A 72,089-nucleotide genomic window follows, 5' to 3' on the forward strand; every position below is an offset into this window, starting at 1 on the left:
CTAACACTTTCCTTTCGAAGTACTTGGCTTCCCCATAAGTTTGAGTCCGAGGACCATGCAAGATCTTGGTTCTGTCTAGCATTTTCCTCTTGAAGTAGCTAGTATCCCCATAGGTTTGAGTCCGAGGACCGTGCAAGACCTTATTCTGTCCAACACTTATATTTTCTAGTGACTAGTTTCCCCATAGGTTTGAGTCCAAGGACCATGCAAAACCTTGGTTCTGTCTTGCACTTTCTTCTTGAAGTAGCTGGTTTCCCCATAGGTTTGAGTCCGAGGACCGTGCAAGACCATATTCTGTCCAACACTTACATTTTCTAGTGACTAGTTTCCCTATAGGATTGAGTCCGAGTACCATGCAAGGCCTGGGTTCTGTCTAACACTTTCCTTTCGAAGTAGTTGGCTTCCCCATAAGTTTGAGTCCGAGGACCATGCAATACCTTTGTTCTGTCTAACACATATATTTCCTTGTGATTAGTTTCCCCACAGAGTTGAGTCCAAGGACCATGCACGGCCTTGGTTCTGTCTAGCACTTTCCTCTTGAAGTAACTGGTTTCCCCTAAGGTTTGAGTCCAATGACCATACAAGACCTTGGTTCTGTCCAACACTTATATTTTCTAGTGACTAGTTTCCCCAAACGTTTAAGTCCGATGACCATGCAAGACCTTTGTTCTGTCTAACACTTATATTTCCTTGTGACTATTTTCCACATAGGTTTGAGTCCAAGAACCATGTAAGACCTTGGTTCTGTCTAACACTTTCCTCTTCAAGTAGTTGGTTTCCCCATTGGTTTGAGTCCGAGGACCATGCAAGACCTTGGTTTTGTCTAGCACTTTCCTCTTGAAGTAGCTGGTTTCCCCACAGGTTTGAGTCCGAAGAGCATGCAAGACCTTGTTCTGTCCAACACTAATATTTTCCGGTGACTAGTTTCCCCATAGGTTTGAGTCTGAGGACCATAAAAGACCTTGGTTCTCTCTAGGACTTTATTCTTGAGGTAGCTGGTTTCCCCACGGGTTTGAGTCCGAGGACCATGCAATTCCTTGGTTATGTCCAACACTTATATTTTCTAGTGCCTAGTTTCCCCATAGGTTTTAGCCCGAGGACCACGCAAAACATTGGTTCTGTCTAGCACTTTCTTCTTTAAGTAGTTGGTTTCCCCATAGGTTTGAGTCCAAGGACCATGCAAGACCTTGGTTCTGTCCAACACTTATATTTTCTAGTGACTAGTTTCCTTATAGGTTTGAGTCCGAGGACCATGCAAGACCTTGGTTCTGTCTAACACTTTCCTTTTGAAGTAGTTGGTTTCCCCATATGTTTGAGTCCGAGGGCCATACAATACCTTTGTTCTGTCTAACACTTATATTTCCTTGTGACTAGTTTCCCCATAGGTTTGAGTTCGAGGAGCATGCAAGATCTTGGTTCTGTCTAGCATTTTCCTCTTGAAGTAGCTGGTATCCCTATAAGTTTGAGTCCGAGGACCGTGCAAGACCTTATTCTGTCCAACACTTATATTTTCTAGTGACTAGTTTCCCCATAGGTTTGAGTCCGAGGATCATGCAAGACCTTGATTCTATCTTGTACTTTATTCTTGAACTAGCTGGTTTCCCCATAGGTTTGAGCCCGATGACCATGCAAGACCTTGGTTCTGTCCAACACTTATATTTTCTAGTGACTAGTTTCCTTATAGGTTTGAGTCCGAGGACCATGCAAGACCTTGGTTCTGTCTAACACTTTCCTTTTGAAGTAGTTGGTTTCCCCATAAGTTTGAGTCCGAGGGCCATACAATACCTTTGTTCTGTCTAACACTTATATTTCCTTGTGACTAGTTTCCCCATAGGTTTGAGTTCGAGGACCATGCAAGATCTTGGTTCTGTCTAGCATTTTCCTCTTGAAGTAGCTGGTATCCCTATAAGTTTGAGTCCGAGGACCGTGCAAGACCTTATTCTGTCCAACACTTATATTTTCTAGTGACTAGTTTCCCCATAGGTTTGAGTCCGAGGATCATGCAAGACCTTGATTCTATCTTGTACTTTATTCTTGAAGTAGCTGGTTTCCCCATAGGTTTGAGCCCGATGACCATGCAAGACCTTGGTTCTGTCCAACACTTATATTTTCTAGTGACTAGTTTCCCCATAGATTTGAGTCCAAGGACCATGCAAGACCTTGGTTCTGTCTAGCACTTTCCTCTTGAAGTAGCTGGTTTCCCCATAGCATTGAGTCCAATGACCATACAAGACCTTGGTTCTGCCCAATACTTATATTTTCTAGTGACTAGTTTCCCCAAAGGTTTAAGTCCGATAACCATGCAAGACCTTTGTTTTGGCTACCACTTATATTTCCTTGTGACTATTCTCCCCATTGGTTTGAGTCCAAGGACCATGTAATACCTTAGCTCTGTCTAGCACTTTCCTCTTCAAGTAGCTGGTTTCCCCATAGGTTTGAGTTCGAGGACCATGCAAGACCTTGGTTCAGTCTACCACTTTCCTCTTGAAGTAGCTAGTTTCCCCATAAGTTTGAGTCCGAGGAGCATGCAAAACCTTGTTCTGTCCAACACTTATATTTTCCAGAGACTAGTTTCCCCATAGGTTTGACTCCGAGGACTATAAATGACCTTGGTTCTGTCTAGCGCTTTCTTCTTGAAGTAGCTGGTTTCCCCACAGGTTGGAGTCCGAGGACCATGCAAGACCATGGTTATGTCCAACACTTATATTTTCTAGTGCCTAGTTTCCCCATAGGGTTGAGTCCGAGGACCACGCAAAACCTTGGTTCTGTCTAGCACTTTCTTCTTGAAGTAGCTGGTTTCCACATAGGTTTGAGTTGAAGGACCATGCAAGACCTTGGTTTTGTCCAACACTTATATTTTCTAGTGACTAGTTTCCTTATAGGTTTGAGTCCGAGGACCATGCAAGACCTTGGTTCTGTCTAACACTTACCTTTTGCAGTAGTTGGTTTTCCCATAAGTTTGAGTCCGAGGACTATGCAATACCTTGGTTCTGTCTAACAATTATATTTTCTTGTGACTAGTTTCCCCATAGGATTCAGTTCGAGGACCATGCAAGATCTTGGTTCTGTCTAGCATTTTCCTCTTGAAGTAGGTAGTATCCCCATTGGTTAGAGTTCGAGGACCGTGCAAGACCTTATTCTGTCCAACACTTATATTTTCTAGTGACTAGTTTCCCCACAGGTTTGAGTCCAAGGACCACGCAAAACCTTGGTTCTGTCTAGCACTTTCTTCTTGAAGTAGCTGGTTTCCCCATAGGTTTGAGTCCGTGGAGCATGCAAGACCTTGTTCTGTCCAACACTTATATTTTCCAGTGACTAGTTTCCCCGTAGGTTTGAGTCCGAGGACCATAAAAGACCTTGGTTCTGTCTAGCACTTTCCTCTTGAAGTAGCTGGTTTCCCTATAACTTTGAGTCCAATGACCATACAAGACCTTGGTTCTACCCAATACTTATATTTTCAAGTGACTAGTTTCCCCAAAGTTTTAAGTCCGATGACCATGCAATTCCTTTGTTCTGTCTAACACTTATATTTCCTTGTGACTATTTTCCCCATAGGTTTGAGTCCAAGGACCATGTTAGACCTTAGTTCTGTCTAGCACTTTCCTTTTCAAGTAGCTGGTTTCCCCATAGGTTTGAGTTCGAGGACCATGCAAGACCTTGGTTCTGTCTAGCACTTTCCTTTTGAAGTAGCTGGTTTCCCCATAGGTTTGAGTCCGAGGAGCATGCAAGACCTTATTCTGTCCAACACTTATATTTTCTAGTGACTAGTTTCCTTTTAGGTTTGAGTACGAGGACCATGCAAGACCTTGGTTCTGTCTAACACTTTCCTTTTGAAGTAGTTGGTTTTCCCATAAGTTTGAGTCCGAGGACTATGCAATACCTTGGTTCTGTATAATACTTATATTTTCTTGTGACTAGTTTCCCCATAGGATTGAGTTCGAGGACCATGCAAGATCTTGGTTCTGTCTAGCATTTTCCTCTTGAAGTAGCTAGTATCCCCATAGGTTTGAGTCCGAGGACCGTGCAAGACCTTATTATGTCCAACACTTATATTTTCTTGTGACTAGTTACCCCATAGGTTTGAGTCCAAGGACCACGCAAAACGTTGGTTCTGTCTAGCACTTTCTTCTTGAAGTAGCTGGTTTCCCCATAGGTTTGAGTCCGAGGACCGTGCAAGACCATATTTTGTCCAACACTTACATTTTCTAGTGACTAGTTTCCCTATAGGTTTGAGTCCGAGGACCATGCAAGACCTTGGTTCTGTCTAACACTTTCCTTTCGAAGTACTTGGCTTCCCCATAAGTTTGAGTCCGAGGACCATGCAAGATCTTGGTTCTGTCTAGCATTTTCCTCTTGAAGTAGCTAGTATCCCCATAGGTTTGAGTCCGAGGACCGTGCAAGACCTTATTCTGTCCAACACTTATATTTTCTAGTGACTAGTTTCCCCATAGGTTTGAGTCCAAGGACCACGCAAAACCTTGGTTCTGTCAAGCATTTTCATCTTGAAGTAGCTGGTTTCCCCATAGGTTGGAGTCCGAGGACCGTGCAAGACCATATTCTGTCCAACACTTACATTTTCTAGTGACTAGTTTCCCTATAGGTTTGAGTCCGAGGACCATGCAAGACCTTGGTTCTGTCTAACACTTTCCTTTCGAAGTAGTTGGCTTCCCCATAAGTTTGAGTCCGAGGACCACGCAATACCTTTGTTCTGTCTAATACTTATATTTCCTTGTGACTAGTTTCCCCACAGAGTTGAGTCCAAGGACCATGCAAGATCTTGGTTCTGTCTAACACATTCCTTTCGAAGTAGTTGGCTTCCCCATAAGTTTGAGTCCGAGGACCATGCAATACCTTTGTTCTGTCTAACACTTATATTTCCTTGTGATTAGTTTCCCCACAGAGTTGAGTCCAAGGACCATGCAAGACCTTGGTTCTGTCTAGCACTTTCCTCTTGGAGTAACTGGTTTCCCCAAAGGTTTGAGTCCAATGACCATACAAGACCTTAGTTCTGTCCAACACTTATATTTTCTAGTGACTAGTTTCCCCAAACGTTTAAGTCCGATGACGATGCAAGACCTTTGTTCTGTCTAACACATATATTTCCTTGTGACTATTTTCCCCATAGGTTTGAGTCCAAGAACCATGTAAGACCTTGGTTCTGTCTAACACTTTCCTCTTCAAGTAGTTGGTTTCCCCAAAGGTTATAGTCCGAGGACCATGCAAGACCTTGGTTTTGTCTAGCACTTTCCTCTTGAAGTAGCTGGTTTCCCCACAGGTTTGAGTCCGAGAAGCATGCAAGACCTTGTTCTGTCCAACACTGATATTTTCCGATGACTAGTTTCCCCATAGGTTTGAGTCTGAGGACCATAAAAGACCTTGGTTCTGTCTAGGACTTTCTTCTTGAGGTAGCTGGTTTCCCCACGGGTTTGAGTCCGAGGACCATGCAATTCCTTGGTTATGTCCAACACTTATATTTTCTAGTGCCAAGTTTCCCCATAGGTTTGAGCCCGAGGACCACCCAAAACTTTGGTTCTGTCTAGCACTTTCTTCTTGAAGTAGTTGGTTTCCCCATAGGTTTGAGTCTAAGGACTATGCAAGACCTTGGTTCTGTCCAACACTTTCCTTTTGAAGAAGTTGGTTTCCCCATAAGTTTGAGTCCGAGGACCATGCAATACCTTTGTTCTGTCTAACACTTATATTTCCTTGTGACTAGTTTCCCCATAGGTTTGAGTTCGCGGACCACACAAGATCTTTGTTCTGTCTAGCATTTTCCTCTTGAAGTAGCTGGTATCCCCATAAGTTTGAGTCCGAGGACCGTGCAAGACCTTATTCTGTCCAACACTTATATTTTCTAGTGACTAGTTTCCCCATAGGTTTGAGTCCGAGGATCATGCAAGACCTTGATTCTATCTTGTACTTTATTCTTGAAGTAACTGGTTTCCCCATAGGTTTGAGCCCGAGGACAACCCAAAACTTTGGTTCTGTCTAGCACTTTCTTCTTGAAGTAGTTGGTTTCCCCATTGGTTTGAGTCTAAGGACTATGCAAGACCTTGGTTCTGTCCAACACTTTCCTTTTGAAGAAGTTGGTTTCCCCATAAGTTTGAGTCCGAGGACCATGCAATACCTTTGTTCTGTCTAACACTTATATTTCCTTGTGACTAGTTTCCCCATAGGTTTGAGTTCGCGGACCACGCAAGATCTTTGTTCTGTCTAGCATTTTCCTCTTGATGTAGCTGGTATCCCCATAAGTTTGAGTCCGAGGACCGTGCAAGATCTTATTCTGTGCAACACTTATATTTTCTAGTGACTAGTTTCCCCATAGATTTGAGTCCAAGGACCATACAAGACCTTGGTTCTACCCAATACTTATATTTTCTAGTGACTAGTTTCCCCAAAGGTTTAAGTCCGATGACCATGCAATTCCTTTGTTCTGTCTAACACTTATATTTCCTTGTGACTATTTTCCCCATAGGTTTGAGTCCAAGGACCATGTTAGACCTTGGTTCTGTCTAGCACTTTCCTCTTGAAGTAGCTGGTTTCCCTATAGGTTTGAGTCCGAGGAGCATGCAAGACCTTGTTCTGTCCAACACTTATATTTTCTAGTGACTAGTTTCCCCAAACGTTTAAGTCCGATGACCATGCAAGACCTTTGTTCTGTCTAACACTTATATTTCCTTGTGACTATTTTCCACATAGGTTTGAGTCCAAGAACCATGTAAGACCTTGGTTCTGTCTAACACTTTCCTCTTCAAGTAGTTGGTTTCCCCATAGGTTTGAGTCCGAGGACCATGCAAGACCTTGGTTTTGTCTAGCACTTTCCTCTTGAAGTAGCTGGTTTCCCCACAGGTTTGAGTCCGAAGAGCATACAAGACCTTTTTCTTTCCAACACTGATATTTTCCGGTGACTAGTTTCCCCATAGGTTTGAGTCTAAGGACCATAAAAGACCTTGGTTCTCTCTAGGACTTTATTCTTGAGGTAGCTGGTTTCCCCACGGGTTTGAGTCCAAGGACCATGCAATTCCTTGGTTATGTCCAACACTTATATTTTCTAGTGCCTTGTTTCCCCATAGGTTTGAGCCCGAGGACCACGCAAAACTTTAGTTCTGTCTAGCACTTTCTTCTTGAAGTAGTTGGTTTCCCCATAGGTTTGAGTCCAAGGACCATGCAAGACCTTGGTTCTGTCCAACACTTATATTTTCTAGTGACTAGTTTCCTTATAGGTTTGAGTCCGAGGACCATGCAAGACCTTGGTTCTGTCTAACACTTTCCTTTTGAAGTAGTTGGTTTCCCCATAAGTTTGAGTCCGAGGGCCATACAATACCTTTGTTCTGTCTAACACTTATATTTCCTTGTGACTAGTTTCCCCATAGGTTTGAGTTCGAGGACCGTGCAAGAACTTGGTTCTGTCTAGCATTTTCCTCTTGAAGTAGCTGGTATCCCCATAAGTTTGAGTCCGAGGACCGTGCAAGACCTTATTCTGTCCAACACTTATATGTTCTAGTGACTACTTTCCCCATAGGTTTGAGTCCGAGGATCATGCAAGACCTTAATTCCATCTTGTACTTTATTCTTGAAGTAGCTGGTTTCCCCATAGGTTTGAGCCCGATGACCATGCTAGACCTTGGTTCTGTGCAACACTTATATTTTCTAGTGACTAGTTTCCCCATAGATTTGAGTCCAAGGACCATACAAGACCTTGGTTCTGCCCAATACTTATATTTTCTAGTGACTAGTTTCCCCAAAGGTTTAAGTCCGATAACCATGCAAGGCCTTTGTTTTGTCTACCACTTATATTTCCTTGTGACTATTCTCCCCATAGGTTTGAGTCCAAGGACCATGTAATACCTTAGTTCTGTCTAGCACTTTCCTCTTCAAGTAGCTGGTTTCCCCATAGGTTTGAGTTCGAGGACCATGCAAGACCTTGGTTCTGTCTAGCACTTTCCTATTGAAGTAGCTGGTTTCCCCATAGGTTTGAGTCCGAGGAGCATGCAAAACCTTGTTCTGTCCAACACTTATATTTTCCAGAGACTAGTTTCCCCATAGGTTTGACTCCGAGGACTATAAATGACCTTGGTTCTGTCTAGCACTTTCTTCTTGAAGCAGCTGGTTTCCCCACAGGTTGGAGTCCGAGGACCATGCCAGACCTTGGTTATGTCCAACACTTATATTTTCTAGTGCCTAGTTTCCCCATAGGTTTGAGTCCGAGGACCACGTAAAACCTTGGTTCTGTCTAGCACTTTCTTCTTGAAGTAGCTGGTTTCCCCATAGGTTTGAGTTGAAGGACCATGCAAGACCTTGGTTTTGTCCACCACTTATATTTTCTAGTGACTAGTTTCCTTATAGGTTTGAGTCCGAGGACCATGCAAGACCTTGATTCTCTCTAACACTTTCCTTTTGAAGTAGTACGTTTTCCCATAAGTTTGAGTCCGAGGACTATGCAATACCTTGGTTCTGTCTAACACTTATATTTTCTTGTGACTAGTTTCCCCATAGGATTGAGTTCGAGGACCATGCAAGATCTTGGTTTTGTCTAGCATTTTCCTCTTGAAGTAGCTAGTATCCCCATAGGTTTGAGTCCGAGGAGCATGCAAGACCTTGTTCTGTCCAACACTTATATTTTCCAGTGACTAGTTTCCCCGTAGGTTTGAGTCCGAGGACCATAAAAGACCTTGGTTCTGTCTAGCACTTTTTTCTTGAAGTAGCTGGTTTCCCCACAGGTTTAAGTCCGATGACCATGGAAGACCTTGGTTCTGTCTAACACTTATATTTCCTAGTGACTAGTTTCCCCATAGATATGAGTCCAAGGACCATGCAAGACCTTGGTTCTATCTAGCACTTTCCTCTTGAAGTAGCTGGTTTCCCCATAGGTATGAGTCCAATGACCATACAAGACCTTGGTTGTGTCCAACACTTATATTTTCTAGTAACTAGTTTCCCTAAAGGTTTAAGTCCGATGACCATGCAAGACCTTTGTTCTGTCTAACACTTATATTTCCTTGTGACTATTTTCCCCACAGGTTTGAGTCCAAGGACCATGTAAGACCTTGGTTCTGTCTAGCCTTTTCCTCTTCAATTAGTTGGTTTCCCCATAGGTTTGAGTCCAATGACCATACAAGATCTTGGTTCTGTCCAACACTTATATTTTCTAGTGACTAGTTTCCCCAAAGGTTTAAGTCCGATGACCATGCAAGACCTTGGTTCTGTCTAACACTTATATTTCCTTGTGACTATTTTCCCCACAGGTTTGAGTCCAAGGACCATGTAAGACCTTGGTTCTGTCTAGCCTTTTCCTCTTCAATTAGTTGGTTTCCCCATAGGTTTGATTCCGAGGACCATACAAGACCTTGGTTCTGTCTAGCACTTTCCTCTTGAAGTAGTTGGTTTCCCCATAGGTTTGAGTCCGAGGAGCATGCATGACCTTGTTCTGTCCAACACTTATATTTTCCAGTGACTAGTTTCCCCGTAGGTTTGAGTCCGAGGACCATAAAAGACCTTGGTTCTGTCTAGCACTTTTTTCTTGAAGTAGCTGGTTTCCCCACAGGTTTGAGTCCGAGGACCATGCAATATCTTTGTTCTGTCTAACACTTATATTTCCTTGTGACTAGTTTCCCCATAGGTTTGAGTTCGAGGACCATGCAAGATCTTGGTTCTGTCTAGCATTTTCCTCTTGAAGAAGCTGGTATCCCCATAAGTTTGAGTCCGAGGACCGTGCAAGCCCTTATTCTGTCCAACACTTATATTTTCTAGTGACTCGTTTCCCCATAGGTGTTAGTCCGAGGATCATGCAAGACCTTGATTCTATCTTGTACTTTATTCTTGAAGTACCTGGTTTCCCCATAGGTTTGAGCCCGATGACCATGCAAGACCTTGGTTCTGTCCAACACTTATATTTTCTAGTGACTAGTTTCCCCATAGATTTGAGTCCAAGGACCATGCAAGACCTTGATTCTGTCTAGCACTTTCCTCTTGAAGTAGCTGGTTTCCCCATAGCTTTGAGTCCAATGACCATACAAGACCTTGGTTCTGCCCGATACTTATATTTTCTAGTGACTTGTTTCCCCAAAGGTTTAAGTCCGATAACCATGCAAGACCTTTGTTCTGTCTAACACTTATATTTCCTTGTGACTATTTTCCCCATAGGTTTGAGTCCAAGGACCATGTAAGACCTCAGTTCTGTCTAGCACTTTCCTCTTCAAGTAGCTGGTTTCCCCATAGGTTTGAGTTCGAGGACCATGCAAGACCTTGGTTCTGTCTAGCACTTTCCTCTTGAAGTAGCTGGTTTCCCCATAGGTTTGAGTCCGAGGAGCATGGAAAACCTTGTTCTGTCCAACACTTATATTTTCCAGAGACTAGTTTCCTCATAGGTTTGACTCCGAGGACTATAAATGACCTTGGTTCTGTCTAGCACTTTCTTCTTGAAGTAGCTGGTTTCCCCACAGGTTGGAGTCCGAGGACCATGCAAGACCTTGGTTATGTCCAACACTTATATTTTCTAGTGCCTAGTTTCCCCATAGGTTTGATTCCGAGGACCACGCAAAACCTTGGTTCTGTCTAGCACTTTCTTCTTGAAGTAGCTGGTTTCCCCATAGGTTTGAGTTGAAGGACCATGCAAGACCTTGGTTTTGTCCAACACTTATATTTTCTAGTGACTAGTTTCCTTATAGGTTTGAGTCCGAGGACCATGCAAGACCTTGGTTCTGTCTAACACTTACCTTTTGAAGTAGTTGGTTTTCCCATAAGTTTGAGTCCGAGGACTATGCAATACCTTGGTTCTGTCTAACAATTATATTTTCTTGTGACTAGTTTCCCCATAGGATTCAGTTCGAGGACCATGCAAGATCTTGGTTCTGTCTAGCATTTTCCTCTTGAAGTAGGTAGTATCCCCATTGGTTTGAGTTCGAGGACCGTGCAAGACCTTATTCTGTCCAACACTTATATTTTCTAGTGACTAGTTTCCCCATAGGTTTGAGTCCAAGGACCACGCAAAACCTTGGTTCTGTCTAGCACTTTCTTCTTGAAGTAGCTGGTTTCCCCATAGGTTTGAGTTCGAGGAGCATGCAAGACCTTGTTCTGTCCAACACTTATATTTTCCAGTGACTAGTTTCCCCGTAGGTTTGAGTCCGAGGACCATAAAAGACCTTGGTTCTGTCTAGCACTTTTTTCTTGAAGTAGCTGGTTTCCCCACAGGTTTAAGTCCGATGACCATGGAAGACCTTGGTTCTGTCTAACACTTATATTTCCTAGTGACTAGTTTCCCCATAGATATGAGTCCAAGGACCATGCAAGACCTTGGTTCTATCTAGCACTTTCCTCTTGAAGTAGCTGGTTTCCCCATAGGTATGAGTCCAATGACCATACAAGACCTTGGTTGTGTCCAACACTTATATTTTCTAGTAACTAGTTTCCCTAAAGGTTTAAGTCCGATGACCATGCAAGACCTTTGTTCTGTCTAACACTTATATTTCCTTGTGATTATTTTTCCCATAGGTTTGAGTCCAAGGACCTTGTAAGACCTTGGTTCTGTCTAGCATTTTCCTCTTCAAGTAGTTGGTTTCCCCATAGGTTTGAGTCCAATGACCATACAAGATCTTGGTTCTGTCCAACACTTATATTTTCTAGTGACTAGTTTCCCCAAAGGTTTAAGTCCGATGACCATGCAAGACCTTGGTTCAGTCTAACACTTATATTTCCTTGTGACTATTTTCCCCATAGGTTTGAGTCCAAGGACCATGTAAGACCTTGGTTCTGTCTAGCCTTTTCCTCTTCAATTAGTTGGTTTCCCCATAGGTTTGATTCCGAGGACCATACAAGACTTTGGTTCTATCTAGCACTTTCCTCTTGAAGTAGTTGGTTTCCCCATAGGTTTGAGTCCGAGGAGCATGCATGACCTTGTTCTGTCCAACACTTATATTTTCCAGTGACTAGTTTCCCCGTAGGTTTGAGTCCGAGGACCATAAAAGACCTTGGTTCTGTCTAGCACTTTTTTCTTGAAGTAGCTGGTTTCCCCACAGGTTTAAGTCCGATGACCATGGAAGACATTGGTTCTATCTAACACTTATATTTCCTTGTGACTATTTTCCCCATAGGTTTGAGTACAAGGACCATGCAAGACCTTGGTTCTGTCTAGTACTTTCCTCTTGAAGTAGCTGGTTTCCCCATAGGTTTGAGTCCGTGGAGCACGCAAGACCTTGTTCTGTCCAACACTTATATTTTCCAGTGACTAGTTTCCCCATAGGTTTGAGTCCGAGGACCATAAAAGACCTTGGTACTGTCTAGCACTTTCTTCTTGAAGTAGCTGGTTTCCCCACAAGTTTGAGTCTGAGGACCATGGAAGACCTTGGTTCTGTCTAACACTTATATTTCCTTGTGACTATTTTCCCCATAGGTTTGAGTACAAGGACCATGCAGGACCTTGGTTCTGTCTAGCACTTTCCTCTTGAAGTAGCTGGTTTTCCCATAGGTTTGAGTCCGAGGAGCACGCAAGACCTTGTTCTGTCCAACACTTATATTTTCCAGTGACTGGTTTCCCCATAGGTTTGAGTTCGAGGACCATAAAAGACCTTGGTTCTGTCTAGCACTTTCTTCTTGAAGTAGCTGGTTTCCCCACAGGTTTGAGTCCGAGGACCATGCAAGACCTTGGTTCTTTCTCACACTTATATTTCCTTGTGACTATTTTCCCCATAGGTTTGAGTCCAAGGACCATGTAAGACCTTGGTTCTGTCTAGCACTTTCGTCTTCAAGTAGTTGATTTCCTCATAGGTTTAAGTCCGAGGACCATGCAAGACCTTGGTTCTGTCTAGCACTTTCCTTTTGAAGTAGCTGGTTTCCCCATAGGTTTAAGTCCAAGGACCATGCAAGACTTTGTTTCTGTCCAACACTTATATTTCCTAGTGACTAGTTTCCTCATAGGTTTGAGTCCGAGGACCTTGCAAGGCCTTGGTTCTATCTAGCATTTTCTTCTTGAAGTAGCTGGTTTCCCTATAGGTTTGAGTCCGAGGACCATGCAAGACCTTGGTTCTGTCCAGCACTTATAGAAATTCGGTGAATCGGGCTACTGGACCTGCGAGGATTAGCTCCTTGGCAAATGTGTGGGGCATAAACTTGATGTTAGAAGCCCCTAGAACTGCCCGTGCCACTGACACTTCGAAGTGTAGCCCTGAGTGGAAGCTGAGTGAGGGCAACAACCGCGTGCTGCTGGAAATGATGGAGAGGCTTTCGTGTAGCTTGCACCGCTGCCGAAATTATTTCTTTCGAGGGACCCTTGTTGACAGGGGCTTGATCATACCATGACTAGCCGCCGCCTGCGCTAACGCACAAGCCTCCCCACAAACGGCGCCAATTGTAGGGTCTCGTTTTTCAGCCCAATACCACACGGTGGGTAGGATCTTGAACCAGCGGGCCCAATACAATGAATTTGTAGAGAGTGGGCTAAAAGGCTAGACCCTGGTGAACGGACAGTCGTTAGTCATGGTGTTCATGATGATCGCACAGAGGTGAACTGAGCTTATCCATGAAGACTTTCTCCTCAGCACGGCCTAGGTGGCTTCGGTTCTTGGACCTGGTCCGCGTCCTCTTTCTGGACTGCTTCTTCCTCCTTTTATACTTGCTTTTTCCCCTTTTTATGAACGTCCATGTGTAGGTTTAGTTTTATAGGGCTGATACTTGTCCCATCAACCCATACCCAAAGTGGTTGGGGGTGGTTGTAAAAACTGAAAAGTATGGCTCTGTCAGGTGCAGAGTACTTAATTGCAATAATGGCAGTCTTTCCCTTATTCTTTGTCGTTTTAGTACATTTTTTCTCTTTGGCGAAATGACCCGGAATGTCATCACCAGGACCGAGTTGCTCCCTTTGCCCTCGGCTACATTTATGGCCGAGGAGGGTCCTTCCCATGGCCGAGGAGGATCCTTCCCATGGCTAAGGGGTGGGTCTTCCTTGGATCGGGCCCTGGGCCCTGCGCAGACATTAACATGGGCTTCCCAGTTTTATACCCCCCCACAAACACAAATTAATGTATTGATCAAATAAATTTAACAACATTATAGCTTAAAAGGTAGCAAAGCCAATATAAATTCTTCATTTAGAAATGGTGAAACATTCCTTCATTTTGATTACAAGTGAACTAGAAACTAGAAAACATTTGCTTAGGTTAACATAATTATATTTAAAAAAAAAAAAAGTCATACCATCACAACATAGAAAAGTAAAAACCCTTAAAAGTTTCATTAAAACCAAAAATTTATTCCATAAAAAAAAAAAAAAAAAAAAAAAAAAAAAAAAAAAACCAAAAACTAATATTTTGGTAGGATCGGTAGAATCGGTAGGATCCCATATGATCTTACATGATCCTACATACGATCCTACCATTTTTATGATCCTAGTGCGATTCTAAACGCTTTGGTGAGGTAGGATTGTAAAATCACGCAATCCTACGACCGCGATTTTGACAAACATGGTTTCTATCCTTTTGTTTTTTTATTTTTCCTAGGGTATGTTTTTCATGTTCAATATCTGTGTGAATGGAGAGGAGTGACCAATATCAGTTTTTGATCTTGTTTCTCAAGTATTTTTATGTCTTTTCTTTTTGGAGGAGAGTGACATAAAAGGGATGCAAAAATACATATTTACCTTTATTTTTAATAGAGGTGGGTTATAGAAGACTAACAGAGCTTACCTTACAGAAGACTAACAGAGCTTATCTTAGGTGGATAAAGTGACACTTTTCAAACCACGGGTAGGAAAAATGATTTTGGGCCAAACCACAAGTGAATTTACTGTAATTACCCCTATTGCATAAGTGTTGCACATCACATATTGGAAGAGTAAAGGAAGATGCTATGATTATTCCTATGCAAATAAGGGGGAGGTTTTAACAGAAAATGTGTTATATAAGTCAATCCATATTGGGAAAACAAATGAACATGCTATGATTTTTCGTTAATAAACAGGACACTCGAAGTATTTAAAGTATTGAATGTAAGGGTTAACAGTCATTAGAGTTAGCCTTCTTTTGTTAAATGAATAAGTTGATCCATTTATTCTTAGTGAAAGAAAAGTATTAAATTGCATGTGAAACATTCAGTGAAGACAATACCGTACCGTACCGGCCGGTACCAGTACGAGTACCCCCTCTGTTTCCTATCGGAAAAAATATCGGCCTTACTAGACGAGTACCAGCCGTATTGGAGAAATCCGGCCATTCCGGCCAGTAAAGAGATACCGGACTGAAACAAATCCAAGCCACATTCTTTCTTTCTCTCACGCTCTCTCTCAGCTGCTTTATGTCTCTCATCTCTTGGCTTCTCTATCTCAGAGTCTCTAGCTGCTCTGTCTCTTACTCTACTCTGTCTCAGCTTCTCACTCTACTCTGTCTCAGGTCTCGGCTTCTCACTCTCAGCCCCTCGCTTGCCCCTATTCTAAATCGAAAATTGGAATCGCCGAGAGGATTCTTTTTCTTTTGTTTTGTTTTTCCTTTCCCTTTTCACCTTCCCTTTTCCTTCTCTCTGTTTTTTCGTTTTGGGGCCCCGGGCCCTTCGGCTCAAGTTTGTTGTGGATCTGTGACTCAGAGACCTGAGAATGGGTATTTTTATTGTTTTTGAGAATGGGTATGTTTGTTTTGTTGTGCGTCATGGGTTTGTGATTCAGAGTAAATATATTATTTTATTTTTTATTTTTTGCTGGGAATGGGTATGTTGTATGTGGGTATGTGATTCTATATATATATATATATATATATATATATATATATATATATTAAATATATAAAATAGTGGTAAACCCGAAACGGTACACCGGTATTGACCGGTACCCGAAATATATCGTACCGTAGGCCAAACCGGTACAGCTTTCGGTACGGTATTGACTTCCTTGGAAACATTTTCTTTTACGCAGTCAAAAACATTTTGAAGTAGAAAATTGTTCAAATTAAACTGGTTCTAGCTCTGAGGATTAACTAGTTTCACTATACTTTTTACCAAACTTTAAATTGGCTGATTTTTAGTTAGGATATGAATAGCCTAAGAACCAGTTCACAAGTAATTAACCAGGTCATATCAACAGGTTTAGTCTTGTTTTAAAAACTACGGTTCACGCCTTTCATCTATGCAATTGGTTTAGGAAATGATATGGTACAAATGAAATGGTATTAGTACGTACTGCGAATGATACATGTGTAGAAAAGATAATATACTATATAAATTCACTTTGGTATTAAAAAAAAAACGTTCTTCTCCAAACTTTGAACCTAGAAGAGCTTCATTCGGCTTACTGTTTCTAAAGAAGTGAGTATTCTTGTCATCGAACAAGCTTTTGTCACCCCCAAAGGCTTGTTTCAAGTTCATTGGATAGGTGAGATGGAAGAGGACCTAGAAGGGATATGAAAGAAACTACCATTGGCCGGTGAAGAAAGTATAGTTGTAATGGTGGAAATCAATTCAACAGACAATTGAGACCAAAAAGCAGCATTGACAAATGGCCAAAGTGCTAACCACCAAGCTTATCATCGCGTCGGAAATGAAGACAATGACGAAAAAATAATGGTAACCCACGAAAGGTATGAAAGCAGCGAATGTTGACACTAAAAAAAGGGAAGAGGTGGGGGGGGGGGTGTTTCGGGTAAATACGATGCCATATTGATGTAAAATATATATATATATATATATATTCTTTCCAAAAAAGAAAAGAAAAGAAAAGATACTAAATTCTATTACAAAATAGCTCGGTTTTATCAAACTATCAAAGGCCAGTTTAGTATACATATATATATATATATATATATATATATCTTTTAGCAAGTGTATATATACATTTTTTTACCATCCTAGCTTGCAAGCTATAACAGAGTCAAACAAATAATAACTTGATAGAATAAGATAACTCTAGATTAAATCTTCTAAATCTCTTTAATTTGAAGATAGATGTAAGACATATAACATTTATTTGATTTTGTGTGATTTATATGAATCTTTTAACGGCATTGATTTTTTAAATATTACATATCTTATTTGTGTCAGAATTAAAATTAGAGAAAAATAAAGGATTTTAATGCGAAGATCCTTTCCCATCAATGTTTCTGTTTTTGGATTTGTGGTAAAATACGAATATTAGGCCAGAAATCAATTCAACAGACAATTGAGACCAAAAAGCAGCATTGACTAATGGCCAAAGTGCTAACCACCAAGCTTATCATCGCGTCGGCAATGAAGACAATGGCTGGGTTTGGATTCGGCTGAAACCCATGTTTTCAGTTCTGCGTTTTAGCTTTTTTTTTTTTTTTCCTCCCCTGCAGGCGTTACTTTTAGGGGACAACAGCACTGTTGAACACTGTTTATCACTGTTCATAGACTAAAAAAATATTAAAAATGGGTCCCACGGTACTATACACACATTTAAAAATTATTTTGTTACAGTGTTTTCAGTTTTCAGTTTCAGTAACAATAAGTTCAATCCAAACAGACCCAATAACGAAAAAATAATGGCAACCCACAAAAGGTCATAGCAGCGAATGTAGACACAAAGAAGAGGGGTGGGGGTGGGGGTGGGGGTGGCTGGTGTTGGGGTGAATACGATACCATATTGATGTAAAATATATATATATATATATTCTTTCCAAAAAAAAAAAAAATTACTAATCATTCTATTACAAAATAGTTCGGTTTTATCTAAATATCAAAGGTCAGTAAAGTTGGTAAAGTTGCGAATGAGTTAGCACACTGATTGACTTCCTTGAAAGATGTGCAGGATTGTCAAGTTGGTAAAGTTTCTCATAAAGTTCTTGCAGTCATTGAGAAGGGTTACATCATAATGTTGTTAATAGCCGAGTTAGAAATAGTACAAAAAATGCGCTTTGCATTTGGCTCAACACAAATCGGCTGGCTAATCCCAAGTTGGAGTGCTATGTAGAGTCCGTTCTTTGAGGCCCTTAGGTACACGCTATGAGGCTAGATGTAACACCCAGGAAGCTGGCAAAACTGGTTTTTGAATGCCTAGTACTTCAACAAGTGTCACTACTAAGTTTTTTTTTTTTTTTTTTTTTTTTTTTTTTTTTTTTTTTTTTTTTTTTTTTTTTTTTTAAATAGGGGTAAGGTTTTTCTTGGTGTTGGGCTGTGTTGTGTTTGCGGAGTCATCACCTATAATAGGATTTTTTTTTTTTTTTTTTTTTTAATGAAGTGCCCATTCATGTATATATTTTTAATAAAAATTATAAAAAAAAGTGTTATTTTTTGTTTTATCTAATAGAGACATGATTGTAAATTTATACAAACTACATTTTCTGTCCTTCCATTTTTCTTCTTAACCAAACAAAAAAATTTTCTATCCCTTCACTTTTCACTCCTCCAACCAAACATAAATGAGAAAAACTAAAATCTCTTATATTTTTTCACTTTTTCATCCCCTCTTCATTTTCTACATTTCCACTTTTTCGCTCCCCTAGTCAAACGAGCCCTAAGTTAGGACTATGAGGGAGTGAACTTGTTGGTTAGGTTGTTGTTGTTTTATTTTATTTTTTTATGCCATGGGAAAATTATGCCATGTCATCAAAATGGTCAAAGCAAAGGAAAATTAAAAATAGGCTTAGGCTATTTAAAGCCGAAGGAAGAGCCTCAAAAAGTTTTTCTAGGTTCTACACGGGTTAGGATTTTGCTAACAGATCTTCACATTCCTAAAGGTTGGACCCAAACTCAGTATTACACGAAGCAGACTCAAAAGCCCATTATAACTTGCTTCACAGATTGGGCCTAATAGACCGAACTTCACCACCATGCAAATTGGGCTTGAAGCCCACGAGCATCATTTATAAAAGTTTCAAAGCCTCAAAACACAGAATGGGCATACAAGCCCATAAACTCTTACCTCTTGAATTGGGCTTGAAAGCTCATACTTTTTCACCACACGGATCAAACTTGAAACCCAATTTAAGGTGTAATTCAAATTGTGAATTTTAATTTATTCAAGGTGTAATTCAAGGGTGAATTTTAATTTATCAAAAAATCCAAGATCCCTACACCACGCAAAATGGACCATGGGAAGCAAAAACTTCACTCAAAGAAGCCATTTGTGCCATTTGAATTGATTGGGTTTTAGGGCTCACACTCTAATACCAACCTATAGATAAAATCAAGGTAGCCCAACCCACCAAGCAAGAAAAAAGGAAAAAATATTAGCTGTTGGGCTCATTCAAGGTGTAATTCAAACCAGGAATTTTAACCACTCATGGTGTAATTCAATGGTGAATTTTTAATCGGTTAGGCTTCATTTGAGAGTTTATAAAGGAATGAAATGATTGTTTGAGAGTTTTTAAAGTATAATTTGGAAGTGGATTTTAACAATTTAATGTATAATTCAAATTGTGAATTTTAATTTATTCAAGGGTGAATTTTAATTTTTTAATAAAATAAGGTGTAATTTGAAAGTGAATTTTAACCACTTTTTTATTATAATTCTTTTATTTTTTATAATGTGAATTTTAACCACATAAGTTGTAATCGAGAATGAATTTTAACTATTTAAGGTGTAATCTAAGAGTGAATATTAATTGCTTAAGGTGTAATTTGAGAATGAATTTCAACCACTTGAGGTATAATTCGAGGGTTAGTTTAAACATGAAGATGTAATATAATAGAATTCTATGAATTTCAATATAGATATTTAAAAAAGTTTTGGAAATTTTAATCAAACAAGTGTAATTTCATATGACTTTTATCCAATTAAAATATAATCCAATGATGAATTTTCACCATCAAGGTTTAGTTATAGGATTTTTAGAATTTTAATCATCAGAGGTATAATTCTAAGAAAAAGACTTTATAATTTTTAGCCATTAAGGTGTAATTTCATGAAAAAAGGAATTAGAATTTAACCATGAAGGAGTAATTCGAAAAAAAATATTTTAGAATTTTAGTCATTAAGTTGTTACTCCGAAAAGTTGATTGTAGAATTTTAACCATTTAAGCATAATTAGAGCATTCACATTAAGGAAGTTAAAATTTTTGGCTTTTAACAACTCAAAACACTATATCTATTTTAACACTTCACTTTACAATGTACCCAACATCAAAAGTTTTATTTTTATTTTTACCATTTCATTTAAATATTATATTTTTATTCTCTCAATATGTTTCTTTCTCTCTCTTCTTACCTGTCTCTCTCTTTCTCTTAAATAACCCCACCACTTTCTTCTTAATCCAAACAAACCCACACGGTGGAAGAATTTACATGTTAAAATTTTTACTCAGTATGCTCTGAACGATGGAATGCTCTCTCTCCCTTGAAGAACAAGCGGAACTTGCCCGCAGTAATAAAAAAGTTAAAAATGTGAGCCATGTTGGCTTCTGTAAAGGCCAAAGCTCGGGTCCTTCATCTCCTAGCTTCGTTGGGGGGTCAGGCAGCCAAAATGCCTCCTTCAAGGACAAACTAATGGGTGAAATACCAGGTGGATACACGCAGGCTTTCTATTTTGAGGAGTTCATGGATGATGATGCTGAATCGGATGACGAAGTGGAAACGCTCAGGCAAGGGATGGTAGCTGTGAAGTTTTCAAAGCAGCTTAAACAAGAGATCCGAAGACCATGGGTGAGAGCTTTGATTGTGAAGGTATACGATAGAGCTATTGGATTAAATTTCCTTTAAGCTAAACTACTGTCTATGTGGAAGCCAGCGGGGCGTTTGGACGTTGTAGATTTAGAACATGGCTTCTTCCTCGTCAGGCTGTCATTGAGAGAGGATGTTGAGAATGTTTTGAAGAAAGGTCCTTGATTTATAGGAGACCACTTCCTCTCGGTTAGACCATGGGAACCAGATTTCAAGCCTGACTCAGCCAATGTATCTTCCATTGCAGTCTGGATAAGACTTAGTGGGTTACCAATTGAGTATTACAATGCTAAGGCTCTTTATCATATCGAGAAGGCTATTGGTAATGTGCTAAGGATTGGTATGTTTACTGCGACTGAATCTAGAGGCAAGTTTGCAAGGTTGTGTATCCAAGTTGATGTGGATAAGCCACTTATCACTACGATGATGATAGGAAAATTTCAGCAATCCATTACATATGAGGGTATTTATAATTTATGTTTTGAATATGGAAGAATGGGCCACAAAAGAGAGGTATGTTCGTTTGTTGTTAGGCCGGTGCCGCCGTGTAAGGAAACGGAGATGGGAGGTGCAAGCGATAGAGGAGCAAGCTCACACGTTTTGCATGTTGCTGACAACACTAAGGCAAAGGTGGGACCACATGGTAAGGAGCACGGTGCTGTACGCAAGGACGTGCATGAAGGATCGTATGGGCCATAGGTGGTAGTGGCACTTAGGAAGAAAGAGACAAGAGTTCAGAGAAGTGGTGGGTCCATACCTGAACACGGTCTGGCTTATGAGCAGAGAAGTAACAGACATCAGGTAGCAAATAGGAAGGCTTGGGTTGGTGTGGTGAGGGATGATGGCTCCAACGGGCTGAGTAGGGAGTCAAAAAGAAAATTGTCTCCCTTGAGGATTTTGGATAAAGCCCAAGTGGAGCAAGTGATACATAGAATAGGGAAAGAAGCCCATTCTAGTTCGGCCCAAAGTTTGAGTTTTAAAGTAAAGGATTCAAAAGGTGATAAAGCCCGAAAGCCTAACTCAGTTTAGGGACTGAAGGCGTTTGTGCGTGCAAGGGCTGGGCATACTCCTTCTAGTAGCACCGTTGGGGAAGATGACATGAAGGAGCTGTTTGACCAGCGAAGTAAGGAGGAAAACGCATCGTCGCACATGAAAGGTCGTTCATACGTCGATGATGGCTATGGAGATGAAAGGCCGAAAGTTGTTGGAGAATTTCATTTCGTCGCCGTCACTGTGTCAGAGATGGGTCAAAATCAAAGAGGAAGCAGCAGAAAAAGTTCTGGTGATCGGGTTGGCTGTGAGGTGAGTAATCTTAACTTGGAATATGGATTAGGGCAGCTTAAAGATCAAGAAGGTGTGGAAGGAGCGTTGGCTGACTCCACCAATTTGGTGGGTTTTTCCGGCGGTTGTTCCGGCACCGGCGAAGGACCACAGGTAGCTTAATCTGATCATTATTCCTTAAGTGATGGAAGTGGGGGTCATGCAACACATGGTGCGGATTAGATGGAATTGGAAGGGGAAGGAGATGGTGGGGCTTCCCTTTGATGTTTTTCAGATTCTAGACCATAACATCCTCATGAATAGCATCATTTGGAATTGTAGAGGTGCTTCCAAGCCCTCTTTTCAAAAACGTGTTAGGGAGCTGGTTCTAAGTCATAATCCGTCTATCTTGGTGGTAATGGAAACCTGAGTTGGGGGAAACAGAGCAAGGGAAATCACTGAGAGACTTCCTTTCGATGGAGTTATACATTTTGATGCAATTGGGTATGTTGGTGGAATTTGGGTGTTGTGGAATTCAGACAGAGTTGATGTTGCCCATTTAGCCAACACTGAACAAGAAATTCACTTCACGGTTAAGGTACAAATTTCTAATGTAATTTGGCTTTTCTCTGCTGTGTATGCTAGTCCTAGGTGTGCTAAAAGGCACATTTTGTGGAATAACCTCATGGAAGTTGCAGACCTTCATAATATGCCTTGGGTTGTAGCAGGGGATTTTAATGAACCTTTGGTAAATGATGATAAATTTGGGGGTAGAGAGGTGAGTGTGAACAAGTCTCTTTTGTTCAAGGAGTGTTTAGATAAATGCAATATGATAGATATTAGTTTTGCGGGGCCTCGTTACACTTGGACCAATAGAAGGGAAATTCAAGCGTTGATTCTGGAAAGGATAGATAGGTTCTTTGTGAATCCTAAGTGGTGCTTGCTTTTACCCAGATGCAAAAATTACCCACTTACCTAAGTATCATTCTAATCACTGTCCTGTTCTGTTAGAGATGCAACCAAGTTTAAGCGATGGGAAGAAAAGGCCTTTTAGGTTCCAAACGTGCTGGATGTTAGACCCTACTTTCCCGGATATTGTTTCTCAAGCGTGGGGAGGTGCAAATAATCTAGTGGAGGCCGTTGATAGCTTCACTAGGAATGTGGCAGCTTGGAATAAAAATTAGTTCAAGAATATTTTTACAAGGAAGAAAATTCGGATGGCTAGGATTAATGGTGTTCAGAGGGCTATTGCTACCAAACCTTCTAGTTTTCTTCTTAAGCTGGAAGAGGACCTCCTTAGGGATCTTGATCTTGTTCTCAATCAAGAGGAGGAGTTATGGGCTCTAAAGTCTCGGGTTAATTGGATGGTTCAGGTTGATCGTAATATAGCTTTCTACCATGTTTCGACGTTGGTTAGGAGGAAAAGGAATCAGATCATGGCAATCAAAAATGCAGTGGGGGAGTGGATTCATGAGGAAAGTGATATTAAAGAGTTTATTAGAAGTGGTTTTAATAGGATATACTCGACATCTCATGAGAATGCTTCAAGGGAAGAGCCTATCATTTTGCAGTGTCAGACTAGATTATCGGATGGGGATAAAGAGAGCATTGGTGGAGAGGTTACTGAAGAAGAAATCAAGGCTGCCTTATGGTCCTTAAAACCATTTAAAGCCCCGGGTCCAGATGGGCTGCATGCGGGCTTTTTCCAAAAATTTTGGCCGGTAGTGGGGGACTATATGATTGAGCAAGTTAAGCAGATTTTTAGCAGTGGGAAAATGCCTGAGCATTTGAATAAAACTCTTATTGCGTTGATTCCCAAGATCCAAGGTACTGAGACTTTAGGTAATTACAGACCTATTAGCCTTTGTAACACGATGTATAAAGTGGTGACCAAGATTATTATGGCAAGGCTGAGACCTTTCTTGGATAAGCTTATATCTCCCTTACAGACGACTTTTGTTCTGGGTAGAAAGGGTATTGACAATGTCATCATTGCTCAAGAGATAATTCATTCTCTTGGGAAAAAGAAAGGGAAGACGAGGTACATGGCTTTGAAGATAGATTTGGAAAAGGCTTATGACAAGCTTGAATGGGGATTTATTCGAAACATGCTTACTAGGATAAATCTTCCCACTAAGCTCATAGATGTCATAATGAGTTGTGTGTCGACGGTTTCCACTTCCGTCTTGTTTAATGGGGAAGCTCTTGATCCGATTCTGCCTTTTAGAGGGATAAGGCAGGGTGATCCACTTTCCCCTTATCTTTTCATCATTTGCATGGACTTTCTTGGGCAGCTAATAGAAAAGAAGTGCAATATGAAGACATGCCAGCCAATTAAAGCCTCTCAAAGTGGTCCTGAATTCTCTCATCTTTTCTTTGCGGACGATCTTATCTTATTTGCTAAAACAGATTGGGTAAATTGTTCCGCCATTAGAGATGTTTTTGATGAGTTTTGTGATTTATCTGGGTAATCAATGAGTGAAGCTAAGTCGAGAGTGTACTTCTCTCCAAATGTGGACAGGGACATAAGGGAATTACTTTGCGACATTCTTGGGTTTACTTCCACTCCTTTCTTGGGGAAGTATCTTGGCTTTCCTCTAAAGCACCCTGACTCTTCATCTCAAGAGTACAATTTCATTCTTGATAGAGTGAAACAAAAACTCTCAGGTTGGAAGGCTAACATGCTTTCTTTGGCAGGGCGGACTGTTCTCATTCAAGCCTCTTTGGCTACTGTTCCTTCGTATGTTATGCAATGTACCCATTTGCCTAGAAGAATTTTGGATGGTTTAGATAGAGTGAATCGCAATTTCCTTTGGTGATCATCAGAGGCAGCCAAGAAGATATATTGGGTTGGCTGGGATAAGGTGATAAAGTCTAAGGAGGAAGGGGGGCTGGGGTTGCAATCAGCAAAGGGCAAGAATATAGCTCTCCTATCTAAACTTAATTGGAGGTTCCACAATGAAAAGAAGGCCCCTTGGGCTAGAGTGTTGAATCTTAAATATTGTAATCAGAGAAGAAGAGGTGCTACCAATGCTAATAGGCTTCCTTGTTCTCACATATGGGCTGCTATGAAAAAAGGTATGGATACTTTCAATAAGGGAAGTAGGTGGCTGGTTGGTAGGGATAGTGGGCTAAATGTGTGGCAAAATAAATGGACAAATGGAGGCTCACTTAGAGGGTTGATTCAGGGTCCTATCACAAGGGAGGCTAGCCATCTAGAAGTTAAAGACTTTATGATGGACACGGGTTGGGATTGGGGGAAGATTCCCTTTGAACTTCCCTTAGAAGTTAAAAGGTTGATTCAAGCAACCCCAGTGTCGTTGTTGAGTAGAGTGAGGATAAGTTGGCTTGGTCGGGGTCTCCTAAAGGTACCGTTGATTTGAAGAGTGCTTATAGGATTGCCATGGGGGTGGAATGTATAGAACCTTTCCCAGCTCATTGGATTTGGAAAGTAAATACTCTTCCAAGGATTAGAACTTTTCTTTGGAAATGCGCCCATAATAGCATTGGAGTTAAGGTTTGCCTTGAAAGGAGGGGTGTTAGTCATGATATTACTTGCCCTTTATGCCAGGAAGGAGCTGAAAGCATTTTACATGCCCTGAGGGACTGCCCGTTATTAAGATGCTTGTGGAACCAGCTGGGGGTTTTACCTTCTAATCAAGTCTTTTGAAGCAGCAACCTCCAAGATTGGCTGATGTTAAATAGCAAATTTAAGCATAGTTTAGGTGCTTCTTATCCGCCTCGGAAAGTTATTTTTCCCTTTGCTGTGTGGAATGTTTGGAAGAGTAGAAACAATTTGGTTTTCAATGGCAAAAGCAAGAACTCGAAACTAGCGTTGGTGATTGTAAATCAAGCTTTAGAATTTTTTCATTGCTTTTCTTCTCCAAGGTTGCTGTCCCGAAATGTTATGATGAGGATTAAATGGGAGAAGCCAAACCAAGGCTGGTGGAAGCTTAACACTGATGGATCCTATTGTGGTAATACAGGTTTGGCAGGTTATGGAGGGGTGGTTAGGGATGATGCAGGTAGGTGGGTTATTGTGTTTAGTAGGAGTATTGGCAGAACAACTAGCTTTGTTGCTGAGCTGTGGGGATTAAGGGAGGGCCTTCTTCTATGCAGTAACCTAAATATTAATGCTCTTGAAGTTGAACTTGATGCAAAGTCTATTGTGGATGCCTTAGGGAATCCTTCATATGGTAATATCGTTATATCACCGCTATTGGATGATTGCAAGCTCTTGATCTCTCGCATTCCGCAAGTTTGTATTAAGCATTGCTTCCGTCAGGCAAACAGGTGTGAGGATAGTCTTGCTAGGATGAGCTATTGTATAGATGCTGATTTTTCTATTTTTGATAGTCCGCCTGTGGACATAGTTGATGTTGTTAAGGATGACCTCAATGGGATGGGTTGAAATAGGGTCTGTTCTGAGTTTGTTGCTGCTTCATAGTTGAGTAATGAATCTTTTTTTTCTCCCAAAAAAAAAAAAAAAAAAAAAAAAAAAACCCACACCCACATCTACAGCTAGTCACTGCTGGCCACCACTGCCGAAAACAAACAAAAAAAACCACTAGTCAACAGCCACCATAGCTACAAGTACCACTGTCACCACTATGCACAACCGTGACCCCCAACCACCAAAATCACAAGCCAAAATCCACAATCTCATTACCACCAACAATCGGAAAAAGAAAAAGAAAAAGAAAAAAACCCACCAAAATCACAACCAAATCACAAACCCGTAGTCTCCGCTCTCCTTGCCTTCCCTATGCCAAAAATCGCCACCCTCCCCGGCCACACCGCAGTTGCTGGATTCCTCCTTGCACTTAGCCATGATTATGTCCTCATGAGGTGCAATAGAGGTGTGCTGTACATGAGCAAGTTCGATATTGGACTCACTTTTCCAGATTCCTTCATGAGGCGAGATTGATATTGAGGAATTGTTTGACCACTAGATCAGAAATCTCACACACAGAGAGAGAGAGAGAGAGAGAGAGAGAGAGAGAGAGAGAGAGAGAGAGAGAAAGAAAAAGAAAGAGGAAAAGAGAGAGAATATAAGAGAGAAATGTTATTTTAATTGAAGTGTGTAATAAAAAAAATATTATTATTTTAAGTTTTGAGCTACAGTAAACTGCTATAAATAGCAGTTTAGAGCATTCGCATCAGGAAATGCTACTCTATCCTATTTTACTATCGCAAAAAATTACTTTATCAATTATATCATACCATTTTACAACACTCCCAACATTCCAACTTTTATTTTCCTATTCTACTAATTAAAATAATATATCTACCCAATAAAATAATACATCCCAAAACCATATCTATTCTCTCCCATCTCTCTCCTCTCTCTAATTTTTACCTCTCTTCCACTGTAACCAAACCACCTCCACCGTCCAAAAAGACTAAAAAAATACCACCTAGATACCAAAAACCTTAACTTTCTCGAAATTTAGCTGATTTCTCAGTAGCCCAGAACTCAAATAGACCTCCAAAAATAAAAACCCTTACAGAAACCAAATATCAATCAAACTCACTTCCAAATAACTCTCTCTCTGCATCACCTCTCGCCACCACCAACACACCAAACCCACTTCCACCGTCAACCCAACCGCCATAACAACTCCACCAATCTCCAAAGAAATCCAAGAAATTGTGGCCCACCAAGCGAAAAAACCTAACCACCACCACGGCACTGGCTAGCAACCACCACCATAATCATAGTACCCACCACCGTGCCACCACCATTCCAACCACCAAAACCCACGTTAACAACCTTAGATGAAACCCATGCCAACAACCACCAAGAGAAACCCACGCCGATCCGAACCCACGCAACCCACGGCAAACCCAAACAAAACCATGGCAAACCCACAGCCTAACGTTGATCTCCACACCGCACCCAAACACCGATCTCTGTGCCAAACCCCAAACGCCAATCTCCACGCTACCACACTGATCTGCAACGAGAGAGAGAAGAGAAATAATAAGTAGGTGGTGGCTTGCCATGGCCGGTGACAGTGGTTCAGGCCATGGTGTGGTGGCTATGGAGTTTTGAGTCTGAAGAGAAGGAGTGAGTGAGGACTGAAAGTAAAGAGAGAATCAGAGATTAAGAGACGGAGAGAGAGACGTGAGACGGAGAGAGGGGAGGAGAGAAAGTGGCAAACAAAGGCTACAGTGAACCGAATAAAACAATATATATATATATATTTATATATATATATATATATATATAGTTTACATTTACAATTCCAGATGCTAAGCTCTTTTTGGCTTGAAATGCCAAATTTTCCTTACATTTGGCATTTGCAATCCCCAGTGCGAATGCTCTTATTGTAGTTAAGTCGTCAAAATCTTTAAGTATACCAACATTGTTGTAGTGTGTTTTTTGTGGAATGAGTTGCTAAAATAGCTTTTTAAGTTTTTAGCAACCTTAATGTGAATGTCCATAGATTCTTTTTGGGACAAAATTTAGCTAAAAAATTGGTTGTAGCCTTACTCAATATATATATATATATATATATATTAGAGGTGAATTTTGACAAATCAATTATTAGATTACATCTTCTTTTTATATCCTTTATAAAAAGATCAATAGCTATGTCATCAATAAATTGTTTAAATTGTAAATTTTTGTAGTTTAAACTATGCATAAAATATAAGCTTATAAATTCTTCTGTCCTCCTTTTTAATATATATATATTTTAAATTTTATTACACCCTTTGGGTTTTTTTTTTTTTTTTTTTTTTTTTTTTTTTTGGTTGGTAAAAGTAGAAATCTCAAATTATAATAAATGCAAATTATTAATCTTTACCAAAAAAATAGAAGAGCCTCTGAGCACGCGCTCAATTAAACGGTTAGATTTTCAAAATATGTAGTAATGTTTATTTTATTGAGTAAGGTTGTAGTTTAATACTACAACAAATTTTGTAGCTAAATTTTGTCTATATTTTTTAAATTCAAAAACAACAATTTGGTTTTGGGGCTTTGGAAGATTTTATTCTTTTAAAACAATCTTGGGTTTTGACTCTTTATTTGCTAGGCTTGGGCCTAAAGAACCATGGTTTGGGCGTTTAAAATTAAAAACTTTGTGGATCGTTGATGTTTGTACACTCTTGTTTATCGGCAAAAATGGCCCATTAGCATTAATTTTTGAAATATTTAGCAACAGAGCACTGTTTCGGAAATAATTAGGGAAATACCACTTTTTCCGAAAACGCCGCTATAGGGCCCGAAAACGTCACTATAGGGCTTAAAAAAAACGCCACTATAGGGCCCCTTGAACCTGTTATGGGGACTTATAAAAAAAATTTTGCAGGAAAACGCCGCTATAGGGCCCAAAAACGTCACTATAGGGCTTAAAAACGCCACTATAGGGCCCCTTGAAACTGTTATGGGACTTACAAAAAAATTTTGCAGGAAAACGTCGCTATAGGACCCAAAAACGTCACTATAGGGCTTAAAAACGCCATTATAGGGCCCCTTGAACCTGTTATGGGACTTATAAAATTTTTTTTCAGGAAAACGCCGCTATAGGCCCGAAAAAGTGGTAGATTGCTATATAATTCGGAAACAGTGTTTCTGAGCAAATTATTTCCAAAATTGATGATAATGGGCCATTTTTGCCCTTGTTTATCTCTAATTCAAGAGGTCTCATTTTTAAAGAGCCCAATTGTCCCATTTTACCTTCAAATTTCGATTGCAAAAGCCCAAACCCATTTACCTTAAAAGCTAGAAGTGATTTTTATTTTTATTTTTATTTTTTTGGAGAGAGAAGTGATTTTCAGTTATTGGGAGGGAGAGTTTGAACCAAACTCTTCTTCTACTTTCCAAGCTTCCTTCGTACCCGAAACAGGTCCTCTATTTTTTCAACTTCTTTCTTCTCTTGTCTTCAATTCTTTAGATTTTCAACACGATTGTGGATATGTGTTTCATCTCTAATTCCATAGGGATAGCTTACGCATCCTCTTAAAGCCAACCTCATACACCCGTTGATCCTAGCAAGAGAAAGATCAAGAAGTACGTTGTTCCTCCTTGCGACTGATTCCTAAGGAATTTGGGTATGGATTGGATCCTTCTTGAAATTTGTTTCTTTCCATGAGAATGACTTAATTTAATTATCAAGACTCATTCTTGGACTTGGACATGCTATCTTGTGAATTTTTGAATGTCATGAACAAGTTATGAATTTCCCACAAAACATGTAACTTTTAATTCCTAACACATCTTAGTTACAAAATCTAAATGTTCACCTTGTTATGAGGAATCAGACCTGGCAATGCATCACGTGAGACCTCATGTTTGAGATTTCTCTTTGATGTACTAGATATCTCATGGTGCACATGATTCTTGATTGCGAGTTGTTATGCTTTGTTTTAATCTCAAGAGCCAAACAAAGAAAATGCATTGTTTCTCTTAGGTTCTTCAGCCCAACTCTCTATACGATGAGAAGTCCATGATATGATATGCTATGAATGAGAATATGAATATAATTACATGTCAACCATGTCATGAAGAACTGAATTTATATTTAAAACAATGGATGATGCAAAACATCACATGTGAAATTTCTACTTATGCATGGAATGATGCATTGACTATTCCAACATGTTCATGACGATTAAATGTAGTGAGTCATAGGTTTATAGACTTTAATGAACTTGTGAAGGCTGTTCTGAATATTGACTTGAGTAGGATGAGTTAGTTGTGACACACCTCTTTTCGCGTTATAGTAAGTGGAGACTTGTAAGAACCCGGGGTCCTTATCTTCTCCCTCTCAAACATTGAGAGTCTCAATGTTTCATGAAACCTTCTACTTAAAGAACAACGAATTGGGCTTGATTGTAGGCAACCTAAATACATCATTTAGGTGCAGCGATAAATAAATAAAAAAACATATTTCCCCTTAAATATAAAAATCAAATTATTCATGAAGTTATTAAGGTTAGAATCAAAGAGTTTACCCTTGAAACCTAAGAAACATGGATACTCCATTATTGCTCAAGTGGGTGTATTTGATACGTATCAGTACTTGATATTTATGGCAAACCTTTGCATTAGGCTTTATTTTATTTTTTTTTATTTAAGAAAAAGTGATGATCGGTTTGGGATATGACCATGACATGGCCCTGATATGACCTTCTCGATCTAGATGCAATTGTAACCCAACACCTGATAGTGAGAAATTGCTGAAGCTTCTCATTCAAAGAGGGGCGGGTGGTTATTGAAGTTTGCAAAGTCTAAAACTTCATCATGTTGGATGCATCCAAACCCCGATAATCAAAATTCGAGTAGTTAGCTGAGGAAGATAAAAACTTAGCAATATATAAAAAATATAAATAAAAATATATTAAATAATTACTTAATACATGTATCCCGCTGTTTTTTATCCTAGCTAGTATTTCAGGAATTGTTGTAGTTTTGTATCTTGTATTGTACTCGAAAACATACCTGTGCTTGTTACCTTGAAATAAAGGATGCGTGAACTCTTTCAACCTTGGCTTTTAGTTCCTTTTACTTGATCGCTTATTCAACCTTCTCTACTTGAATCTTGGCCTTAGTCTCCAAAAGTTCAAACTCCTTACTATACAATACTCCAAATCTCTCATTTTCACATGAAATTGGAATTAGGGTTCTCTACTTAGCAATGATAGCTTCATAATTTTTGGTTAATTCAGTTAATTGAATTAACTTAACCCTTGGATCCTCTTTCAATAATTTATCATCCGACTCCATTGTTGTCGCAATGGCTAAAGTGTGATGAATGAGTTTGGAAAACTTTGGACAGGTTTTCCAAAATCATCATGAGATACAATACCTTTCAATTTGGATAAAGACCTGTCTATAAGACCACAATGGCATAATAAATCACTGAATGTAGTTGATGTGGTAAAGTAAATTGAAACGTGGTTAATAATATCCAAGATAAACCTCCCTACACTACAAAAAATGCTAGCTATAGGGGTGTTTTTTTTAGCCGCGTTTGCTAAAAACGCGGCTATAGATACCCTATAGCTGCGTGTTTCAAAAATGTAGCTACAACAATAAACCTATAGTTGCGTTTATTAAACACGGTTGTAGATGAGATTTGTAGCCGCGTTTTTTGGTTATTTAGCAGCGTTTGTGTGGGTAGGCATATGGCCGTGTTTGAAAAATGCGGCTATAAACATGTCAAATTTATTATTATTATTTTTTTTTTTTTAGTGATGTCCTATAGCTGCGTTTGGAAAATGCGGCCATAGGCACACCTAAAGCCGCACTTTACAAAAACATGGCTACAGTGTTGTCTGTAGCCATGCGTTTTAAGCGTGGCTATAGGTTGAACAAAATCAAATTTTTTAAATTTTTTTTTTTTTTTGAAAAAGGACCTATAGTCACGTTTTGAAACCGCAGTTATAGCCTACCTACAGCTACATTTCCCTAACTGCGGCTTAAAGTATGTCTATAGCTACGTTTTAAAACTGCGGCTATAGCCTACCTACAGCTGCATTTTCCTAACCATAGCTTAAAGCATGTCTATAATTGTGTTTTATAAACGCGACTATAGCCTTGGTAAAAAAAAAAAAAAAAAAAAAACCTCTCAATTTCACACAAACTCAAATCACTCCTCAAAAAAACCCTCGCTCTTTATCACTCTCAATGCCATGTCATGCTCTAAGCCACACCATCGTGCTCTGATTGACACCATCGCCACTAAGAACTTGAAGCCACCGTCGCCGAGAACCTCTCCACGCCGTCCAGCAACTCGCACTCTCCACCACCCATTTCCCTTCTCCATCTCCATTCCACTGGCCAAAACCAACCCATTCCTAGATCAGTTCTCAGAGATCTCTCTCTCAGCTGCCATAGCCATCATTCTCAAGCTGCCTAATCAAAAACTCATGTTCCCGAAGCTCTCGTGGTCTACATCATCGTCTGCCATAAGTCAAAACTCTTTCTCTCTCTCTCTCTCTCTCCCTCATAATTTTTCTTGATTTGACCCTGCTTTTTGGTTGCCAAGTAACTGAGTAAAAAGTAGAATTTTTTTTTTTTTTTGGGTATTTGGTGCTTTATATGCTTATATATGGATTTGCAAACTCTTTTTGGACGTGGGTCTTTGAAGCACTTATGTGGTTTGTGAGTGTAATTTGATGTGGGTTCAGTGTGAAAAGCGTATGAAAGGTGTTTGTAAAAAGTTCTCTTAGAATTTTTCAAGTCACAATATTACTAGGTTGGGGTCATTTTGGTTCATAAAATTGTTGGTTTTGCTATTCGAACTATCGTGATAGCTTTGACATCTCCTCCTATAGTCCTATTAGTTAAGTTAATTAAACAATGATAGTTCTAGAGTTAAACTCATCATGTGGTCTTATTTGTGATTGCAATGATAGTTTTCTTAGATTTCTTAATGAATCTGGGCTACGCTTAAATTTCTTAGATTTCTGCTGTGTGTAAGAACTATGAGCTAGTTGTATGTACGCAAAGGACTATGTTAATTAATACCTATGATGAAGGGAACAAAATATCTTTATACACAATATTTCTTGTGTGAACACCTTCCTCCTCAGGTATTCTTCCTTTTTGCACCAATAGTTTTGTGGTGGATTGGGAAACTCTCCTTGACAATGCCACATATAATTGGCCATGACTAAAAACATGATCAGGAAGATAAATTCCAATAGTTGGAATTGTTTGACCTTGTGCTTTGTTTATTGTAATTGCAAAGCTCAAACGTATAAGAAATTGTTGTTTGATCATTACAAATGGTAGGTGAACATTTTATGTTGTCTTCAAAGGGATTCTTGGCAAGAAAATGCGTGTACTCATATAATGTCTAGTCCAAATTTCAGCTTCAATTACGTTGTTAAAACATCCATAACATATCAATCTTGTACCATTATATAATCCAGCTTTTGGATCTATATTGCACAACAATATAATTGGAGCACCCTTTTTTAGCCTTGATATATGTGGTGGTAAACCCCCTGGAGATATATAATTTAGGAATTCTTGTTGATATAGATGTTGTGTGTCTCCTTCAACCTCATCAAAAGAATGTAACGTAAACTCGTCTCCTAGGAGCTGAGAAATTATCTTTGCATTAAGCTGTTCAATCATCATTTATAGGTGTTAGCAAAGCCCTATTAACCATATATCTTGCATCATTGGCATGTGCTTGCAAACTTGGAAAAACTTGATCAATCAAGTTGTATATAGAATGTTGACCCTCTCATTGCATTGCCATTGAAGGGGGTAGTTTAATCAAATCATCCACTATAAATGGTTCATTCCCATCACCAATGCATTGTATATACTTAGCAAACTCTTCATCGTTGACAAACCTCATATTCTGCTTCAAATGTAACACTTTGACGTCTTTCCATAATGGGGACTTGACTGTGCATGCATCAATCATTTCTGCCTTTGTACCCTTTGGAACAACTGGAAGTACTTGACGAAAATCTCACCCCAAAATTAGCACCTTCCCACCAAAAGGTAAATTTACTTCTATAATATCTTTAAATATTCTATCTAAATATTCAAGTGCACGTCCATTTACCAATGGGGCTTCATCCCAAATAATTATAGTGGCACACCTAATAAGTTCAACTAAGTCTGATTGTTTACTTATTGAGCAAGTAGATGAAGCATCTGGAGTTAAAGGAATCTTAAACCTGGAATGCACTGCTCTTCCACCAGGGAGTAATGTTGCTACTATGCCAGATGTAGATGTGACAATTGCAATGTGACCGACTTTTCTCAAGGTTGCCAATATTGTGCAATACAAAAATATTTTCCCAATTCCTCCTGGCCCATTGACAAAGAATGTCATGCTTTTCTTACGATAAATAACAGTCATGATTGTCTCATATGCAACTCTCTGGTAGTTATTCAATTTCTCAATTAAAGTGAGTTCTTCATCTACATTAGGAACAGTTAGCTCATCTTGTATGAGTCTTGGTATAGCTAAATCATTGTCATATTCTCCAGTTGAAATCGGCAAATCATACTCTATGATGTGCTTTCCATGTTGCAAGAGCAACGCCTCTAAATAATTGAGAAATTTATTTGTACGACGTGTCTCTGTTGTAACAGATGTTGATGGGTAATCTTCTATCATATATGGGTAGACCTTATTCCACAATTCTCTTACTCAAGTTGGTAGACAAAATACCAATATTATTGCAAACAATCTTCTTAAAGCTGATGGCATTCGAATGTCTCTTGCCTCAAGCAGACACTGTTATATGTTGTTATCATTATCTAGTAAACCCCTTTGTTTAGCTGCTTGCTTAAAAGTTGGATAGGTTATCCCATTGACAGTCAATAAATTGTCAAATCTTGTTGGCTTCTTAACATGATTAAGAAGAACATGCAGATTGAACTTCTCTCCATCAAATGGTGAAACAGTATATAACCTGCGCACTACTTTTTTTATGAGATCTTCTTCGTGTCCATGTTTTGTTTTTATAATCCCAACAATAATGCTTAGGAAACTCTCTATATAGATAATTTCATACATCTTGATCAATCATATTCATATAAAAAAATTCAGTTAGCATTGTCTTTTTACTTTGCTCCAAAACATTAGCAATAGGTTCATGTGGTCTAAAACGTACCTGTCGTCTATTTGGAAGATGAATTTGCAAACGAAAAATGGTAGGGTACATTTGATACATAGGAAAAGCAAATATCTTCCAACGTGCCTCTGGAACACATACCCATCTTGCATCAATGTACTATTGGACCTTATCATAATTTGAGCCTGATCTAACTTCCATAGAGACACGATCTGGACCTTTATACACATATTTATATAAGTACTTTACACTCTTGATACTGCAACATATTCCAACATTAATATGACAATTATATTTCAGCAGTAACCAAGGATTATATGGAACAATCCAAGTGTTATCTATCCTGCACTGATCATTAAATGGCACAATTTTATTAGCATCATATCGTTTGTAAACAGGACATAAGTCATTGCCTTGGTAGGTTTTTGGCGAGAAAGGCTTTGGGTATCCTTTTTTACATCGTCCATTTTTTATTCACAATGATCTTGGATTTGTATTCCGCAAGGACCATGTATCATATGCTTTAATACAACTTTATGTAACTGAGGTTGTTCCTCCTTACACGACATTTCTGCTTTAACATCCTGATTGTAATCCTCTGGATTATGTAATTTATCATCTTCATTGAGAATTATAAGCATGTGTGCATGTGGTAAAACCCTTTTTTGGAACTCAAAGACTTGCACATATACAATAACTCTTCCAAGAACCCCCTAAACCACGATATCATCTTTCAATTCTTCAAATTTCGATTTGAAAACTCTTGCAAGCAAATCTGGACGATCTTGTGCGGTATGTGTAGGTAAAAACTCATTTTGGATTTCTTCTCATCCTGGATTGCACATCATTGTGATGAATAAATCTGGATTTCCAAACTTTTGAACCAATGACATTGCATCTTGAAATCGTTGGATCATATCGCATGGACTTCCCACGAATAATGATGGTAGAATGGTTCTATGTCCAACATTTCCTAAATATAAGATGACAAAGTTGGGCCATTAATAAATATTGATACAAATTCGCCATTTATAAAGTAATGTAAATTTCAAGTGTGAAGTTTACATTACTTGTACCACTCTCTCCTTCATGGAAAGTATCTTGTAGGCCTTCGTACAGATCATCCTTAATAGAATCTTGATTATGCTCAAACCACCTAAGCTTGTGTGTTTCAATTTTTACGTAATTATCAACAACATATTGTTGTGAAAGGCATCCTCCATACCAGATCATTGTGGCGAATCTTCAACAATAGTAAAAATAGATTTAGGTTCAATTATTTCATAGTGTAAGCGGCATTTTGAAGTAATAGATTGAAAACAATAAAACTATTACTTGAAGGATGTATGCATAATAATCGCGACATCACGCTTTATTTCTATTAGCGTTGCGTGTGTTGATATCCCATCCATATGTTCCAAATGGAAAAAGTATTGGGTACTGCAAGGGATCATAAAATCCTGCTATATCTTGAACATTGATCAAATTAACACCAAACCAAAATTTCGCCTATTATTTAGATATTATTTTGAAGTAATTTTTTTCCATGATTTTATAATTTTATCTTTACAGAAAAGAGGAAAAAAAATGAAAACCCACGTTTTATAGATTTTTACCCGGGTACTTTTTATTTATTAAACTTTTGGGCTTGGGTTCAAAAAAATAATATATGCACCAAAAATTTTTTGGTAAGGATATTTTTCCATCTTTGCAACACTTTGAGGATGTCTCTTAGGCATTACAAAAGCGACATATCTTTGGTTGTGGTAGTTGGTACTTAATGGTCTCTTTACCTTCTTTAAAATCTTTGACACAATTGTATCTGCCTTGCATACGATTTGTTACATGTGCAGTACCATCAAATGTGCTGTCAACACCTAATTTTAGTTTTGAGGAAAAAATTAGAGATAAAGAGTGTAATGATAGTTGTAAAAGAAAATATTAAAAATTGTATCAAATATTATGTTGTGAAATAAGCAAAATATTAATAATGTTTCGAATATGCAGCATGTAAACAAATAATAAAATTGATAATAAAAAACATGTGAATTGAAATAAAAATTGTGACATTGAGTGACAAACCTTGTTCTCTGTAGTCATCCCAATGATTTTGATCATTTATATTTTCAACTTCTTCAGTTCTTTATACATCCGCAATGTAATTATAAAAAAAAAAACGCTCATTTTTTATAATAAAAAAATTATAATGGTGCAAAGTTTATAAACATTTGACATAAAACTTACCATCATTAATATCAGAATTTATATGACTTGGTCCAGCCTCAAAATCATTTGGCATTATAGTTGGATATATCGGAGGTAAACCTAAAGTTATTATAAATATTAAGTTAGTATTGTTCTTGATATTGGCATGATTTTTGGCATGTTAGTTTTATGTCAATATCAAGAACAATACTAACTTAATATTTATAATAACTTTAGGTTTACCTCCAATATATTCAACTATAATGCCAAATGATTTTGAGGCTGGACCAAGACATATAAATTATGATGTTAATGATGGTAAGTTTTATGTCAAATATTTATAAACTTTGCACCATTATATTTTTTTTAATTAAAAAATTAGCGTTTTTTATAATTACATTGTAGATGTAGAAAGAACTGAAGAAGTTGAAAATATAAATGATCAAAATCATGAGGATGGCTATAGACAACAAGGTTTGTTACTCAATTTCACTATTTTTATTTCAATTTACATGTTTATTATTATCAATTTTATTATTTTTTTACATGTTGCATATTCGAAACATTATTACTATTTTGCTTATTTCACAACATAATATTTGATACAATTTTTAATATTTTCTTGTACAACTATCATTACACTCTTTATCTCTAATTTTTTCCTCAAAGTTAAAATTAGGTATTGACAACACATTTGATGGTACTGCACATGTAACAAATTGTATGCAAGACAGATACAATTGTGCCAAATATTTTAAAGAGGGTAGAGGTACCAACTACCACAACCAAAGACATGTCGCTTTCGTAATGCCCGTTTGTTCCATCGAGAGACATTCTCGATGTGTTGCAAGGATGGAAAAATATCCTTACCAAAGATTTTTTGGTGCATGTATTATTTTTTTGAACCCAAGCCCAAAATTTTAATATATAAAAAATACCTGGGTAAAAATCTATAAAACATGGGTTTTTATTTTTTCCTCTTTTCTTTAAAAATAAAATTATAAAATCATGGAAAAAATTACTTCTAGATAATATCTAAATAATAGGCAAAATTTTTGTTTGGTGGTAATTTGATCAATGTTCAAGATACAACATGATTTTATGGTCCATTGCAATACCCAATACTTTTTCCATTTGGAACATATGGATGAGATATCAACACATGCGACGCTGATAGAAATAAAGTGTCATGTTGCAATTATTATGCATACGTCCTTCATGTAATAGTTTTATTGTTTTCAATCTATTACTTCAAAATGCTGCTTACACTACGAAATAATTGAACCTAAATTTATTTTTACTATTGTCGAAGATTCGCCACAATGATCTATCAATGATCTGGTATGGAGGACGCCTTTCACAATAGTATGTTGTTGATAATTATGTAAAAATTGAAACACACAAGTTTATGTGGTTTGAGCATAATCAAGATTCTATTAGAGCAGATCTGTACCAAGGCCTACAAGATGTTTTCCATGAAGGAGAGAGTGATACTGGTAATGTAAACTTCACACTTGAAATTTACATTACTTTATTAATGGTGAATTTGTATCAATATTTATTAATGGCTCAACTTTGTCATCTTATATTTAGGAAATGTTGGACATAGAACCATTCTACCATCATCATTCGTGGGAAGACCATGCGATATGATCCAACGATTTCAGGACGTAATGCCATTGGTTCAAAAGTTTGGAAAGCCAGATTTATTCATCTCAATGATGTGCAATTCAGGATGGGAAGAAATCCAAAATGAGCTTTTTACTTGCACAAATTGCACAAGATCGTCCTGACTTGCTTGCAAGATTTTTCAATTCGAAATTTGAAGAATTGAAAGATGATATCATGGTTAAGGGAGTTCTCGAAAGAGTAATTGTATATGTGCAGGTCTTTGAGTTCCAAAAAAGGGGTTTACAACATGCACAGATGCTTATAATTCTCGAAGAAGATGATAAATTGCATAATCCAAAAGATTATGATCGGGTTGTTAAAGAAGAAATACCGTGTAAGGAGGAACAACCTCAGTTACATAAAGCTGAACTAAAGCATATGATACATGGTCCTTGCGGAATTCAAAATCCAAGATCACCGTGCATGAAAAATGGGTGATGTAAAAAAGAATACCCAAAAACTTTCTCGCCAGAAACCTACCAAGGCAATGAGTCATATCCTGTTTACAAACAATATTATACTAATAATCCTATGCCAATGAATGATCATTGTAGGATTATGATAGAGAACACTTGGGTTGTTCCATATAATCCTTGGTTATTGTTGAAATATAATTGCCATATTAATGTTGAAATATGTTACAGTATTAAGAGTCTAAAATACTTATATAAATATGTGTATAAAGGCCTCGATTGTGTCTCTATGGAAGTTAGACCAGACCCAAATTATAATGAGGACCAATAGTACATTGATGCAAGATGGGTATGTGCTTTAGAAGCATGTTGGAAGATATTTGCTTTTCCTATGTATCGAATGTACCCTACCGTTTTTCGTTTGCAAATTCATCTTCCAGATAGACAACAGGTACGCTTTAGACCACATGAACCTATTGCTAATGTTTTGGAGCGAAGTAAAAAGACAATGCTAACTGAATTTTTTTATATGAATACGATTGATCATGATGCATGGAATTATCTATATAGAGAGTTTCCTGAGCATTATTATTGGGATTATAAAAACAAAACATTGACACGAAGAAGATCTCATCAAAAAGTAGTGGGTAGGGTATATACTGTTTCACCATTTGATAGAGGGAAGTTCAACCTGTGTTCTTCTTAATCATGTCAAGAGGCCAATAGGATTTGACAATTTATTGACTGTCAATGTGATAACCTATCCAATTTTTAAGCAAGCAGCTGAACAAAGGGGTTTACTAGAGAATGATAACAGCATATGACAATGTCTGCTTGAAGCAAGAGACATTTGAATGCCGTCAGCTTTAAGAAGATTGTTTGCAACAATATTGGTATTTTTTCTACCAACTAGAGTAAGAGAATTGTGGAATGAGTTCTACCCATATATGGTAGAAGATTACCCATCAACATCTATTACAACAGAGACACGTTGTACAAATAAACTTCTCAATGATTTAGAGGCGTTGCTCTTGCAACATGGAAAGCACATCACAGAGTATGATTTGTTGATTTCAACTAGAGAATGTGACAATGATTTAGCTGTACTAAGAGTCATACAAGATGAGCTAATTGTTCCTAATGTAGATGAATAACTTACTTTAATTGAGAAGTTGAATAACGACCAAAGAGTTGCATATGAGACAATCATGACTATTATTGATTGTAAGGAAAGTATGATATTCTTTGTCGATGGGCTAGAGGGAACTGGGAAAACATTTTTGTATCGCACAATATTGGCAACCTTGAAAAAAGCCGGTCACATTGCAGTTGCCACATCTACATCTGGCATAGTAGCAACATTACTTCCTGGTGGAAGAACAACGCATTCCAAGTTTAAGACTCCTTTAAATCCTGATGCTTCATCTACTTACTCAATAAGTAAACAATCAGACTTAGTTGAACTTATTAGACGTGCCACCATAATTATTTGAGATGAAGCCCCAATGGTAAATGGACATGCCCTTAAATCTTTAGATGGAACATTTAAAGATATTATGGAAGTAAATTTACCTTTTGGTGGGAAGGTGCTAATTTTGGGGGGAGATTTCAATCAAGTACTTCCGGTTGTTCCAAAGGGTACAAAGGTAGAAATGATTGATGCATGATAGTCAAGTCCCCATTATGGAAAGATGTCAAAGTGTTACATTTGAAGCAGAATATGAGGTCTGTCAACGATGAAGAGTTTGCTAAGTATATACAATGCATCTGTAGAGAGGGAAAATTCCCGACCTATCACAAGCTGACACGTCACATTACCAAGTCCACAAAATACAGCCAATTACAGAACACCATGTATTGCTGCTAGGTTTTGCTATCACTATTCAGAAGCCAACAGAAATTTGCCAAGTGTCATGCAAGAGCCAATCACGCATCAGTGCACATGTAAGCAATGACTCAAGCAGCCTCGCACGTGTAAGCGATGACTCAAGCAGCCTCGCACGTGTAAGCGATGACTCAAGCAACCTCGCACGTGTAAGCGATGACTTAAGCGGACCAATCAAGCTGTGACATGTGTCACCAATCAAGCTCCGCCACGTGTCGCTCACCCACCCCAAAACTCCTATAAATAGAAGCCTTCCTGAGACATTTAGGGGGACCAGGATTCAGAAGGGAGAAAGCTCTGTGAAGATCAAGCCTCAAAGCCTTCAAGAACTTCAAGAACTTCAACCCCAAAATTGGAGAACATTCGAAGCAGAATCATCCAGATCATCTGCCTAGATCCTAAAGTTTGCGGGAATCAAGCTCAAAGGTCCGAAAACATCAACAAATCACAAATCAGTGAAGTTCTACGGATTCAAGCCTCCAAAGCCCCGAAGAACTTCCACCACAAATCTTCAAACACAAAGAACATTCGAAGCAGAATCATCCAAACTATCTGCCTAGATCTCAAAGTTCACTGGAATCAAGCTCAAAAGCCTCCAGAAACCTCAAACAACCACAAATCAGTAAAGCTCCACGGATTCAAGCCTCTAAAGCCCCGGAGAACTTCCACAACAAACCTTCGAAAACGACAAACGCCCGAAGAACACACGAAGAACATAAAGAACACGAAGAACAAAGAATTTCTAACAAGCTCATAGCCAGAGATTCATTGTAATTCTGTTCCAAAGATCTTCGATCCATTCCTCAACCAAATTGAAGTACATTGGGTGTTCGAATCAAAATCACATCATCACAAATCCAATCAACAAATCTTTTAAGGAGATCGAATCAGAGGATAACTCTTTTGTAATCACAGAGAACTGTACCACACAATCATCAATACAAATTCGCATTTGTGAAACTATTTTCACTTGTTCGACTTTATTTCCAAGCGAGAGATTTAGTCGCTTACAAATTCTGGCACGCCCAGTGGGACATCTCTACCTCTCATCTCATTCTCCTTCAAAGAAAGAAATTAACATCATCTTGCTGCCTACTTCAATGGCTTCTAGTAAGAACATTCAAGCTTCAATAATAGCTGCTTCAACTAAACTTGGTATGGCTACCACCAACAACTGCATTGGTGCAATCAATTGTAGCCAACCTAAAGCAAACATTCAATGTCAATCTCAATCAACCAAGGAAGCCAAGGTCCAGACAATTATCTCCTTAGACCCTCTTACAAGAAACAAGGTCATCAACAAGGACGTCTTCACCTTGGAACACCTCAAGTATGGGGGCAAATCCCCTTCTTCCTACACAAGAAGTTGGTCGCACGATTTCTCTCCCATCAAAGGGAACCTAAAAGATGAGATTTCACGTGCTCACTTCAATTCACTTCCTTCTCCATCATCTTGGGAAGTTGTGTCAGTCATGACGACTAACACCTCTACCATGGAAGAAAAGATGGCCGAAATGGAGCAAAGGGTTGTCCTTCTCACAAAAGCACTTGAAGATAAGGACCTCCAAATTGCAACTTTGATGAACAAACTCGAAGTGCAAGATCTTGGTGAATCAAGCCATGGTCATAAATTCACATCTACAAAGGATGACGAAGGGAGAGAAATTGAAAACACTCCCCGACGAGAACAATCTACTTCGGTTGCTTCGTTGTCAGTCCAACAATTACAAGACATGATAACAAATACCATCCGAGCACAATATGGAGGTTCTTCTACAAGTTCTCTCACATATTCAAAACCCTACACAAAGCGCATCGACAACATGAGAATGTCAAATGGGTATCAACCCCCCAAGTTCTTACAGTTTGATGGCAAAGGAAATCCTAAGCAACACATTGCTCACTTTGTAGAAACTTGTGAGAATGCAGGGACTCAAGGAAGCCTCCTTGTAAAGCAATTTGTTCGTTCACTCAAAGGAAATGCCTTTGATTGGTATACAAACTTAGAACCTGAGTCAATTGACAGTTGGGAGCAACTCGAAAGAGAGTTTCTCAACCGATTCTACAGCACACGGCGTACGGTAGGCATGACGGAGCTTACCAATACTAAACAGTGGCAGGATGAGCCCGTCATTGATTATATCAATCGGTGGCGTTCTTTGAGTCTAGATTGCAAAGATAGACTTACTGAAATATCTGCTATAGAGATGTGCATCCAAGGCATGCATTGGGGACTTCTTTACATCCTTCAAGGGATAAAGCCCCGAACATTTGAAGAGTTAGCAACTCGTGCCCATGACATGGAGTTGAGCATTGCTAGCCGCGGAAGTACAAACCCTCCCATACTTGAGGAAAGCATAAAGGAAGTAAAGAGGAATGACAAGAATGCAAAAGTCAGCCTCAAAGACCTAATGGTTGTTAGCACTGCCGAAATCAAGGTTCCAAGAAGAGGAGCAAAGGCAAATGAAGAACAGCTTGAAGGGTGGCAAAAGAATGAAGTGCGTCGCCTGACCTTTAAGGAACGTGAGCAAAAAGTATATCCGTTCCCCGATGAAGATGTGCCAAACATCTTAGAACAACTATTGCAATTGAAGCTAATTGAATTGCCAGAATGCAGGCGACCAGAAGACATGGGGAAAGTTGATGACCCTAACTACTGCAAATATCATCGCATCATTGGCCACCCAATACAAAAATGCTTCGTCTTCAAAGAACAAATCATGAAGCTTGCCAAAGAAAACAAGATTGATCTAAACTTCAATGAAGTTGTTGGGTCAAACCATGTGACCGTTGCTTGTGATGTACTTCCAACTCTCAGGCAGGGGGCAAACACCATTGGAGCTCACAAGTTGATCTACAATGATGATGGCATAAGGATCGGCCCCATCAATGGGAAGTTCCTTAAACACTTCTACACTTGAAAATCAAGAATTGCTCCTCGGTAAGAGCTTAAACTACCCACTGTAGCGCTGCAAGAGTACATGATGTCTTCCCATTACCCTTTAAAGCGTACCAATAAGGAGAAATTAATCCCACTCCATGTCAACAATTGCGAGTGTGGCGTAGCGGTTGGACGCCCGTGTCACCCTTGAGGCCATCTCGGGTTCGATCAGTGGTGATACCCACTATTACACACTGCGCCCCCTTTTTTTGCAAAAACACATAAGAAAAACAAACAAAAAAAAAATAAAAAATCAAAAACAAAAATCTTTTGAACTACGTGATGACTTGATCCCTCTCCAGGGTACGTAGGCAGCTTAGTATCTTTGCTAAGTTCAGTCTCGAAAAAAAAAAAAAAATCATTTGAACTACGTGATGACTTGATCCCTCTCCAGGGTACGTAGGCAGCTTAGTACTTGTTGCTAAGTTCAGTCACATGAAAAGAAGAAGTATGCCAGTCTAACTTGAAGAGTTTTCCAACAGTCATCAATGTGCTTTTAAGGTCCTTTCGGTTGGCAAGGCATTCCTCATTTTCTGTGGCCATCCTCTTACATCTTTGGGTATACTTTGCATCATTTATCTTCTGGGGGCATCTCCTTGTACCTTCCATCTCTAGGCTGCATCGTCTCTTTTCTAGGTTGTGCCACTTCATAACTCTGAAATTAGAACCACATCATCTCCCTTCTGAGTGGTGTTGTTTCACATCATGTCTCTGAAATCTGAATGACGTCAATTTCTTCCGGAATGATGGTAGATTATATATCCAAAGTCGGTGTGGCATCATCTCCCTTCTGAGTGGTGCAGCTTCATATCATGTCTCCAAAAGTTGGACAATGTCACCTTCCTCCGGCATCTGAAGTTGGTGTTGCATCATCTCTCCTCCAAGGGCATGTCCATGCAATGTCAAAGTCTTGGCGGCATTCTTCTTGAAACTTCAAAGTTTTGTTGGCATCTCCTTGCATCTTCAAAGTCTTGGCGGCATTCTTCTTGAAACTTCAAGGTTTCATTGGCATTTTCGAAATCTTAATGAGAAGTCCTTGCATCCTCAAAGTTTTGATAGGGACTCCTTGCATTTTCAACATCTTGTTGGCATCTCTAAAATCTTGATGTCTAGCTACAGTGCTATAGGCCTTTGATTTCTGAGCAATGTTGTCTCTGAAAATTGCTTTATGGCAAAGATGAACGTTGGCACAGTTTCGGCAAAAATAGAGTGTTGATGTGGCTTCACAACTTCGGCGAATGAAGTGTTGACGTGGTTGCTTCGATGCGAATGAAGTGTTGATATTGCTCCACAGCTTCAATGTAAATGATGGTGCAACTTCAAGTGCTAATGTGGAGTGTTGTTGTGGCTTCATGACAAAGATGGACATTGGCATGGCTTCAATGCAAATATTGCTTCATGACAAAAATGAACATTGGCATAGCTTCTGCGAATAAAGTGTTGACATAGCTTCAATGGCAATGTGGAGTGTTGACATGGCTTCATGAATGTTGGTATGACTTCTATGCAAATGAAGTTTCGACGTGGCTTCATGAATGTTGTCACGGCTTCGGCGAATGAAGTGTTGACGTAACTTCAATGGCAAAGATGTAATGTTGCCATGGCCTCGGTATAAATGGAGTGTTGATATGGCTTCATGAATGTTGGCATGACTTCTATGCAAATGAAGTTTCGACGTGGCTTCATGAATATTGTCACGGCTTCGATGAATGAAGTGCAAATAATTGCTTCATGACAAAGATGAATGTTGGCACAGCTTCGGCAAAGATGAAGTGTTGTTGTGGCTTCGTAACAAAAATGAACGTTGGCACGGCTTCAGCGAAAATGGAGTGTTGACATGACTTCATGGCCTCGGCGCAAATAAAGTGTTGACGTAGCTTCATGGCATGGATGAATGTTGTCACGACTTCAGTGCAAATGATGGTATGACTTCAATACAAGTGCAGACACGAATGAAATGTTGACGTTGCTCCATGACAAAGTTGAATGTTGGCACAGCTTCAATACAAGGACAGATACTAGCATGGCTTCATGGTAAAAACTCTTGATGCGACTACGTTGCAAAAACTCTTGAAATGGCTACGTTGAAAAGACAAGTATTGGTGCAGCTCAATTGCCAAGGAAAGCATGCTACATAACAAAAACAAGCAACAACAAAGAACTTATCAGAAGAAAATCTCATGGCACGTCTAAAAAAAAAAATGTTTGCTTCAATTTCAGTCACTAGCCTGTCAAAAAAAAAAAAAAAATTGTTAGTACAAACAAAGCAAAAAAAAAATATATATATATATATATATATATATTTCTCTACATAATTTCTCTACCCTTAAAGATACTACCCACTGCAGGCTGCTTGTACAATTTAATGAATACCCGGGTGGCTTTATATAGAGAATTTCTGAGGTAACAGACAAAAAAAAGAGAGGAAAAATGCTGCCACCAAAATGTTTAAAGTCAGCCTTTGCAACCCGAATGCACTGAAAATCAAAGAAATCTGCACCGAATGTTGAAATGCAAGATAACATACAGCATACGGTAACTCATCAACTACCTCAAGACTCACAAGTCAAAATACAGGCGCCGCCTTGTCAGAGCCGCCTGCAAAAAAGAACGGAAAAGTCATCATAGACAAATTGTCACCCACGGCCTTCTCTTCCAAATTTGTGAAAATCCAAAGATCATTTCACAAAACTGACCGCACAGAAATCTCGTAAGGACTTTGGTGGACAAAACCCAGGAAAATCTTCAGCAACGGAGCCGCCACGCACCGCCACGCACGGCCACAAACTCGCGATGACCCACGGTTTAATCCTTCAAATCTGTGCAAATCGGGACACCAATTCAGAAAACAGAAACCACCATTAGATCCATCGGCTCGCGATCTACAAAACCCAAAAATTTCAAGCCCAGAAACGGCCGCATCCGCCTCCGTGCGCCGCCACAATCTCTCAATGAACCGCGACCTAAGCCTTCGGATTTGTGCAAACCTGCTCAGAAATTTACAAAACTGACCAGACAGGGGTCTCGAACGGCCTTGTATCAACAAAACCCAAAAATTTAAGGCCCAAAAGCCCAAGCACGTGCCGCCAAAAGATTCGGCGGCGCGGCCTTCAGTCTCACGCGCCGATGAGGCAGTCAGAGCCCACACGTGCCACGTGCCACACGTGCCCTAGACGTCATGGATGACGTCATCATCCACATGTGCCACACGTACGCCTAGTGTTATGACGTCATGGATGACGTCATTATCCACTAACCGGTTGACCCGTTTGATCAGACAACCCGGTTTGACCCGGACCGACCCGCAAAATTGACCCGGATCTGAACCGCCTGAAAAAAAAAAAAAAAAAAAAAAAAAAGTGAGAGAAAATACCTTGACCAAGTAGACCCTTGACCATGGCCAAAAAGTCAAAAATTTCAGAACGGACCTGTCCCACTCAATTTTTCGAGTACATTCCGATTTTGGGACCCATTCCTTCATTCGAGGCTCGAAAATTGTGCAAACGTCCAGTCTCCAAAAAGTTGACTTTTGTGCAAATGTTGACCAAATGTCAAAATTTTTGAGATGGACCTATTTTGCTCAATTTTTCGAGTACATTCCAATTTTGGAGTCCGTTTCATCATGTGAGACTCGAAAACTGTACAAATGGCTCAAATTCCAAGACAGTTGACTTTGATGTTGAAATCAACCTAAAGTCAAAATTTTCAAGTCACACTTGCCTTTCTCAATTTTTCGTGTACATTCCAAATTTGGGGTCTGTTTCTTCATTTGAGAATCCAAAATTGCTCAAATGGTGTGATTCTACAACTGTTGGCTTTGAAGTGAACTTTGGCCAAGAATCAAGACATTCGAGCAAAACTTGTCCTGTTCGGACCTTCTCAAAGATTCTGATTTTGAAATCCACTTATTTTGGATTTGGTGATCACCAATCAAACCCCCACATCTTTGAAGTATTGACGATGTCCAAAACTTAAACTCCTGAGATCAAAATTTGAGATTCATCCATTTAATTGGGATCTCCTCAGGGTTATTCTCCAGACTTCATCAAAACTTCTCTCTCCAAATATAAATGAACTCTCACAAGTGTGTCAGAACTTGAGGTTACACTGGGTCATTAATTCAACCTAACATTCTCATTCGGTGCCTACCATTCCCACCTACCATTTCCACCTACCGTTCCCATCTACCATTCCCACCAAAAATTCTCAACTACCATTCTTGACTACTTACCTACCATTCTTCATCTCTCTACTATAAATAGGAGGGCCGAGTTCATCAAAGACTCATCCGAAAAAAAAAAAGAAGAAAAAAAATACGCTGAATCATGAAATGAAGAGTTGCTTCTTTCAGATTTTCAAATCCTCCTTTTCACAACCATTTTTCACTATGATCTCATCATTCTCAACACCTAGCAACCGATTTTGCTTCATAATCGGTTTGAGATCAACCCTCCCATGGTTCGGTCGAAACCCTATTTACAACATCATTGCAGTTTTGAGATCCAAACAAACTTTGTTTCTCCACTCAACGACCACCTTTGTCCATAAAATTACTCGTAACAAGGTCTGCATTTTGGTTCCATGTTTCCTTGGACTTGGTTGGCCAGGAAATCCAAGTCCAGCAGAAGCACCTGTTCCTAACCTCAGGGCTCCTGTAGTCTCTTTCCAATTGCTTGGTCTTCCAGCAGAAGCAGTGGTTCGGAACAAACAGCAACTTGTCTGGTTTCCAAACCAGGTTCACAAGTTAGCTCCATCTTTCATTTTTTCTGTGCTTTTCCAACAAATGGCAGTAAATGAAGATGGTAAAAAAGTGTTGGGGTATCCTACAAATTGTTTTCCATCAACACTTAAAACAACCTCCAAGGTGCCAGCTCATCAGAATTCAGCCTTTGGTGTCGGTAAATGGTCATCAAAGCCTTATTCCATGTCCCCACTACTACGGGACCTAAAGGTCATCGTTGCTGGTACCTCAAAATTTATTTTCTGAAATTACTCCAACTTAAAATCAGCTTGAAGAATTTCAGAAGGTACTCTTCTGAAATTACTTCAACATAACATCCGTTGGCATGGTCCCATCACACAGGCACATTCGGTTACTTGCTGCCAGACCCCATGCAACACACAGTCAGTCCCATATTCAAAGGTGTACTTCCCATAAACATCTACACCAGAAGGGTCCCAGCATACAGGGCCAGCACCATGGTAGTGTATGCTTTGCCCATTTGCTTTGCTTCATCTCCGTCTTCTTTGTGATCTTCTGAAATAACTTCACCAGAAGTTCTTAAGAACACGAGGCTAGCACCATGACCCTGCATGCTGTACCCAGCCACCATTCTCTCATCTTCCCCATCTTCAACATCTTGTGATCACCGCCAACGATCCAAAATACTCTCCTGAAAGTACTTCAACTTAATCTCTGCTAAGAAAGCTCCATCACGCAAGTACGTTCAAATACTTGCAGACCCTTTTTCGATCTCATCAAAGCCTTTCATATGGGTAGGTCTACTCTTCGGAAATTATCTCATCCTTCTGAAAGCTCCACCACCTTCAACAGCTCCACCACCTTCAACAGCTCCACTACCTTCAACTACTTCACTTAAATAGTCAAGTACCAAAAATCCATTTTTTCGAAACTCATTCCCACACCACACTCTGAAACTGTGTGCGTGAACGAGTCTCGAGGGGGCATTTGTAGAGAGGGAAAATTCCCGACCTATCACAAGCTGACACGTCACATTACCAAGTCCACAAAATACAGTCAATTACAGAACACCATGTATTGCTGCTAGGTTTTGCTATCACTATTCAGAAGCCAACAGAAATTTGCCAAGTGTCATGCAAGAGCCAATCACGCATCAGTGCACGTGTAAGCGATGACTCAAGCAGCCTCGCACGTGTAAGCGATGACTCAAGCAGCCTCGCACGTGTAAGCGATGACTCAAGCAGCCTCGCACGTGTAAGCGATGACTCAAGCAACCTCGCACGTGTAAGCGATGACTTAAGCGGACCAATCAAGCTGTGACATGTGTCACCAATCAAGCTCCGCCACGTGTCGCTCACCCACCCCAAAACTCCTATAAATAGAAGCCTTCCTGAGACATTTAGGGGGACCAGGATTCAGAAGGGAGAAAGCTCTGTGAAGATCAAGCCTCAAAGCCTTCAAGAACTTCAAGAACTTCAACCCCAAAATTGGAGAACATTCGAAGCAGAATCATCCAGATCATTTGCCTAGATCCTAAAGTTTGCGGGAATCAAGCTCAAAGGTCCGAAAACATCAACAAATCACAAATCAGTGAAGTTCTACGGATTCAAGCCTCCAAAGCCCCGAAGAACTTCCACCACAAATCTTCAAACACAAAGAACATTCGAAGCAGAATCATCCAAACTATCTGCCTAGATCTCAAAGTTCACTGGAATCAAGCTCAAAAGCCTCCAGAAACCTCAAACAACCACAAATCAGTGAAGCTCCACGGATTCAAGCCTCTAAAGCCCCGAAGAACTTCCACAACAAACCTTCGAAAACGACGAACGCCCGAAGAACACACGAAGAACATAAAGAACACGAAGAACAAAGAATTTCTAACAAGCTCATAGCCAGAGATTCATTGTAATTCTGTTCCAAAGATCTTCGATCCATTCCTCAACCAAATTGAAGTACATTGGGTGTTCGAATCAAAATCACATCATCACAAATCCAATCAACAAATCTTTTAAGGAGATCGAATCAGAGGATAACTCTTTTGTAATCACAGAGAACTGTACCACACAATCATCAATACAAATTCGCATTTGTGAAACTATTTTCACTTGTTCGACTTTATTTCCAAGCGAGAGATTTAGTCGCTTACAGCATCAGTGATGGGAATGAACCATTTATAATGGATGATTTGATTAAACTAGCCCTATCAATGGCAATGCAGTGGGAGGGTCAGCATTCTATATACAACTTGATTAATCAAGTATTTCCAAGTTTGAAAGAACATGCCAATGATGCAAAATATATGGTTGATAGGGCTTTGCTAACACTTATAAATGATGATGTTGAACAACTTAATGCAAAGATAATTTCTCAGTTCCTAGGAGATGAGTTTACGTTACATTCTTTTGATGAGGTTGAAGGAGATATGCAAGATCTATATCAACAAGAATTCCTAAATTCTATATCTCCAGGGGTTTTACCACCACATATATTAAGTTTGAAAAAGGGTGCTCCAATTATGTTGTTGCGCAATATAAATCCAAAAGCCAGATTATGTAATGGTACAAGATTGATATGTCGTGGATGTTTTAACAACATAATTGAAGCTGAAATTTTGACTGGACAATATGTGGGTACACACGTTTTCTTGCCAAGAATCCCTTTGAAGACAATAGAAAATGTACACCTGCCATTTGTAATGATTAGACAACAATTTCCTGTACATTTGAGCTTTGCAATTACAATAAACAAAGTGCAAGGTCAGACAATTCCAACTATTGGATTTTATCTTCCTGATCATGTTTTTAGTCATGGCCAATTATATGTGGCGTTGTCAAGAGGAGTCTCCCAATCCACCACAAAACTATTGGTGCAAAAAGGAAGAATACTTAAGGAGGAAGGTGTTCACACAAGAAATATTGTGTATAAAAATGTTTTGTTCCCTTTATCATAGGTATTAATTAACATAGTCCTTTGGTGTATTGACTTCGAGCCCTCTTAGAATTTGCATCATTGTCAGTTGAAGAATTATTTTCTATTAGCGTTGCAATCCTATAGATAAGGTAGGGATCCTTACTACGCACTATGAGATCAAAATCATTTCCAAATTGTTGAATGAATCCTCTAATATGTCTATTTGTATGGTTTTAATATAAAAAACTAGTACATTTCTTATGATAAGATTGTCCTATCAAGTAATGAACCCAAAGAGCTGAAAGAACCAAATAAGGTGTAGAGAATTTGATTGAGTATCGACATTACCAGTAATAGCATTATCCTCGATGATACATGCTTAGTATAAAAAATTGAACCAATGTTGTGTGTCTTAGGAGCAATCCTTCCTCTTTTGCTAGTTTTTTAAAACTACAAACTTATTCTTGTTGAGAAAAACTGGTAAGAGATACATTAGCAAGAGGGTTCCAACCATAATTCTTGGTCGGGACAAAATTGGCCTAGCTCTGCCCTTTTCGGGCAAAATAAATAACATTCTACCCTTTTTCCCAAACTAATTATGGAAATGTCCCTCTTTTGAAATTTGACTTTCTCAAAATCAAGTTTAAAAAAAAAAAAAAAAATTAGAGCCCTATAGTAGCTTTTTAAGAAGCCTATAGTAACGTTTTAATGACCTATAGTAGCGTTTCGTAACTCGATTTCCATGAAGTCGAGTTACATGCAATTTTTTTTACCTATAACTCGATTTCATGGAGCTTGAGTTAAAAACGCCACGATAGGTTTTTAAAAACGTCACTATAGGTCCTTAAAAAAATCATTATAGGACTTAACTCGATTTTAAGAAAGTCAATTTTCAAAAGAGGGGTATTTCCCTAATTAGTTTGAGAAATAGGGTAGAATGCTATTTATTTTGCCCAAAAAGGGCAGAAGCCAATTTTGTCCTTCTTGGCCAACCTAGATTAGTAATACCTAGAGTGAACAAATTCGAATTGCTCAAAGGTCACCATAATCTAGATCAATCCCGTCTACTCTCTCATTAAATGAAAAAGGATGGTGAATAATATTTTCAGAATTTCTGAAGGATATTTGGTGCCAAACAAGATAAATTATTTGCCCTTACACCTGTGTATCTAGCAAGTCGAGGAAATTCAGTAGGAAACTCATGACCCAGCCTTTGACAATACAATAAAGGCTTATACTCCCCAACCAAGAACGTAATGAACAAGAAAATTCAAATTAGTCATGCCAGGGTTTATAGGGTGAAAGATAGCTTGGTTAATACCGTAATAAATAAAACCCAAAAAATTTAATAAAAATGTCAAAGAAACTAACTACTTCAGCCATTAAGGATGCCATGTAAAATGTCTCTAGTTTCATCACATCATTTCGATACGAAAGAATAAAGTGACTAAGCCATAATGCCAAAAAAAGAAACCAACTTCTCCTTCTCTAAAATAGACAAGGAAAATTCATGCGTGAAATAATGAGCTTCCATCCCTTGTAAGTAAAAGTAAAATTTTCTCCAAAACCAGCGTAAACTAATTCTTTTCAATAAAAATAGTGAATCTATTGAGACCAAGTAACCATAGAGTCTCCGAAAAGAACACATAACTTTACATGAATTCTTAAAACTTCCATTAACGTAGGAAGGAAGTTATTCCTATATATTAATAACTCATTTGTTGGGATAAATTCATTATAAGGAACACGAAATACTTGTAAACACCCCAATAATTTTGAAAGCACATAAGTTTAAACTTATCTCGCCAGTGCCATGATGCAAGGTTTCAGTTAAATGAGCTTCACAATTCACACAATTCCCTTTAAATATTTTTGTCATGATTAAAAGAATAACATGATACATCCACTGCACCATAAATATTGGCCTGGTGTAAAACATCATTCAAAATCAACAAAGACCATTCTATCAAATAAAGTTGGAGAGTGGCTTTTAATAAAAAGGACTTGGTTGATTTTGGAAAAACAAAATGAGGTTTTACGTCGGGTCAATATTTATGCTGTAGTGGGTGTATCATGTTACTCTTTTGATTGTACTCATAAGGGAATTTTGTAAATTGTGGAGCTCATTAAATAATACCTTGCACCATGATACTAGTGAGATGAATATTAATATATGTGATCTCAAAATTATGAGTTTACCAGTATTAGGTGTTCTTTACGATGAATTTATCCCCACAAATGAGTTATTAATATGTGAGAATGTCTACCTTCCTGTACCAGTGGAAGTTTAAGGATTCATGAAAAGCGATATACTTTTCTTGGAGACTTAGGTTACTTGGTCTCAATGGATTCACTACTTTTCTGGGGAAGAATTAGTTTATGTTGGTCTTGAGGGAAATTCTACTTTTACTTACAAGGGGATGGAAGTTCATTTTTTTCATGCATGAATTCCTTTTGTTTGTATCAGATTAGGGGAAGTTGGTTGCTTTTTTGGCGTTATGACTTAGGGAACGTTTGGTACATTGTAATGGTGATTACATACATGGCATGCCCTAGGTTTAAGCCAATTAGGCCATTGCCTAGGGCCCGTTTACTAGAGAAGGCCTCAAATTTGGGGGCAAATTTTTTTATTTTATTTTTATATATAAATATTTTTGGGAGATATTAAAACATTTTAGTTTACATTTTTTTTCACTATTAAAAAGGCTCATAGAATTACGTAATGCTAGAGATAGAGATAAGACAGACTTAAATAAATAGGTCTTTCAATAGATGTGTTACTAACACAAGTAATTCAAATAGGAAAATGTTAAAAATACTATAAATTTTACCATATAACTTTTATTTATTAAATTATTTTTATATAAAATAAAAATTCTACCCTAGCCTAAAGGCACTAAGGGTGCGTGGTGGTCTCCATAATTTTTATAATTTGATATGACAATAAATATAATAGGTAGATTTCAACAAACTATTGAATGCATTTTTGAATGAATATTTGTGATTGGTGATATATCTTTGTAATTCTCATGTTGTAAATTTTATAATATTTCTAGTATTTTTGTAAGCCTCATGTCATTAATTACATTCATTACAATACCAATTTGTAGTAAAATTTGTTATAACTTTAGCATTTTCTAAAAGAAAAAAAAAAGTCATATTAAAAAGTAAAAAGAATGAATTTAAAAAAAAATTATTATATAAAATGTTAGTTAAATATTATTTAAGTGATAACATAAAGGCCCTATTTGAAGATTTCGCCTTAGACCTCCAAAACACTTGGGTCGGCCCTGATTACATAGAAATAAAAATAAGTATTACAAGGAGTAAAAGAAGTTGTAATGGAATAATTATTACTATTTATTTGTTTGGTGACAACAAAGTAAAAATGTTGAAGTGAAAGCCCAGTTAAATTAAATTTCCTAAAATACCCTTCTTTTTTAAATTTATATTTACAACTTTTGTGTTTCTACCTTTAACATTTTATGAAGTACAGATTAAATAATTTTACAAATAATACATGTGTTGTTTGGTCAAAATTAATATCTACATAAATGTTAAAAACAAAAATGATTGAGGGGAAAAAGCTCATGATTCAAAAAAGAAATGGCAAATATCCCTATAAAAAATGGAAAAGATCAATTAATATAATTTTTTTTATTAATATTAATATTAAAAAGAAATGGCAAATATCCCTAACTCTCGTGGATTGTAATATATATATATATATATTTTTTTTTCTGATTTGGACCTTCATTTGTACTTCGTTGTTTTCATTCTGTAATAAAATACACAGTTTTGTCGAATTAAAAAAAAAAAAAAACTACTGTCAATTGCTAAACTGTAATCCTTCAATTCCATAATTATCTATTAATATCCCAAGGACTAGCAAGATATCAATACTCGTTGAGGGTGTTTGCTAGAGAAATATAGCAGCAAAAAAGGGACCTACCTAATTGTTAGGACATATGTGTTTCACTTGTTAAGAACATACGTCATGATTTTATGTAATTGGCTAATCCTTTGACAAAATGCACTTTACTTGTATTTGAGTAAATGTAGGATGAGGTTTAATACTTCAAAAAACAAGATTTCAAGATCAAGTATTGAAGTCATCAAGTCAGTCTAAGAAACAAGTGAAGTGCTGAGTTTTTAAAGCTCGATAGCTGCTTGACACAGCTAGGCTATCTATCAAGCCTCTTAAGGTGTTTCTTATCGCAATCTCGACACCTTCTCGATAGCTGGTCGATCGATCGAGAAATCTTTTGTCTCCTTGATAGCTTCTCAACACCTGGTGGATCGATTCCTTGACACCTGGCTCGACACCTTCTCGACACCTTATCTGTCGAGCTTTATGAATTTCAGATTTTTAGATTTGATTTTCAGCCCATGTTTATGTATTTGTGTAGGGTTTCTTTCCTTATAACCCTAGACCTATATAAGGCTTATTTTAGAGGCCGTCACATATGAGAATACAAGGAGAACATATGCAAAAAGTGACCGAAGCCTTATTCTCTCTAAAAGAAGTTACTGCGTCTTCACACCTTAGGGTTTTGTAACCATGTGCTACTTGATCTTCATTGTTGATGAAGTGAAGAATTTTGCAGCCAACAATCTCTTTTTAGTTGGTGATTAAGTCACGTACTAGGATCTGTGCAATTGGTTAGTCACGTACTGAGATTTATGCATTAAAAAGAATGACATTCATATATTGAAGAGTTCAGAGGTTCTAAAACAGTAGAAGGTTTCTGCTGTGAGTTCATCTACAGAGATTGTAGAGTCCAGGGACAAAGGTTTTGTACTAGATCTGAAACTTCTCTTTACTATAGTGGATTGCTTTTTGGGAAGGTTTCCCCCTAGATTTTTTTACTGTGAAACTAGTTTGTTTCATTGGTTTTCTTAGGTTATCATATCTTGTCTTATTTATTTTTTCGCTGCATGATTTTGACATGATATTAATGTTTGTTTGTTTGTTTTTAACAAGTTTTATTCATAATAAATCTAATTAACAACTTGAGTTTAAAATTTGTTAATTTTATCAACCAGGGTCTAAATTTCCCAAGTGGTATTAGAGCGGGTACACTTTGAGTGGATTAATTTCCTGAGTATGATCCTTGACCCCCGTTGTCATGGATCGTGGACAATCTCTTTTGATTCCTCCTTTATTTGATAGAACTAATTATGTGTACTGGAAAGTTTGTATGAAAGTTTTTTTTTTTGTAGGCTTTAGGTAAATAGGTATGGCAAGCTGTTGAAGTTGGCTGGATTAAGCCAAATGAAGCGCCGGTGGATTGGGATGATGCAACAATCATAGCGGCAAATTTCAACAGTAGGGCCTTGACTGCTTTGTTCTGTGGGGTGACCAATGAGGAATTCAAGAAAATATCATCAACGGAAGTTGCCAAGGAAGCATGGACTATTCTTGAGACCACCTATGAAGGTACCAAGGCAGTAAAGACTGTGAAGTTTCAAAGACTCACTAGTATTTTTGAAGAAATAAGGATGGAGGAGGATGAGACCTTTGATGAGTTCTATGCTAAACTCAAGGATATTGTGAATTTTGCCTTCAACCTTATAGAATCTATAGCTGAATCCAAAATTGTTAAGAAAATTCTTACGTCCTTACCTGAAAGATTCCATGCCAAGATCACTGCCATTGAGGAAGTGAAGGACATTGATCAACTTCCTTTGACTGAGCTTGTAGGGAACCTTCAAACCTATGAGATGGGATTAAGCTCAATGGGAAAAGGTGGAAAGAGTAAAAACTTGGCTCTTAAGAGTATAGAGGAAGAGATTGAGGACTTTGAAGATGAAGATGAAAGTGAAGATGAGGATGAGGATCTAACTTTCATAACTAATGAGATTATCAAGCTTTTTCAATTTAGGAAAAAGGATAGGGGTAAACCACCTAGGAAATCTAAATCCTTTAGAAATGGCAAGAATGAGAAACCCCTCATCCAATCCCATGAGTGCAAAGGTTTTAGTCATATGAGGATAGAGTGCCCAAACTATCTCAAGAAGGAAAAGATCAAGGAGTCAAAAGATAAAGGGATAGTTGCTACCTGGAGTGACACTGAGAATGACTCTTCTGATGAGTATGTGGATGAATGTCGTCACGTTATGACCTTTGCTACCTCAACCGATAAGGTGATTGTGGAGAGTGCTAGTGATAGTGGGGATTCTTCTGATAATGAAGTATCCAAGAAGATGACCCTTCAGGAAGCCTATGATAAGCTATGCACTGAATTCATAAAATCTGAAAAGACTTCTCATCTTTGTAGAAAAGAGCTTAATGAGGTAAAGACCGAAAAAGCTGATTTGTTAGTCAAACTAAATGAGACTACAAGGTTAGTTAAGACTCTTGTTGTGGAGAACACCTCATTGAAGTTGAGCTTAGTCAAGCTAGAACTCAAATAGAGAGAATTTCTAGTGCAAAACTTGATGAGGTATTGAGTGCTCAAAAGCCTAGTTCTGACAAGACTGGCTTAGGATATGTTGTTTCCTCTAGCCCCTCCTCTTCCACGGCTTCTAGATCAAGGACTGTCTTCGTGCCCCAATTTGAGAAAGGTGATAAATGTATACTGATCTGGCTAATTCTAAATGCTTTGTTAGACCTCATGTTTGTCACCATTGTGGTGTTTCTGGACACATTCGTCCTAATTGTTTTAAGTTGTATCCTCAAAAGCAATTTTCTAAACGGTCACAGGTTTCCTCTCAAGGACCTACACCTTTGTTTGGAGAGTTATTAAAAACTTTGAGTATTTTAACTCAATTTCAGGAGAATCTTAATTCTTCTATGTTCTTTAATAGACATACTAGGACACGTGCCTTTTCATCTTCACGGCCAAAGACTCGTGCTATGTGGGTGAGAAAGGAGCCTAAGACTTGATTGTCTTTTCTGTTTGTCCTTTGTTTTAATTCTTTCTATCTAAAGTAGGACTTTCTTTGCTTGATTTATTATCTGCTTTTGGAATCATGTCTTCATGCATTTGCACCTTTCTATCATGCCTTCATGCATATGCATCTTTCTTCATGCTTTCATGTTGTTTGTCTGGTTGTTTAGTCTTTATTTTGTTTTTGTTTTTTTTCAAAATAAAAAGAGAAAAATCAGAAAAATACAAAAACAATGTGTGTTTGTGTACATTGGTACTTGTGTACCTTGGATGGCTATTGAAATAAAGTTGTCTAAATTTTGTATCTCTTGTAACTTAAATGAGCATCTCTATGCACAACTAAGCAAGTGAGCTTTGTGGTTCTTGTTTGTGATGAGTAATATTAAGTTATCTCTTGTACTTAACACTCATATCACTCTTTTTGACGGGAAGGACTAGAAAATCCTAAGAGAAAAATATAAATAACCATCTCATCACTGTTGCCCGCTAATCATAATATGACACCAGTATGTTTCGGCATAGCAAAAGTGTAGTATCAATGACGTTTGTGTGCTTAAGCATAGTAAAATTGGAATGTCAAATATCATTGGGTATTTCTTTTCTCTCTCTTATTTGCTCATGCATGATATGCTTAAAAGAAAAATATGCAAAGAAAAATCAAAAGGAAAAAGATAAAAAATGCTTTAAAAATTGATTGCAAGCGTAAATTCTAGGAGATGTGGGAGTTATAGGATGTATCTCAAAGGTGATAGTCCCCATCAAGCAGTTATGATTGTGTGTGAGTTAAAGTGATTTTCCCATATCTTAAATCGTCATAACATGTATACATTTATGCAATTTTGCGATGTTTTTCACACACAACACGTAATATTCTTTGCTACTTTTGATACATGTGCAGGTACAATGTGATTTGGCCATCACAAAGTTTTACATGTGTTAATGTATGCTCACTAAATTGTCTTAACTTGTTTTTGAAATATAAAATTGATTAGACTTGTTTAGTGTGTGTGTGTGTGTGTGTGTGCTTTGCATCTTTTTATTATCTTGTCATCTATAGCATCTTATTTCATTACATTCATGGATTTATATGGATTTCTTGTGCCCCCTTGATCATCCTTGATCATGTTTTTATGTCTCTCGGGTGAAGCTTTCTAGTTTCTTGTACCCTTTGTCAATTATAACAAAAAGGGGGAGAATTTGTGAAAAGATTTGTGGTTTCTTTTTAAGATTCTACATGTTAGGGGGAGAAATACATTCCTTAGTAAAGGGGAGATGTGTTTCATCTTATTAGGGGGGAGTGCTTACCTCTTTCTTCGTGTACACCGGTCTTTTGACTATGTTTACATACATTGTGAATATCTTTAATATATATATATATATATATATATATGATGATGTATGTCTTCTTCACCTATCCTTACATGTGTTGTTTCTTTTCTATCTCTATACACATGTTTCTTATTATTTGTATGCAATTTATTATTTCTGTTTCACACAAAGATGCTTTGATGAGTTTTGTTTAAAGTGTTTCAAAAATAGAGGTTGTCAAAGTCTACTTGCTATAAACTCTCTTCTTACAAAGTTTTTCAAGAGTTTTTGTTTTTGTATAGATTTTATTGTATTCAACAAGTGAATATGAGTTGATTGATTTATGACTTCTCTCATATGTTCATTTGTTTGTTGTGGTTTTGTCACAGATTACCAAAGCGAGAAATTGTTAGGACATATGTGTTTCACTTGTTAAGAACATATGTCATGATTTTCTGTAATTGGCTAATCTTTTGACAAAACGTACTTTACTTGTATTTGGGTAGATCTAGGATGAGGTTTAATACTTCAAGAAACAAGATTTCAAGATCAAGTGTTGAAGTCATCAAGTCTGTTTAAGAAACAAGTGAAGAAGTGTTGAGTTTTTAAAGCTCAATAACTACTTGACACCTCTCGACAGTTAGGCTATCTATCGAGCCTCTTAAGGTGTTTCTTATCGCAATCTCCACACCTTCTCGATAGTTGGTCGATTGATCGAGAAATTTTCTGTCTCTTCGATAGCTTCTCAACACCTGGTGGATCGATCGAGATGTTCCTCGACACCTTATCTGTCGAGCTTTACGAATTTTAGATTTTTCAGATCTGATTTTCAGCCCATGTTTATGTATTTGTGTAGAGTTTCTTTTCTCGCAATCCTAGACCTATATAAGGCTTATTTTATAGGCCGTCACATATGAGAATACAAGGAGAACATATGCAAAAGGTGACCGAAGCCTTATTCTCTCTGAAAGAAGCTACTGCGTCTTTGGGCCTTAGGGTTTTGTAACCATGTGCTACTTGATCTTCATTATTGATGAAGTGAAGAACTTTGCAGTCAACAATCTTCTTCTAGTTGGTGATTAAGTTGCGTACTGGAATCTGCGCAATTTGTTAGTCACATACTGGGATTCGTGCATAAAAAAGGGTGGCGTTCATATATTGAAGAGTTTAGAGGTTCTGAAGTGGTAGAAGGTTTCTGTTGTGAGTTCATCTACGGGGATTGTAGAGTCTAAGGACAAAGATTTTGTACTAGATCTGAAACTCTTCTTTACTATAGTGGATTGATTTTCGGGAAGGTTTCCCCCCAGGTTTTTTACTGTGAAACTAATTTGTTTCATTGGTTTTCTTGGGTTATCATATCTTATCTTATTTATTTTTCCGCTGCATGATTTTGACATAATATTGATGTTTGTTTGTTTTTAACAAGTTTTATTCGTAATAAATCTAATTAACAACTTGTGTTTAAAACTTATTAATTTTATCAATCGGGGTCTAAATTTCCCAACACTAATTGTTGTTTGTGGGTCTAAATCTAACATGGCGGAGAGAGAGAGAGAGAGAGAGAGAGAGAGAGAGAGAGAGAGAGAGAGAGAGAGAGAGTTGATGGGGGAGCCAAGGAGAGTTTAGGAATTTTAAATTTGTAGGGTTAAGGAATAGAGGTTACATAGCTTTTTAAAAGAATAACTATTCCTCGTTTTAAAGAATAGTCATTCCTTTATGAATAGCTATTCTCTCCAACAAAACACAACCAAACAACTGAATACCTATTCCTCATGAATATCTATTCCATTACAGGGTATTACAGTGTATCAAACGTGCCGTTGGTCTTTTTGTTCTTCATTATGGGAACGATGTGGTGAGGCGATAGACATTTGACATGGACTTAGGCGATATTTATCATGGACTTAACCAGGTTGCCTTTCACCTAAGAGGCTCTGGTATGACCAATCTAAATTTTTATGTGCACTACGTTCTTGGTTGGTTTAAGGAGTATATGCTTGTATTGTACCATCAGAGTCTAGCTTATAAGTTTCCTGCAGGATTTCCTTTTCTCGCGAAATGTATAGGTGTACGGCAAATGATTTTACCTTCTTTGGTGCTTGCATGTCCTTAAAAAGTTCTGAAAATATTATTCGTCCTCCTTTTTTGTTTAACGAGAGTGTAGATAGAATTGATCTCATGGATCTTGGTGACCTTTTGGATGAGCAGCTCGAATTCCTGGTGTTTATTCACTTTGGGGTATTGCTAGTCTAATTGGGTCAAGAATTATGGGTGGAAGCATACTACCCAAATAGATGTGCTTTATAGTTTGCTCTTACCGGTATTATCGATACTGAGTCAATTGCTCTACACCTAATTTGGGTCTATTAGTTCATCGAGTTTATTACTTGACAGGACAATCTTATCATAAGAAAGAACCCAATTTTGTTATTAAAATTATACCAATAGAAACTTCCAATATTAGATTACCCATTTTGACTATAAGAAATTGATTCTAATCCCACAATGAATAGTAAGGATCCCCCATTTATTTGCAAGACTAAATCCCAAAGCTGATAGAAAACGTTGTTTAATTGATGATGATGTGTTCTTTAATTGAAGATGATGTGAAATTTAAGAGGGTTAGTTATAAAAGGCTAGAAGGGTTGGACGACACCAATAATAGGGGCACAACACCTGTACCTTATCTCGATTTGCTAGTCCAATAGGTAGTTGGGACTTCACACGATACTGAATCTTAGGTACAAGTGAATATGCCAGAAGATAATAATCTCATGGAAGACCTCATGGATTTAGTGGGTTTTTAGAGGAAGATTTGTAAGCAGATTTCTCCAATGAAAGTCCCAATTACATGGCTCCTCAATTGCAACAACTATCTTTGTTAATTGAAAATGTGGATAATGTACTGAACCATTTGACAGGGAAGTTTATATTGAAAATTGTCAATTAGGTTTTAGGTTACTTCACCACATAGACCACATTCAATGATTTATTGTGCCTTAGTGGTTTGATAGACAAGTCTTTATCTAGGTCACAAGGTATTGTATTTGGTGATGATTTGGGAAAACTGATCGTATAGTGGTTTTCTGAACACATTCGTTGCACTTTAGGCATTGCTACAACAATATAGTTAGAAGAAAAATTATTAAATGAGGATCTAGGGTTGACCTAATTTGATTATTTGAATTGTCTAACAGCCATTATGATGTCCTTTCAAAGCAGGGAAATTAATGAGAAATTTGGAGTAATATATATATATATATATATATATATATATAGTATCACTTAGTAGTTCAGATGGCCAACTCTTGATGTGTTTTTAAAAATATTATTTTGTTAAGACTTTTGTAAAACCCAAGAGAGAGATAGGGCATGAGATCCCGTCATCAGTTATAAGATCAATCAATAGCTTTTTTAATGTTATTGACTCTAGCTTGAAACTTTTTCAAAATTATTCCTTAGTTTTTTCAAACATATCAAGAAAAATATTTGAACTTTTATAGATTGCAATAATATCCATCAACCCCTGAAAATTAGAGAATTACATATGAGGTCCCATTACTTACAGTTTTATATATTTGTCCTTCCATCACACTATATTCCCATAAGCCACTAGGATTGGATTAATATCATTGTCATGTCTCTAGCTTATGTAACCTTTAATTTCTTGATTTCATAATTTCTATTGGACTCCAAAATATTTTTGAAAAACTTTATATATATATATATATATATATATATATATATACAAACACACACATTGTATTTTATATATAAAAAATGCTTTTGAAAAAAGTCACTAGTCGGTTTTGTTTTGAGTCCAACTCCAATATGAAAATCAACTGAATGTACTATCTTCTTTACAGACTGGTAGATTCACTGTTGAGCATTTTCATAATTTACTCATTACACATATAACCCAACCCAATGTGTCTATATATAGCATTTAAAAGAGCATCACCAGTTGACATCATTAAATCTATGTGTATAATAAATAAATATATACTCTCATGTTTGAGGACAATAGGAAAATTGTGATTGAACAACCTTTTAACTAATAGTGATCAGTTCATGGCCTTTAAAATGTAACAAGTACATGCACTGAACTAGATCCGATCAAGAACACCTTATGGGGCAATTGTGATAGAACAATCTTTTAACTAACAATGATCACTCCATGACTTTAAATATAAAATTTTTATTTCATATTGCTTCCGCAGAACTATGAATGGTATCAGAGCAGTGATATTAATCCAGTTTTGGTGGCTTATGAGAATATAATGTGGTGGAGAGAAAAATATATATATAATTGTAAGTAATGGGACCTTATATGTAATTCTCTAATCTTTAGAGGTCGATTGCAATGTATTAATGGACATTATTGCAATTTGTAGGAATTCATATAAATATATATATATATATATATAATATCATTTCTTGATGAGTATTGAACTCTATACATGAACTTTGGAGTTCCTAACTACCTAATTAAAATATGGGGTTTGTGTTCCTAAATTAAAGATTTCTAAGTAAAAATTCTTCAAAATTTTTGTGGTAGGGATTTCTAATCCCACAATAACATTTGGAGTTTCTTACTACAAAATTAAATTTAGAGATCATTTTTAATTTTAAAAATTGATCCAATGGAGCTTCTAACTCCTCAAAATTTGGCATTTATTTATAACTACATTGGTGTCCTACAGTTTTTTTTTTTTTTAGGCATCCACGTTCGAGTTATTAGCAGGGTCAGCCCTTCCACTAGGCTAGTTAAGTCATTGCCTAAGGCTCCCAAGTGGAAGGGGCCCCCAAAATTTTGGAAAAAAATAGGTATTAGAAAAAAAAAAATTGGTTCCTAATTAAACCCCAAAAAAAAAAAAATCTGCACCATCCTTTTGACCAAAAAACAAGATAAAAATTCTTTGTTCTAAATAAAATTAATTGTCTCATAAATAACATCTTTAACCTCTAGACAAACCAAAATTTACAACAAAATAAAATGCAAATCCGGTCTAAGAAAACTACTCACAAAACAATCACAAATAAACACACAAAAGATCCCAAATTCCAAAATTTTACCCATACCATCTCTCTCTCTCTCTCTCTCTCTTTGCAATTTTTCGTCTCATTCTTCCTCTTCATTGGTCAGTGGTAACTACTCTAAAGGTTAAATCTCTTCCGTTGGTGGCTCCACTTTTCCTCCGATCTAGTCTATCATTTACTGCTCACTCTCATGGCTGAGGTATCTCTTTTTGATGTGTGGGTTTTTGATTTCAAATATTATAAACCTCGAGGGTCAGTGGGTGGAACTTGTGGGTTGTGGTTGTTGAGTGATGATTAATGATATTGATTGCTATTAAAACTTTAAGAGTTGTGGCTGTGGGCTGGGTTCTATTTCTGGGCCGTGGCGTTTTGGTTTTGGTTTTAGTTTTATTTATTTATTTTTTAATCTTGCATTTTATTAATATTTTTTGTTATAGGATGCATTTTACACTTTTACCAAATCTTGCATTTTGTTGTGTATCAAGGACTACACTTAAAATAAATAAATAAATAAATAAAAAACCCTTCAATCCAAAAAACAAACAACAAAATGAAATAATAATACTGAAAGGAAAAAAAAATAAAAAAATTATACATCTATGAGGCAAGAATACCACACATTGTAGCACAATTTTTTTTTCTTGTACACATTATAGGACCAAAATGGATATTTAGAATAAATATATATTATTTTTATTAGTTTTAATTCATTGAATTAATAATATAATGAATATGTCTTTATTTATCCAAGTTAAGATTGCTAGATACTTATTGTTTGGTGAAGCTGCAATAGTACTTTTTATATAGTAGATTCTATTATTTTATGTTTGGAAATTACCTTTTATTCAAGTTAGATAAATATATTATTGATAGTGTTTCTTTTATTTGTATATATTTTTTGATTAGAAATGTCTACTAGCAAAAATGCATCTAGATATGAAAAGTTTTAAAAAGAAAAAAGAAAAAAAAATCAATTGAGTCTCAAAATGATCAATAGATAAATTTGTTATAAGTAATAAAAAAAAATACAACACAAATTTAGATGAAAATATCACAAATGAGCAAGAAACTCACTAAAAAGAGTAAAACGATAATGAAATGATACAATTGCTAGATAACAATGAAATAACCATAATGATGTTCAATTTTGCAATACAAAAAATCTTGATTATGAACTTCAAAATAGTTATATTATCATATCTAAGATCAACAAAGTGCCAAGAAAAATTAAGTGAATTAGTTATATAATTGAAAAAGATATATTAAAAGAACATGAATACAAAAATTTAATTAGTCAATTTGCATCTTAAAAGGCAAGAAAAATAGATTTTAAATGAAATATATTATAATATAAAAATATTAAATAAATATTAATTTAATTAATACAAAAATATAAAAAAGGCCCAATTTCACTTATTGCCTTACGCCCCGAAATGTTTGGGCCGGCCCTGGTTAATGGTGAAACCAACCGCATCATCACGCTCGAATTGAACCAGTAGTGTCAAAGGAGCCACTATAATGGTTATAACTGTCAATATGTTTAGGTCTAAGTGATATTTAGGTAGAATGCTTCTTCTTCTTTTTTTTTGATTTCTTGTCTTCTGTTTACGTGAAAAAGCTACAATTATTATTAAAATAAAAAGAGATAAAGAGAAAGCTAAGTCGTAACAATAAAATACTTAGTTAATTAAGTCCTCTATAAAGCATGGGTGACAGAAAAAGGACTTCATATCAAACATATTATTGTTAAGAATGCATGTATTATGAGAGGATATGTACTACGAGATATATTTGTCCCCAAAGTTGCTTCCTATATTGGTGTCAATATGTTCGCATGATTAAGCTTAATTAATTTCGTTTGGACCTCTTTGTTTCTCTCATTATGTAACCCATTTTCGCATGCTTCATACAGAAAGGCATATCTATGATAATTAATTAAAGTTTAAACAACCTTTTAGGTCCGATATTATAATTACAAAATTGACTGAGGGTTAATGCTATTAAAGCCAGGTTAGAAATAGTGGTCATAAAGATATTCCGGGTGAAAAAATGTTTCATATACGACAACAAAAATGCTGGTGCAAATGAATTTCCAAGGAGATAGTGATCAGATTTATGTGAATCTCAAGAAGATATGATAATATCCTTAAAAAAAAAGTGATATGATACTGTCCAAAGAAAGGGAAAAAAGAAAAAGAAAAAGAAAATGATGAATATGGTAAATCTTTTCTACCCTTTGACTATCTTCGCCAAGGTGCAAGATTTGTTTCATGTGTTACATTCACTTTGTACCACATGTCAAAAGGATCATCTTATCCTAATTAGCTAATGGGCTGCTAATTAACCTGATGGTATACCTTTTCCATGTCTCCTATGTTTCAATGTTTGACATGCCTCCTTCCCTTCCTAAAATGAAAAACAAAATAATAAAAAATTATCCAGGTTATTTGTATGTTAAGAAAAAACTTCATTCCCATAAATTCCTAAATATGTCAAATTGGATTCAAGTTTTATTTATAGGATTCATCGTCTGTTGGGAAATTGCCTCAAATTCCAATTGTGACTTGTAAAGTCAATTAAGTTTTCTAGTTGAAAAATAAAAAATTAATTTGGGTTTCTTTGTTATAGAAGGAAAGACTATTCCTTGGTGTGGAAGGAAGTCTATTCCTTGTTAAATGAGTAATGTATTCCTAGCTGAAGAGGAAATATACTCCTTATTAAAGAGGTAATGTATTCTTAGTCTAAGAGGGAATAGCAAAAGAGTCTTATAAATAGACAATGCTATAAAGAATTTGATGGCTCTGGCTTTGGCTTTGGCCCAAGGTTTCTCACTATTGGGAGAGGGAAAATAGAGCATGAAATCAAGAGAGAGAGAAAAAATTTTCACTTGGGAGGAACGTAGGAGGAAGGAGAGTGTAAGGTATTGCCGCCTTCATGAAAATAACAAAGGAGGAAAGAGTAAAGGGTTGCCGCCTTTGAAAAGATAGTCGAGGAGGAGAGAGTAAAGTGTTGCTGTCTTTTAAAGGGATAATTTGTGTGTGTGTGTGTGAGAGAGAGTAAAGAAAAATAAGAGAGATTTTTCTTTAGCCGTGAGACATACACAATAATTATTGTAATTGATTTAATAATAATGAAATTCTTCAGAGTTTGTCCCGTGGTTTTTTCCATTCAAAGAGAAAGGATTTTTCATATAAATATTTGTGTTCTTGTGTGTGATTATTATTTTAGATTGCTAATATTTGTAATAATATTATTTGGGACCCAACATCACCGACTTTAGTTTGGATGGTGAAACATTTTTCATGTGTTATGTGTTTTGCATATTAGGGACAATAGTGCTTAGGCTAGGTGAAGATAAGTTCAAGATGCAAACATGTTGCTTTTGTTGACTTTTCTTTTACCAAGTTTTTTCTACATTTTCAACTTGTAGGTTAATTTGTAGGAGTTAATGGCTTGTCTCCTTCGTATAGTCTTGTTTTCCATATAAAGGCATTCTACTGATTGAATCCAGCATCCAATAGAAGTATTGTATTCAATAATATAGAGATTTGTCGCTACGGAAGCTTTGATAAAATAAATTTGATACTTAAAAAAAGAAAATATCTTTTCAAATGCTTTATGATAAATCTCACCACACTCAAATAGAATATACAAAAAGATAATCAATAAAAAGAATTCTTATTAATGCTTATAACATTTACACACTTCACTACACATCATTCTATTTCACAGACCGCTTATTTCCTCACACTTATGGATTGGTGGATGGTTAGGAATAAAATTTCGTTGGGTTTGATCTGAAGATTACTATTATTGTTGTATCTATTGCTTCATTAACCAATAGTCAGTTTATTTTGAGACTTGGCACCAAATTGACAGTGGCAATAAAGGTTAGTGGTAAGATTAGTCTTGATAAAGCCATTAATGTCGTAGGAGGTAGAGTGGCTCTTTCAAGTCTTTGATTAGGCTTATGGGACCAAGAGTTTGAGAGTAACATATATTATATAGTCTTGAAATTCAAAAACTGAGTTGCTCGGTATACAAGAAAGTTACAGTTAAATAGTAAACCTAGATGGACCAAATTTAATACGGATGGGGCTTCGAGACTCTCAAGGCAACTGGGTTAGGGGTTTCTCTTGAGCAATAGGTACCACTTCTAGTGTTGTAGTTGAGTGTTGGGCAAATGAGGGATGGACTGATTTTCGCATTACAGCACTCCTCGAAGTGGAGTAAAACATTAAAGCTGTAGTAGATCTTGTTACTAATCAATCCTTCATTAACAAAACACTATTGGCACTCTTGAATGTTTGCAAGGCCTTGTTGAGCCAGTTTTAAGTTTTAACCAATCTCGTGTGAAGCATGTTTTCCATGAAACAAATAAGTGTGCTAATGTGCTTGCTAAGTGAAGATGCCAACAGCTGGATATTCAGGCCCTGGTGTGCTACTTCTAATCTCGTGAAATTCTCTCATCAGAAGATGCTTCTGGCCATAATTCCCATGCATTGTGCTTAAGTGTACTGGTATTTGCATGCGATTGACACAGCTCTAGTGCATGTAGAGTGCAAACCCGGTCCCCATGCTATTGGTCGAGACTTTGAATGGCCTTGGATAGTTAAGCATGGAACTTCTCAGGTATGTCAAGGAAGTCCTATTCCCTAAGTACATATTTCCTAAATTTTGTCTAAGTTGTCCTTTTGAGCTTCAACTTAACGAAATCCTCTAACTTTTGCCTGAATTGCCTTTTGATTTTCCATTTAGTGAGGTGCGATATCTCACCATATTTATTTTCACACGTGGTTTTTTGGGAAATTTTTCTTGGTCCTTCCTCCAGAGGTTCCCTTCGAGAGATGCTATAACCGATCAAAGTTGTCAAAACCGTACCTGAGTTGTTTGGTTTGGTTAGGGGTATAAATACGGTTGTGTTCAATGGCAATGTACCATTTTGGTATTATTGGTGTTATATATATATATATATATATATAGACTTAATCAAATGCCACTAGTCATACCAACTAAGGGTGTGCATGAATCGGGTTGAGGTGTTTTTTTCAACCCAACCCAATCCAACCCAACCCAAGTGGATTGGGTTGGGTCAGATTAGACCCATGAGTTGGACAAATTTTTTTTAATTACGATTATTATTATTAAATTGAGCATTAGAATAACACCATCACAAATAAGAATAAATTTATAACTAAATAATCACGAGCATAACATCAAACCAATATAAACTATATGAGAAGAACTTAAGGTATAAGTTTTATTTAGGTAGAAGGGAAAAAAAGTAAATAACAAATTGTACAATATATATTTTTAAAATTTTAAATATATAAATATAGGTAGGTCAGGTTGGGTTAGGTGGATTTATGAATTTTATGATCCGAACCTAACCCGACCCACTATAAATTTTTTCTTTTCATAACCAAACCCAACCCACCAACTCTTTAAAACTAACCCAACCCAATGGGTTGAGTTGGATTGGGTCGATTTTAGCGGGTTGGCGTGTTGGCTGCACACCTCTAATACCAACCTTAAAGAATCAAGCCCATATCTCAATCATTTTTTTTTTTTTTTTTTGGTAATAATAATTTTATAAACTTATATATTTGAATAAAATACACATTTGACCTTTAAAGTTTAGGATTATTTTTATTTTGACCATTCATGCTTGATCCCCTCGCTCTGCCTTCCAGTTCTATTAGTAATTAGAACAATGAAATTCTTGCAGTCCACAGTATTTTAGAGCTAATATTTCATGAAATAGTTAAAATAAGGCACTTAATAGTTAGATTGCTAATGGGAGTGGATGGCAAAACCAATATGATAAAGAAATCAAATATGATAGGCCAATTTGAAAATTTTGAATTGTGAAGGCCAAAATGAAAATAAATTCAAAATTTAAGAACCAAAAGTTTACTTTAATATGTACTTTTTTATATTATGAATTAATATATTTAATAAAAGTATATATATTTTGCAAAGAGCCCAACCCAATGCCCAACCCATTTGTTAGCCCAAATATGCTCAAGGCCATGTAATTATTGCTGGTGTGGGCAAGTATATGCCCACAATTTGAACTATATTTCTTCAATTTTTTTTTCCCTAAAATTTGAACCTACAGCAGTAGTAGAATTTAGATATAGTAGATTAGTTTTTCAATTAAATTTGAACGTATAGTTGCATTGACTAATAAAATATAAATAATTTTATATTTTTCAATAAAAATTAAATTTAGTGTGGCTATATGTTTAAATTTAGTTGAGAAATTTAATGTACCGTACCTATTTTTTACCCTCCCAAAGAAAAGAAAAGAAAAGAGGCCGCACATATTGCTTTTCAAAAAATGCTAAGAGCAAATATAGTAGTAGTAGTAAAAACTAAGTTTCTTAGGGTTGAAACAAAAAAATCAATCTTTATTTGAGTTTCATATCCAACTTTGCTCAGATGAAGCTTTGGTAAGTATAAAAGTTTTATTTATTTTTTGTGTGTTTGACGGTAGAAAGAATGAAAATTTCTTATTCCAAAGCTTCTTTTGTGTGTGTATTTTTATGTTATCAAGTTCCAGCAAAATTTTATTGATATTTTTTTCTAATATAATATGCATTATGTGATTTTAAACTTTTAATGCATTGAAATTAGCTTAAGGTTTTCTGTCATGCTACGTGTAAGAGAAAATTATATAATTTTATGCAGTGATCTACATTATGTTATAGTGTG

The 72,089-nt window shown here is 37.4% G+C and overlaps 2 protein-coding genes across 2 annotated transcripts; one reads left to right on the forward strand and one right to left on the reverse strand.

The window, feature by feature from the left end:
* Positions 1–34,053: 34,053 nt before the first annotated feature.
* On the reverse strand, positions 34,054–34,944 carry LOC115964595. The gene is made up of 2 exons (XM_031083874.1): positions 34,452–34,944; positions 34,054–34,265 (listed from the first exon to the last, which is right to left on the reverse strand). Exons 1-2 carry the CDS (start codon positions 34,942–34,944, stop codon positions 34,054–34,056), a joined length of 705 nt encoding a protein of 234 aa, XP_030939734.1.
* A 5,696-nt stretch (positions 34,945–40,640) lies between these two features.
* LOC115964596 lies at positions 40,641–41,186 on the forward strand. The gene is made up of 2 exons (XM_031083875.1): positions 40,641–40,835; positions 40,923–41,186. The coding sequence occupies exons 1-2, from the start codon at positions 40,641–40,643 to the stop codon at positions 41,184–41,186; spliced, it is 459 nt and encodes a 152-aa protein (XP_030939735.1).
* Positions 41,187–72,089: the final 30,903 nt, after the last annotated feature.

This window comes from Quercus lobata, chromosome 10 (genome assembly GCF_001633185.2).
Source record: "Quercus lobata isolate SW786 chromosome 10, ValleyOak3.0 Primary Assembly, whole genome shotgun sequence".
NCBI classification, from domain to species: Eukaryota; Viridiplantae; Streptophyta; class Magnoliopsida; order Fagales; family Fagaceae; genus Quercus; species Quercus lobata.

Excerpts from the sequence above, each read along its gene's own strand:
- LOC115964595 (XM_031083874.1), bottom strand. The coding sequence starts at position 34,944 with ATGATAGAAGATTACCCATCAACATCTGTTACAACAGAGACACGTCGT. Across the intron at positions 34,266-34,451 it reads TTCATCTACTTGCTCAATAA|TTGTTCCAAAGGGTACAAAG; the intron begins GTAAACAATCAG and ends AAGTACTTCCAG.
- LOC115964596 (XM_031083875.1), top strand. The coding sequence starts at position 40,641 with ATGGTAGAAGATTACCCATCAACATCTATTACAACAGAGACACGTTGT. Across the intron at positions 40,836-40,922 it reads ATGAGCTAATTGTTCCTAAT|GAAAGTATGATATTCTTTGT; the intron begins GTAGATGAATAA and ends ATTGATTGTAAG.